At 47.1% G+C, this 67,071-nt stretch overlaps 3 protein-coding genes across 3 annotated transcripts; 2 read left to right on the forward strand and 1 right to left on the reverse strand.

Annotated features, from left to right (window-relative positions):
• Nucleotides 1-20,406: 20,406 nt before the first annotated feature.
• On the forward strand, nucleotides 20,407-28,852 carry CERCAM (cerebral endothelial cell adhesion molecule). The gene is made up of 12 exons (XM_069748102.1): nucleotides 20,407-20,765; nucleotides 20,953-21,063; nucleotides 21,618-21,735; nucleotides 22,028-22,162; nucleotides 22,545-22,749; nucleotides 22,819-22,938; nucleotides 23,431-23,507; nucleotides 23,724-23,830; nucleotides 25,442-25,574; nucleotides 26,953-27,080; nucleotides 27,158-27,361; nucleotides 27,440-28,852. The coding sequence occupies exons 1-12, from the start codon at nucleotides 20,521-20,523 to the stop codon at nucleotides 27,675-27,677; spliced, it is 1,821 nt and encodes a 606-aa protein (XP_069604203.1). The 5' UTR covers nucleotides 20,407-20,520; the 3' UTR covers nucleotides 27,678-28,852.
• Nucleotides 28,853-36,249: 7,397 nt separating this feature from the next.
• Nucleotides 36,250-46,910, forward strand: LOC138662443 (cilia- and flagella-associated protein 157-like). Its single transcript, XM_069748098.1, has 9 exons — nucleotides 36,250-36,456; nucleotides 39,708-39,979; nucleotides 41,488-41,641; nucleotides 41,923-42,190; nucleotides 43,017-43,147; nucleotides 44,328-44,478; nucleotides 44,677-44,852; nucleotides 45,822-45,993; nucleotides 46,588-46,910. Exons 1-9 carry the CDS (start codon nucleotides 36,308-36,310, stop codon nucleotides 46,684-46,686), a joined length of 1,572 nt encoding a protein of 523 aa, XP_069604199.1. The 5' UTR covers nucleotides 36,250-36,307; the 3' UTR covers nucleotides 46,687-46,910.
• A 382-nt stretch (nucleotides 46,911-47,292) lies between these two features.
• Nucleotides 47,293-57,168, reverse strand: PTRH1 (peptidyl-tRNA hydrolase 1 homolog). Its single transcript, XM_069748099.1, has 5 exons — nucleotides 57,020-57,168; nucleotides 55,068-55,287; nucleotides 53,936-54,035; nucleotides 48,004-48,049; nucleotides 47,293-47,921 (listed from the first exon to the last, which is right to left on the reverse strand). Exons 1-5 carry the CDS (start codon nucleotides 57,113-57,115, stop codon nucleotides 47,718-47,720), a joined length of 666 nt encoding a protein of 221 aa, XP_069604200.1. The 5' UTR covers nucleotides 57,116-57,168; the 3' UTR covers nucleotides 47,293-47,717.
• Nucleotides 57,169-67,071: the final 9,903 nt, after the last annotated feature.

The following is a 67,071-nucleotide window of genomic DNA, read 5'->3' on the forward strand; positions in this document are numbered from 1 at the left end:
ATCTATCAGGAACAAACAGCTTCCCCACTGGACAGCGGTCAGGCCTATCAGCCTGAAATTCCTGAAGCACCTGCTGCAAATCAGGGGAGATAGCAGAAAGAATCACCCCCTCCTTAAGAATGCCAACCGGCTCAAGGACTCCAGGAGAATCAGGCGAAAAACTCCTAGAGAGGGCATCAGCCTTAACATTCTTAGATCCCGGAAGATACGAGACCACAAAATCAAAACGGGAGAAAAACAGGGACCATCGAGCCTGTCTAGGATTCAGCCACTTGGCCGACTCGAGGTAAATCAGATTCTTATGATCGGTCAGGACCACAACGCGGTGTTTAGCCCCCTCAAGCCAATGTCGCCACTCCTCAAACGCCCACTTCATAGCCAACAACTCCCGATTGCCGACATCATAATTGCGTTCCGCAGGCGAAAACTTTCTGGAAAAAAAAGCACACGGTTTCATCGAAGAACCATCAGACTCCCTCTGAGACAAAACGGCCCCTGCCCCAATCTCAGAAGCGTCGACCTCAACCTGAAAAGGAAGAGAAACATCCGGCTGACGCAACACAGTGGCAGAAGTAAATCTGCGTTTAAGCTCCTGAAAGGCCTCAACAGCCTCAGAGGACCAATTCGTCACATCAGCGCCTTTCTTCGTCAAATCAGTAAGGGGCTTAACCACACTGGAAAAGTTGGCAATGAAACGGCGATAGAAATTAGCAAAGCCCAAAATTTTTTGAAGACCCTTCACAGATGTGGGTTGGATCCAGTCATGAATAGCTTGGACCTTAACAGGATCCATTTCTATAGACGAGGGAGAAAAAATAAAACCCAAAAAAGAGACCTTCTGAACTCCGAATAGGCACTTAGATCCCTTCACAAATAAAGCATTATCACGAAGGATCTGGAACACCATCCTGACCTGCTTCACATGAGACTCCCAATCAGCGGAAAAAATCAAAACATCATCCAAATATACGACCATGAATTTATCAAGATAATTGCGGAAAATATCATGCATGAAAGACTGGAACACAGATGGAGCATTAGAGAGCCCAAATGGCATCACAAGGTATTCAAAATGGCCTTCAGGCATATTAAATGCAGTTTTCCATTCGTCACCCTGTTTAATACGAACAAGATTATATGCCCCTCGGAGGTCAATCTTAGTAAACCAACTAGCCCCCTTAATCTGAGCAAACAAATCAGTAAGCAAAGGCAAGGGGTATTGGAATTTGATCGTGATCTTATTAAGAGGACGATAATCAATACAGGGTCTCAAGGAGCCATCCTTCTTAGCAACAAAAAAGAAACCCGCTCCCAATGGTGACGAAGAGGGCCGAATATGCCCCTTCTCCAAAGACTCCTTAACATAACTCCGCATGGCGGCATGCTCTGGCACAGACAGATTGAAAAGTCGTCCCTTAGGGAACTTGCAACCAGGAATCAAGTTAATAGCGCAATCACAGTCCCTGTGCGGAGGAAGGGAACTGGACTTGGGCTCATCAAATACATCCTGGAAATCTGACAAAAACTCAGGGACCTCAGAAGAGGGGGAAGAGGGAATTGACATCAAAGGAACGTCACTATGTACTCCTTGACAACCCCAACTAGTCACCGACATAGTTTTCCAATCCAGCACCGCATTATGTTCCTGTAACCATGGAAATCCCAGTACAACAACATCATGCAGGTTATGCAACACCAGAAAACGGCAATCTTCCTGATGTGCAGGAGCCATGTACATAGTCATCTGTGTCCAGTACTGAGGTTTATCCTTGGCCAAGGGTGTAGCATCAATACCCCTCAAAGGAATAGGGCTCTGCAAAGGCTGCAAGGAAAAACCACAGCGCCTGGCGAGTTCTAAGTCCATTAAGTTCAGGGCAGCGCCTGAATCCACAAATGCCATGACAGAAAAAGACGACAATGAGCAAATCAGGGTCACAGATAAGAGAAATTTAGGCTGTATAGTACTAATGGTAACAGACCTAGCGACTCTCTTAGTACGCTTAGGGCAATCAGAGATAACATGAGCTGAATCACCACAGTAAAAACACAGCCTATTCTGACGTCTGAATTCCTGCCGTTCTATTCTAGTCAAAATCCTATCACATTGCATAGGTTCAGGACTTTGCTCAGAGGATACTGCCATATGGTGCACAGCTTTGCGCTCGTGCAGACGCCGATCAATCTGAATGGCGAGAGACATAGATTCGCTCAAACCGGCAGGCGTAGGAAAGCCCACCATAACATCTTTAAGGGTTTCAGAAAGACCTTTTCTGAAAATAGCAGCCAGAGCCTCTTCATTCCATTTAGTGAGCACAGACCATTTTCTAAATTTCTGGCAGTATAACTCTGCCGCTTCCTGACCTTGACACAAGGCCAACAGGGTTTTTTCTGCATGATCCAGAGAATTAGGTTCGTCATACAATAATCCGAGCGCTTGAAAAAATGCATCTACATTTAATAATGCCGGATCCCCTGTTTCAAGAGAAAAAGCCCAGTCTTGAGGGTCACCACGCAGCAAGGATATGATGATTTTTATTTGCTGAATAGGATCACCAGAAGAACGGGCTTTAAAAGTAAAAAACAATTTGCAGTTATTTTTAAAGTTCAAAAACTTGGATCTGTCCCCAAAAAACAAATCAGGAGTAGGAATTCTAGGCTCTAAAGCCGGAGTCTGGACAACATAGTCCTGGATACTCTGTACTCTTGCAGCAAGTTGATCCACACGAGAAAACAAACCCTGAACATCCATGCCAAAGCATATATCCTGAACCACCCAGATATCAAGAGGAAAAAAAAGACAAACCAGAGCACAGAAAAAAAATGGTTCAGAACTTCTTTTCCTTCTTTTGAGATGCATTTAATTCATTTTTGGGCCACTTGTACTGTTATGATACGGTGGTCTAGGAGCAACATGGAATGAGCTCTGAAGGAAGTGGTAACTGTACTGACCGCAGTCCCTAAGCTCATCACAACACTAGAAGTAGCCGTGGAATGCTCCCAACTCTCCCTAGGCATCTCGTCACAGCCTAAGAGCTAACTACCCCTAAAGAAAGAAGCAGGAAAGCCATCTTGCCTCAGAGAAAATCCCCAAAGGATAGATTAGCCCCCCACAAATAATGACTGTGAGTGGAGAGGGAAAAGACAAACACAGAATGAAACCAGGATGAGCACAGGAGGCCAGTCTAGCTAAATAGATAGGACAGGATGGAATACTGTGCGGTCAGTATAAAACACTACAAAAATCCACGCAGAGTTTACAAAAAATCTCCACACCTGACTAAAGGTGTGGAGTGCAAATCTGCCTCCCAGAGCTTCCAGCAAGACAGAATTAATTCACACTGATAAGCTGGACAAACATAGAAAGCACAGAATGGATAAGTCCACAATCTATGGACAGAAAAGAGCAAGCAAAAACGTAGCTTAGCTGAACTGGTCAGGATAACAGGGAACTCCAAAGAGATGTGAATCCAACCAGGAACCATTTACAAGTGGCACTGGCTGAAGAAAGAGCCAGGCCTAAATAGCAGAGCAGAAGAGACGATAAGTGGAGGCAGCTGATGACAGCTAACTCCAAGGAGCAGCCATACCACTAGAAACCACAAGAGGGAGCCCAAGAGCAGAACTCACAAAAGTGCCACTTACAACCACCGGAGGGAGCCCAAGAGCGGAATTCACAACAGTACCCCCCCCCTTGAGGAGGGGTCACCGAACCCTCACCAGAGCCCCCAGGCCGATCAGGACGAGCCAAGTGAAAAGCACGAACCAAATCGGCGGCATGGACATCGGAGGCAACAACCCAAGAATTATCCTCCTGGCCATAACCCTTCCACTTGACAAGATACTGAAGCCTCCGCCTCGAAAAACGAGAATCCAAAATCTTCTCAACCTCATATACCAACTCTCCCTCAACCAACACCGGGGCAGGAGGGTCAACCGAGGGAACAACGGGCACCACATTTCTCCGCAACAAAGATCTATGGAAAACATTATGAATGGCAAAAGAGGCTGGAAGAGCCAAACGAAAAGACACCGGATTAATAATTTCAGAAATTTTATAAGGACCAATAAACCGAGGCTTAAACTTAGGAGAAGAAACCTTCATAGGAACATGACGAGAAGACAACCAAATCAAATCCCCCACACGAAGCCGGGGACCAACACACCGACGGCGGTTAGCAAAACGTTGAGTCCAAATCTGCTGCAGCCTGTCCACTACAGAATCAACACCAGGACAATCAGAAGGCTCAACCTGCCCAGAAGAAAAACGAGGATGAAAACCAAAATTACAAAAGAAAGGTGAAACCAAAGTAGCCGAACTAGCCCGATTATTAAGGGCAAACTCGGCCAACGGCAAGAAAGACACCCAATCATCCTGATCAGCAGACACAAAGCATCTCAAATAGGTCTCCAAGGTCTGATTAGTTCGCTCAGTTTGGCCATTAGTCTGAGGATGAAACGCCGAAGAAAAAGACAAATCAATGCCCATCCTAGCACAACAGGCCCGCCAAAATCTAGAGACGAACTGAGAACCTCTGTCAGACACAATATTCTCCGGAATGCCATGCAAACGAACCACATGCTGAAAAAATAATGGAACCGTATCTGAGGAGGAAGGCAACTTAGGCAAAGGTACCAGATGGACCATTTTAGAGAACCGGTCACAAACAACCCAGATAACAAACATCTTCTGGGAAACAGGAAGATCTGAAATAAAATCCATGGAAATATGCGTCCAGGGCCTCTAAGGGACCGGCAAAGGCAAAAGCAACCCACTAGCGCGGGAACAGCAAGGCTTGGCCCGGGCGCAAGTCCCACAGGACTGCACAAAAGCACGCACATCGCGCGACAAGGAAGGCCACCAAAAGGACCTAGCAACCAAATCTCTGGTACCAAAAATCCCAGGATGACCAGCCAACACTGAACAATGAACCTCAGAAATTACCTTACTTGTCCATCTATCAGGAACAAACAGCTTCCCCACTGGACAGCGGTCAGGCCTATCAGCCTGAAATTCCTGAAGCACCTGCTGCAAATCAGGGGAGATAGCAGAAAGAATCACCCCCTCCTTAAGAATGCCAACCGGCTCAAGGACTCCAGGAGAATCAGGCGAAAAACTCCTAGAGAGGGCATCAGCCTTAACATTCTTAGATCCCGGAAGATACGAGACCACAAAATCAAAACGGGAGAAAAACAGGGACCATCGAGCCTGTCTAGGATTCAGCCACTTGGCCGACTCGAGGTAAATCAGATTCTTATGATCGGTCAGGACCACAACGCGGTGTTTAGCCCCCTCAAGCCAATGTCGCCACTCCTCAAACGCCCACTTCATAGCCAACAACTCCCGATTGCCGACATCATAATTGCGTTCCGCAGGCGAAAACTTTCTGGAAAAAAAAGCACACGGTTTCATCGAAGAACCATCAGACTCCCTCTGAGACAAAACGGCCCCTGCCCCAATCTCAGAAGCGTCGACCTCAACCTGAAAAGGAAGAGAAACATCCGGCTGACGCAACACAGTGGCAGAAGCAAATCTGCGTTTAAGCTCCTGAAAGGCCTCAACAGCCTCAGAGGACCAATTCGTCACATCAGCGCCTTTCTTCGTCAAATCAGTAAGGGGCTTAACCACACTGGAAAAGTTGGCAATGAAACGGCGATAGAAATTAGCAAAGCCCAAAATTTTTTGAAGACCCTTCACAGATGTGGGTTGGATCCAGTCATGAATAGCTTGGACCTTAACAGGATCCATTTCTATAGACGAGGGAGAAAAAATAAAACCCAAAAAAGAGACCTTCTGAACTCCGAATAGGCACTTAGATCCCTTCACAAATAAAGCATTATCACGAAGGATCTGGAACACCATCCTGACCTGCTTCACATGAGACTCCCAATCAGCGGAAAAAATCAAAACATCATCCAAATATACGACCATGAATTTATCAAGATAATTGCGGAAAATATCATGCATGAAAGACTGGAACACAGATGGAGCATTAGAGAGCCCAAATGGCATCACAAGGTATTCAAAATGGCCTTCAGGCATATTAAATGCAGTTTTCCATTCGTCACCCTGTTTAATACGAACAAGATTATATGCCCCTCGGAGGTCAATCTTAGTAAACCAACTAGCCCCCTTAATCTGAGCAAACAAATCAGTAAGCAAAGGCAAGGGGTATTGGAATTTGATCGTGATCTTATTAAGAGGACGATAATCAATACAGGGTCTCAAGGAGCCATCCTTCTTAGCAACAAAAAAGAAACCCGCTCCCAATGGTGACGAAGAGGGCCGAATATGCCCCTTCTCCAAAGACTCCTTAACATAACTCCGCATGGCGGCATGCTCTGGCACAGACAGATTGAAAAGTCGTCCCTTAGGGAACTTGCAACCAGGAATCAAGTTAATAGCGCAATCACAGTCCCTGTGCGGAGGAAGGGAACTGGACTTGGGCTCATCAAATACATCCTGGAAATCTGACAAAAACTCAGGGACCTCAGAAGAGGGGGAAGAGGGAATTGACATCAAAGGAACGTCACTATGTACTCCTTGACAACCCCAACTAGTCACCGACATAGTTTTCCAATCCAGCACCGCATTATGTTCCTGTAACCATGGAAATCCCAGTACAACAACATCATGCAGGTTATGCAACACCAGAAAACGGCAATCTTCCTGATGTGCAGGAGCCATGTACATAGTCATCTGTGTCCAGTACTGAGGTTTATCCTTGGCCAAGGGTGTAGCATCAATACCCCTCAAAGGAATAGGGCTCTGCAAAGGCTGCAAGGAAAAACCACAGCGCCTGGCGAGTTCTAAGTCCATTAAGTTCAGGGCAGCGCCTGAATCCACAAATGCCATGACAGAAAAAGACGACAATGAGCAAATCAGGGTCACAGATAAGAGAAATTTAGGCTGTATAGTACTAATGGTAACAGACCTAGCGACTCTCTTAGTACGCTTAGGGCAATCAGAGATAACATGAGCTGAATCACCACAGTAAAAACACAGCCTATTCTGACGTCTGAATTCCTGCCGTTCTATTCTAGTCAAAATCCTATCACATTGCATAGGTTCAGGACTTTGCTCAGAGGATACTGCCATATGGTGCACAGCTTTGCGCTCGTGCAGACGCCGATCAATCTGAATGGCGAGAGACATAGATTCGCTCAAACCGGCAGGCGTAGGAAAGCCCACCATAACATCTTTAAGGGTTTCAGAAAGACCTTTTCTGAAAATAGCAGCCAGAGCCTCTTCATTCCATTTAGTGAGCACAGACCATTTTCTAAATTTCTGGCAGTATAACTCTGCCGCTTCCTGACCTTGACACAAGGCCAACAGGGTTTTTTCTGCATGATCCAGAGAATTAGGTTCGTCATACAATAATCCGAGCGCTTGAAAAAATGCATCTACATTTAATAATGCCGGATCCCCTGTTTCAAGAGAAAAAGCCCAGTCTTGAGGGTCACCACGCAGCAAGGATATGATGATTTTTATTTGCTGAATAGGATCACCAGAAGAACGGGCTTTAAAAGTAAAAAACAATTTGCAGTTATTTTTAAAGTTCAAAAACTTGGATCTGTCCCCAAAAAACAAATCAGGAGTAGGAATTCTAGGCTCTAAAGCCGGAGTCTGGACAACATAGTCCTGGATACTCTGTACTCTTGCAGCAAGTTGATCCACACGAGAAAACAAACCCTGAACATCCATGCCAAAGCATATATCCTGAACCACCCAGATATCAAGAGGAAAAAAAAGACAAACCAGAGCACAGAAAAAAAATGGTTCAGAACTTCTTTTCCTTCTTTTGAGATGCATTTAATTCATTTTTGGGCCACTTGTACTGTTATGATACGGTGGTCTAGGAGCAACATGGAATGAGCTCTGAAGGAAGTGGTAACTGTACTGACCGCAGTCCCTAAGCTCATCACAACACTAGAAGTAGCCGTGGAATGCTCCCAACTCTCCCTAGGCATCTCGTCACAGCCTAAGAGCTAACTACCCCTAAAGAAAGAAGCAGGAAAGCCATCTTGCCTCAGAGAAAATCCCCAAAGGATAGATTAGCCCCCCACAAATAATGACTGTGAGTGGAGAGGGAAAAGACAAACACAGAATGAAACCAGGATGAGCACAGGAGGCCAGTCTAGCTAAATAGATAGGACAGGATGGAATACTGTGCGGTCAGTATAAAACACTACAAAAATCCACGCAGAGTTTACAAAAAATCTCCACACCTGACTAAAGGTGTGGAGGGCAAATCTGCCTCCCAGAGCTTCCAGCAAGACAGAATTAATTCACACTGATAAGCTGGACAAACATAGAAAGCATAGAATGGATAAGTCCACAATCTATGGACAGAAAAGAGCAAGCAAAAACGTAGCTTAGCTGAACTGGTCAGGATAACAGGGAACTCCAAAGAGATGTGAATCCAACCAGGAACCATTTACAAGTGGCACTGGCTGAAGAAAGAGCCAGGCCTAAATAGCAGAGCAGAAGAGACGATAAGTGGAGGCAGCTGATGACAGCTAACTCCAAGGAGCAGCCATACCACTAGAAACCACAAGAGGGAGCCCAAGAGCAGAACTCACAAAAGTGCCACTTACAACCACCGGAGGGAGCCCAAGAGCGGAATTCACAACAGACCACATCTCATTTGAAGTCATTTTGAGGGGTGTATATGATAGAAAATACCCAAGTGTGACACCATTCTAAAAACTGCACCCCTCAAGGTGCTCAAAACCACATTCAAGAAGTTTATTAACCCTTCAGGTGTTTCACAGGAATTTTTGGAATGTTTAAATAAAAATGAACATTTAACTTTTTTTCACAATTTGTCCTGAGTACGCTGATACCCCATATGTGGGGGTAAACCACTGTTTGGGCGCATGGGAGAGCTCGGAAGGGAAGGAGCGCCGTTTGACTTTTCAATGCAAAATTGACAGGAATTGAGATGGGACGCTATGTTGCGTTTGGAGAGCCACTGATGTGCCTAAACATTGAAACCCCCCACAAGTGACACCATTTTGGAAACTAGACCCCCCAAGGAACTTATCTAGATGTGTTGTGAGAACTTTGAACCCCCAAGTGTTTCACTACAGTTTATAACGCAGAGCCGTGAATATAAAAAAATAAAAAACTTTCCCCCCAAAATTATTTTTTAGCCCCCAGTTTTGTATTTTCCCGAGGGTAAGAGGAGAAATTGGACCCCAAAAGTTGTTGTCCTATTTGTCCTGAGTATGCCGATACCCCATATGTTGGGGTAAACCCTTGTTTGGGCACACGGGAGAGCTCGGAAGGGAAGGAGCACTGTTTTACTTTTTCAACGCAGATTTGGCTGGAATTGAGATCGGACGCCATGTCGCGTTTGGAGAGCCCCTGATGTGCCTAAACAGTGGAAACCCCCCAATTATGACTGAAAGCCTAATCCAAACACACCCCTAACCCTAATCCCAACAGTAACCCTAACCACACCCCTAACCCTAATCCCAACAGTAACCCTAACCACACCCCTAACCCTAATCCCATCAGTAACCCTAACCACACCTCTAACCCTGACACACCCCTAAATTTAATCCCAACCCTATTCCCGACCGTAAATGTAATCTAAACCCTAACCGTAACTTTAGCCCCAACCCTAACCCTAACTTTAGCCCCAATCCTAACTGTAGCCTTAACCCTAGCCCCAACCCTAGCCCTAACCCTAGCCCTAACCCTAGCCCTAATGGGAAAATAGAAATAAATACATTTTTTTCATTTTTCCCTAACTAAGGGGGTGATGAAGGGGGTTTGATTTACTTTTATAGCGGGTTTTTTAGCGGATTTTTATGATTGGCAGCCGTCACACACTGAAAGACGTTTTTTATTGCAAAAAATATTTTTTGCGTTACCACATTTTGAGAGCTATAATTTTTCCATATTTGAGTCCACAGAGTCATTTGAGGTCTTGTTTTTTGCGGGACGAGTTGACGTTTTTATTGGTAATATTTTCGGGCACGTGACTTTTTTTATCGCTTTTTATTCCGATTTTTGTGAGGCAGAATGACCAAAAACCAGCTATTCATGAATTTCTTTTGGGGGAGGCGTTTATACTGTTCCGCGTTTGGTAAAATGGATGAAGCAGTTTTATTCTTCGGGTCAGTACGATTACAGCGATACCTCATTTATATAATTTTTTTATGCTTTGGCGCTTTTATACGATAAAAACTATTTTATAGAAAAAATAATTATTTTTGCATCGCTTTATTCTGAGGACTATAACTTTTTTTTAAATTTTTTTTACTGATGATGCTGTATGGTGGCTCGTTTTTTTGCGGGACAAGATGACGTTTTCAGTGGTACCATGGTTATTTATATCTGTCTTTTTGATTGCGTGTTATTCCACTTTTTGTTCGGCGGTATGATAATAAAGCGTTGTTTTTTGCCTCGTTTTTTTTTCTTACGGTGTTTACTGAAGGGGTTAAGTAGTGGGACAGTTTTATAGGTTGGGTCGTTACGGACGCGGCGATACTAAATATGTGTACTTTTATTTTTTATTTAGATAAAGAAATATATTTATGGGAATAATATATATATATTTTTTTCATTATTTAAGTTTTTTTTTTTTACACATGTGGAATTTTTTTATTTTTACTTTGTCTCGGGGGGGGGGGGGACATCACAGATCACTGATCTGACAGTTTGCACAGCACTCTGTCAGATCAGTGATCTGACTTAGAGCACTGCAGGCTTACCAAGCGCCTGCTCTGAGCAGGCACTTGGTAAGCCACCTCCCTCCCTGCAGGACCCGGATGCCGCGGCCATCTTGGATCCGAGCCTGCAGCGAGGAAGGAAGGTAAGAGACCCTCGCAGCAATGCGATCACATCGCGTTGCTGCGGGGGTCTCAGGGAAGCCCGCAGGGAGCCCCCTCCCTGCGCGATGCTTCCCTGCACCGCCGGCACACCGCGATCATGTTTGATCGCGGTGTGCCGGGGGCGGTCCGTGACCGCTCCTGGCACATAGTGCCGGATGTCAGCTGCGATAGGCATCTGACACCCGGCCGCGATCGGCCGCGCTCCCCCCGTGAGCGCGGCTGATCGCGTATGATGTACTATCCCGTCGGTGGGCATACGGGCCCACCCCACCTCGACGGGATAGTACGTCACATGTCAGAAAGGGGTTAACCCCTTCACAAACTTGCCCTTTTCCGTTTTTGCTTTCTCATTTATCGCTCCCCTCCTTTCCAGAACCATAACTTTTTTATTTTTCCGTCAATATGGCCATGTGAGGGCTTGTTTTTTGCTGGACAAGTTGCACTTTTGAACAACATCATTTAAGCATGTCGTGTACTAGAAAACGGGGAACAAATTCCAAGTGCGGTGAAATTGCAAAAAAAAGTGCAATTCCACACTTGTTTTTTTGTTTGGCTTTTTTGCTAGGTTGACTAAATGCTAAAACTGACCTGTCATTATGATTCTCCAGGTCATTACGAGTTAATAGACACCAAATATGTCTAGGTTACATTTTATCTAAGTGGTAAAAAAAATTCCAAACTTTGCTAAAAAAAATTGCGCAATTTTCCAATACCCGTAGCGTCTCTATTTTTCGTGATCTGGGGTCAGATGAGGGCTTATTTTTTGCGTGCCAAGCTGGCGTTTTTAATGATAGCATTTTGGTGCAGATACGTTCTTGTGATCGCCCGTTATTGTATTTTAATGCAATGTCGCGGCAACCAAAAATCGTAATTCTGGCATTTCGAATTTTTTTCTCGCTACGCTGTTTAGCGATCAGGTTAATCCTTTTTTTTATTGATAGATCGGGCAATTCTGAACCCGGCGATACCAAATGTTTGATTTTTTTTTTATTGTTTTATTTTGAATGGGGCGAAAGGGGGGTGATTTAAACTTTTATATTTTTTATTTTTTTCATATTTTTTTTTTACTTTTGCCATGCTTCAATAGCCTCCATGGGAGGCTACAAGCTGGCACAGCCTGATAGGCTCTGCTACATAGCAGCGAACATCAGATCGCTCCTGTGTAGCTGAATTACAGGCTTGCTATCAGCGCCGACCACAGGGTGGCGCTCACAGAAAGCCGGCATCAGCAACCATAGAGGTCTCAAGGAGACCTCTGGTTGCTAAACCGACGCATCGCTGACCCCCGATCATGTGACAGGGTCGGCGATGCGCTCATTTCCGGCCCGTTGGCAGGAAGCGCCGGTTAAATGCTGCTGTCAGCATTTGACAGCGGCACTTAACTAGTTAATATTGGCGGGTGAATCGCGATTTCACCCGCCGCTATTGGGGGCACATGTCAGCTGTTCAAAACAGCTGACATGTCCCGGCTTTGAGGTGGGCTCAGCGCTGGAGCCCACATCAAAGCAGTGGATCCGACCGCCGCTGTAATAGTACGGTTCAACAATAAAGATGTTGTTTGAAAACTGTTTCATGGCAGTCGTAGATTTAAAAGATGCGTACTAACATATACCTATCCATGCAGATTTTCAGCAGTTCCTAAAGGTGGTGGTTTTCATGGGAGGGGTAGTCCGCCATTTTTAGTTTAGGGCACTTCCCTTCGGTCTATCAGCTGCCCCTAGGGTATTCGCGAAAATAGTTGCCGAGGTCATGACTCTTTTACGGGAGTTAAATATTCTTATTGTTCCCTACTTAGATGACTTCATCATAGTGGATAATTCAGCAGATCATTGCTTATCACAAGTAGGAAGAGCGAGGGCCAGCCAAGAGCACCTAGGCTGAATAATAAATTACGAAAAATCCCGGTTGCCGCCCTTAAAAATTCTGAAGTTTCTAGGTCTACTGTTAGATTCTGAAGCCCAACAGGGTCTTCTACCGCCAGACAAGTTAATACACATTCAACAACAGACGTTAAGGGCAATTGATAGACCCTTCATGACCCTCAGACAGGCCATGTCCCTATTAGGCCGGCGTCACACACAGCGTATGAAAATACGGTCCGTATATTACGGCCGTAATATGCTGAAAAGTCCCGAAAATAGTGGTCCGTAGCTCCTCCATAGGCAGGGTGTGTCACCGTTTTTTGTGCATGGCATCCTCCGTATGTAATCCGTATGGCAGCCGTAATGCGTGTTTTTATCACAGGCTTGCAAAACCGACATACGGCTATACAAGGGATCCATGTGTTAAAAAAAACAAAAAAAAAAACATATATACTGTCTCTCTCTCTCTATATATATATATATGTGAGGGAGACACATATATGTATATATATTATTACTTCATACAGCGCGAGATAGCAGAAAGCCGGTAATTCAATTGCCGGCTTTTGCTTTCTCCTTCCTAAAACCCAACATGATATGAGACCTGGTTTACATACAGAAAACCATCTCATATCACCATTTTTTTTGCATATTCCACACTACTGTTAGTAGTGTGCCTATGCAAAATTTGGCCGTTCTAGCTAGTAAAATAAGGGGTTAAATGGCGGAAAAAATTGGCGTGGGCTCCCGCACAATTTTCTCCGCCAGAGTAGTAAAGCCAGTGACTGAGGGCAGATATTAATAGCCTGGAGAGGGTCCACGGTTATTGGCCCCCCCCCCTGGCTAAAAAAACCTGCCCCCAGCCACCCCAGAAAAGGCACATCTGGAAGATGCGCCTATTCTGGCACTTGGCCACTCTCTTCCCATTCCCGTGTAGCAGTGGGATATGGGGTAATGAAGGGTTAATGCCACCTTGCTATTGTAAGGTGACATTAAGCCAAATTAATAATGGAGAGGCGTCAATTATGACACCTATCCATTATTAATCCAATACTAGTAAAGGGTTAAAAAAAACACACACACATTATTAAAAATTAATTTATTGAAAAAATCACAAAGGCTGTTGTATTAATTTATTCTACTCTCAATCCACTCACTGAAGACCCTCGATCTGTAAATAAAAAAAAAATAATAAACCAACAATATACTTACCTTCCAAGGATCTGGCACGTCCAACGATGTAGATCCATCTGAAGGGGTTAAAATATTTTGCAGACACGAACTCCGCTAATGCAGGATGCTCATTTCTGCAAAACCCCGGCGAATGAAGCTAAATATAGGTCAATGATCTATATTTAGCTTCATTTGCGGTGAGGCGCCCTCTGCTGGCTGTTCCTAGATCGTGGGAACTTTCCTAGAAAGCTCCCAGGCTCGAGATCATAAGAGGGCGCCCTCTGCTGGTTGTCCTCATATGAACTCGAGCAAGCAATAAAATACTCCAACAACCATTGTTTTTATTTCATTAAAATAATTTTAAATAAGGCTGGGGTCACATTGCGTTTTGGTCAGAGCGCTAACGGACAGCGTTGCACGGCGAAATTAACGCCATGCAACGCGTCCGTTAGCGCTCCCATTGCCCGCAATGTACCAGCGCATTGCGACGCGCCGGTCTTTTGTAGCGCGCCTCGGACGCTGCTTGCAGCGTCCGCGGCGCGCCCGAGGTCCGTTCCCCGCTCTCGCAGATCGGGGATCTGCGAGAGCGGGGACGTTAACGCGACCCCCAAACGCGACCCTTTAAAAACATTGCGTTAGCGCAATCTGCTAGCGCTAGCGCTAAACGGATTGCACTAACGCAATGTGACCCTAGCCTAATGTGTTTGTGTTTTATTTAACCCTTTACTACAATTGGATTAATAATGGATAGGTGTCATAATTGACGCCTCTCCATTATTAATTAGGCTTAATGTCACCTTACAATAGCAAGGTGGCATTAACCCTTCATTACCCCATATCCCACCGCTACACGGGAATGGGAAGAGAGTGGCCAAGTTCCAGAATAGGCGCATCTTCCAGATGTGCCTTTTCTGGGGTGGCTGGGGGCAGATATTTGTAGCCAGGGGGGGCCAATAACCATGGACCCTCTCCAGGCTATTAATATCTGCCCTCAGTCACTGGCTTTACTACTCTGGCGGAGAAAATTGCGCGGGAGCCCACGCCAATTTTTTCCGCCAGTTAACCCTTTATTTTAAGAGCTAGAACGGCCAAATTTTGCAGATACACACAGTGTGGAATCTGCAAAAAAAATGGAGAGAAGGCATGGTTTACTGTATGTAAACCATGTCTCAAATCATGTCGGGTTTTAGGAAGGAGAAAGAAAAAGCCGGTAATTGAATTACCGGCTTTCAAGCTGTATAGCGCTGGAATAAATATTAATATATATACATATATGTGTCTCACTGACATATATATATATATATACCTATTCTATGTGTACACATTTATTCTACCTATTCTACTGTAAGCTGTCAGTGTGATTTTACTGTACACCGCACTGAATTACCGGCTTTTCTCTCTAACAGCGCTGCGTATTTCTCGCAAGTCACACTGCTTGTCCGTGTGTAATCCGTATTTTTCACGCTTCCATAGACTTTCATTGGCGTATTTCTTGCGCAGTACGGTGACAAACGCAGCATGCTGCGATTTTGTACGGCCGTAGAAAGCCGTATAATACTGATCAGTAAAATACGGCAGATAGGAGCAGGGGCATAGAGAATAATTGTGCCGTATTTTTTGCGAGTTTTACGGACGTAGTTTCTGCGCTCTTACGTCCGTAAAACTCGCAAGTGTGAAGCCGGCCTTATGGGGAAGGAGACAGTAGGTCGAGGGTTGCAGTAGCTCCAATGGTGTTGAGGTGGCCATGTGGTCATTACAGGCTGTAAGCTTCCTTGAAGAGGTGGGTTTTCAGGTTTCTTTTGAAGGATCCAAAAGTAGTGGATAACCGGATGTGTTGGGGCACTGAATTCCAGAGGATGGGTGATATTCGGGAGAAGTCTTGGAGGCGATTGAGTGAGGAGCGAATAAGCGTGGAGGAAAGGAGGAGGTCTTGGGAGGACCGGAGATTACGTGAGGGAAGATATTGAGAGATTAGTTTGGAAATATACGGAGGAGAAAGGTTATGGATGTCTTTGTAGGTCAGTGTTAGTAATTTAAACTGGATACGCTAGGAAATTGGGAGCCAGTGAAGGGATTTGCAAAGAGTTGAAGCAGGAGTGTAGCGAGAAGAGAGATTAATTAGTCGAGCAGCAGAGTTAAGGATGGACTGGAGGGGTGCGAGAGTGTTAGAAGGTAGGCCACAGAGGAGTATGTTGCAGTAGTCGAGGCGGGAGATGATTAGGACATGCACAAGCATTTTGGTAGAGTGTGGGTTGAGGAAAGGACGGATTCTGGAAATATTTTTGACCTGGAGGCGACAGGAGGTGGTGAGAGCTTGCGGTTTGAAGGACAGGGCAGAGTCAAGGGTTACTCCGAGGCAGCAGATTTTGGGGACAGGGGAAAGTGTGATTTCATTTATTCTGATAGATAGATCAGGTAGATATTGATATTGGGTGACATCGTGGTCCAGGGACAATGGGACTCCCAGGTGGGAGCCTCATCCAACCAGAGGGAGTTGTTGGCAATTGAGTTATCAGTTATAAAACTCCTCGTTTATCTACAGGGTCACCATGTCAAGATTCTTTCGGACAACCAGGTGGTGGTAGCCTATGTCAATCACCACGGTGGAACATGTTCTGAGGCTCTGATGCAAATAGCAGATCGCCGTTTCAGTCTTTGACAGCACTTCATATCAGAGGGAAGGAAAACGTAAAAGCAGACTCCCTAAGCCGCAATACTCTAAAGGTACCGTCACACTAGATGATATCGCTAGCGATCCGTGACGTTGCAGCGTCCTGGCTAGCGATATCGTCCAGTGTGACAGGCAGCAGCGATCAGGCCCCTGCTGTGTTGTCGCTGGTCGGGGAAGAAAGTGCAGAACTTTATTTGGTCGCTGGACTCCCCGCAGACATCGCTGAATCGGCGTGTGTGACACCGATTCAGCGATGTCTTCACTGGTAACCAGGGTAAACATCGGGTAACTAAGCGCAGGGCCGCGCTTAGTAACCCGATGTTTACCCTGGTTACCATCCTAAAAGTAAAAAAAAACAACCACTACGTACTTACCTACCGCTGTCTGTCCTCCAGCGCTGTGCTCTGCACTCCTCCTGTACTGGCTGTGAGTGTCGGTCAGCGGGAAAGCAGAGCGGTGACGTCACCGCTCTGCTTTCCGGCCGCTGTGCTCACAGTCAGTGTTTACCCTGGTTACCAGCGAAGACAGTTAGCGATATCGTCTAGTGTGACGGTACCTTTACTCTTAAAGTGAAGGTCTCAGCCCTTGGTGCTCTGTTCTCTTGTAATATTGCCAATAACTATTGGATTTCTAGGATTCTTAAAGCAGCTGGTAGAGCTAGACCCATACACAAAAACAAAAGGGTGCCATGGGATCTCAACCTAGTCCTTTCAGCTGACAGAGGCCCCATTTGAACCCCTGGAGTCAGCTTCAATTAAGATGCTATCCCTTAAAACGGCTTTCTTGGTAGCAATAACATCTGCTCGTAGAGTAGGGGATATCCAGGCACTTTCTAGACTTTCCCCTAATACAGAGTTCTTACAGGACAGGGGAGTCCTAAAACCGGACACAGCCTACTTGCCCAAAGTAGCATCCCACTTCCACCGGTCACAGGAGATAGGATGGTAAGGACTTTCTCCCTAACCCTTCTAACCCTAACAAAGAGAAACTCCATACATTAGAAGATGCCTACTAGAATATATCTCGGCTACTAATGCTTGGGAAAAGGATAATGCATTATTTTCATCCTTCCAAGGTCCTAGGAAAGGGCTTAGAGCAGTGTTCCCAAACTCTGTCCTCAAGAGCCACCAACAGTATTGCACAGGTGATGGAATTATTGCCTGTGCAGGTGATGGAATTATCACCTGGGCAATACTAAGGAAATACTGAACACATGACCTGTTGGTGGCTCTTGAGGACCGAGTTGGGGAACACTGGCTTAAGCTAATTTCACACTTCCGTCATTTGGGCTACGTCTCAATGCATCGTTTTGGAGAAAAAACACATCCTGCAAAGTTGCCAGCAGGATGCGTTTTTTCTCCATAGACTTGCATTAGCGACGCATGGCCACACGTCATGCGACGGATGCGTCGTGTTTTGGCGGACCGTCGGCACAAAATAAGTTCAATGTAACATTTTTTTGTGCGACGTGTCCGACATTTTCGACTGCGCATGCGCGGCCGAAACTCCGCCCCCTTCTCCCCGTAACTCACAATGGGCAGCGGATGCGTTATAAAACTGCATCCGCTGCCCACGTTGTGCTAAATTTAGCACAACGTCCGTCGGGCCGACGGAAGTGTGAAAGTAGCCTGCGAGTATCAAAATGCACGCTAGCCAAATGGATTAGGGAGGCTATCTCTCTGGCTTATACAACAGGTGGGGGTCCGGCTCTGCAGAATCTGAGGGCGCATTCTACCTGGGCCATGGCATCGTCTTGGGCGGAAAGATCGGGAGTGTCATTCGACCAGATATGTAAAGCGGCCACATGGTCATCCCCTTCCACCTCTTTTTAGACACTATCGGTTGGACTTGGGGTTCTCCTCAGATCTCATCTTCTGGTTAAGGGTGCTGCAGGCCATAGTCCCTCCCTAAGGTAGTTTACATCTCTGTAATTCTCTCGTGTTGCTGTCATGGGAGTCTGAATAAAGCATTAAGTTACTTACCGGTAACAGCATTTTTCGGAGGCCCATGACAGCACCCTTAGTTCCCTCCCTTTCACGTGAGGGCTGCACTTCTTCTTATACAGTTTCACGTGTGATAATTAACTTACAGTTAAAATGGGATTTTTGTATATAATTGTATATATTGTTTATATATGTGTTCCATTAACCGCGGTAGTCCTCTCAGGCACTGAAATATAACTGATACATGGGAGAGGTGCCGCCCTTTTTGTATCTGTAGGTTTCCTGTTCCTGAAGGGCGGATCCCCTCTCTCGTGGTGCTGAAATGGGCCTCCGAAAAATGCTGTTACTGGTAAATAACTTAATGCTTTTGGTCTCATCTGACCCCATGTCCTTCACCCATTCCTCCTCTGGATCATCAAAATGGTCATTGGCGAACTTCAAATGGGCCTGGTCATGTGCTGGCGACAGCAGAGGGACCTTGTGTGCCCTGCAGGATTATAATCCATGACTGCATAGTGTGTTACTAATGGTAATATTTGAGACTGTGGTCCCAGCTCTCTTCAGGTCATTGACAGGTCCTCACATGTAGTCCTGGGCTGATTCCTGACCTTTCTCAGAACCGTCCTCATCCCATGATGTGAGATTTTGCACGGAGCCCCAGACGGAGGAAGACTGACCGTCATCTTGTGTTTCTTCCATTTTCAAATAATTGTGCCAACAGTTGTCTTCTCACCAAGCTGCTTGCCTATTGTCCTGTAGCCCATCCCCGCTGTGTGTAGGTCTACAGTTTTGGCCCTGGTGTCCTTAGCTGTTTGGTCTTGGCCATGGTGGAGAGGTTGGAGTGTGATTGATTGTGTGGACAGGTATCTTTTATACAGGTAATAAGTGCAGAGTAGGAGGTTTCTTAAAGAAAAAACTAACAGGTCTATGAGAGCCTTAATTCTTGCTGGTTGGTAATACTTAGGCTACGTTCACATTAGCGTTACGCTAATGTGCGTCGCTGTTGCGTCGGCGACGCAGCGGCGACGCGCCCCTATGTTTAACATAGGGGACGCGTGCGTTTTTTTGGTCGCGTTTTTCGACACGTGCGTCGTTTTCGACGCTAGCGTCGGACGCAAGAAAATGCAACAAGTTGCATTTTTCGTGCGTCCGATTTTCGTCAAAAAACGACGCACGCGTCGCAAAACGCAGCATTTTTGCGCGCGTTTTTTGTGCGTCGTGCGTTGCGTCGCCGACGCACCGGCGCGCAACGCAAATGTGAACGTAGCCTTACCGCAAGAGTAACTGACATGTCGCAGATATAAAAAATGCACCGCAGGTGAAAAAAAACCCGCAGAGGGCATGAGATTTCTATAAATCCCATCCACTTTGCTGGAACGGTAAGGTGCTGCGAATTTTTTTTTTGCAGAACAAGAATACATAGACAAAATCCTCGCTGTCGGAATTTGGCCTAAGAGGTTGGGGATTGGGGGACGGTGTTTTTGTGACGCCTGTAACGACATGATTGTGGGCCGCTGATGGCATTGTCATGGCAGACGGGGGACGCTGAAGGCCGCGGTGTCGGCCATGCTTGTACACCTATACAGCCTGGGATAATTATATGATAGATTGCAGGTTAAAAGAAACATATAAAATGCTAATAAATATTTGAAAAATAAATATATAGATAAAAATACAAACATAAAAATAGAATATAAAACATAAATAAAAAATGTAATAAAAAAATATATAAAAAGAACAGAAAGTCGCATTGACCCCAAAAAGGTGGTGATAAAACTACAGCTTGTAACCACAGGGAAAAAAAGCTCCAGGAGGAAAAATTGAAAATGAGGTGATGAAATACTGCAATGTTTATTAGCCTTGGGGACCAACTTTCCCCTATTTCTGTGCTGTCTTGGCCATGCAGAGTTGTAGGAAAGCTGGGGATGGCGGCCATGGTGGTGGTGGGAATCAGATAGGGACAGGACTTGAGGGAGGAAATGTCTGCAGGCTCTGCTCACACAGGGCTGAGGTAGGGGCTGCGGTCTCCATGGACGCCCCCTGCACAGACCTCCCTCCTCTGCTCCCCGCCTCTGACACGTCCTCCATGGCCCCCGCCGCCGCCGCGGTCGTGCTCCTTCTCCTGCCGGGGCTGCTGCTCCCGTCCTCCGGTGAGGAGCCCTCACCTCCCGCCCTGGTCATTGCGCTCCTGGCCCGTAACGCCGCACATGCGCTGCCCTACAGCCTGGGGGCGCTAGAGAGGCTGCACTACCCTAAGGAGAGGACCTTCATCTGGTGAGAGGCCATTGCTGCAGTCACTACAACTCCCAGCATGCACAGTGCAAGCGAGTGGGGTCTCATTGCTGGCAGAAAGTTGCCCTAAGTCTGACTTTTCTCAGTGTGAGCCCGTTCTCTGTCTTTATGCAGCCATCTTTAGGTGCCCTTTATCTGTAATTTACTGTTATTTTTGTCTTTTGCGCAGGATTGTGACCGACCACAATGAGGACGAGACCCTGGAGGTGCTGCGGCGGTGGCTGGAGTCGGTGCGGCCCTCGTATCGCTCCGTGGTGTGGAGAGCGCAGAAATCGCCCAGGTGACGTCCGCACGCCCGGGCCTGTTACGTAGATACGCCACATACCTCGCCATAAAGCTGAGTGGTCCGAGCGCCGGGCTGGCAACTTCCATTCTTCTTCTCCTGGACTAGTTTTTTTCCAAAGTTGAGGAAGGAAAAAAAAACGCAACATGCAGCATTTTTTTTTTCTGTGGCAAAGACCCGCATGAATTGGGCGCCATTGCTGATGGATCCGACGCTGCAGCTCCATTTAGTCTATGGCGCCGATGAAGGCAGCGCTGCGGAGCCATACACCTAGGGCACACGCTCTGCCAGCGGCTCCTAGAAACCCCTCCTGGCCATGGTCTTACAGCTAGGGGGGCTGATCTAAGGTCTTACACTTATGTAGGCCATAGGACCCCGTTAATTGGTTTAATCGATCTAACGTCACCGACCCAATGTGATGGCTCCTATGTGACCACTTGCGAAATGTTTCCTTTGGTTCTGAGCACTGCTTGGCGGCATTATTTCGGCAGTGCATGGAGCCGGTACTATAGGGCACATGTTTATTCTTGCCTCTATTCTTTGCTTTATAGATGGTATCCTGAAGAAACCGGTCCCAAGCAGTGGCCCGAGGAGCGCTACGAGCACGTGATGAGGCTCAGACAGGAGGCCTTGGATTACGCCCGAGAGATCCAGGCCGACTATATTCTGGTAAGGCCTCATTCACACCTCGCTGGTCCCATACCTTTTCTAGACATGATTTCTTACCAGATAGAACATGCTCCTGCTATAGTCTGTGGGGCTGTTCACATGTTCGTTGCGGACTGAAGAAAAATGGCGACTTGTCCTATTTTGATCCGAGTCTTCAATGGGGGGGGGGAAGGGTTAGTACACCGCAGATACCTGCCCACTAGCCTCTGTGCTATATGAGAAGGGCACCAAGCCCAGTGCTGGAGACAGAGGATTGTACGCAGCAGAGCAGTCTAACCTCGGCATCTTCCAGTTCACAGATGCAGACAACGTCCTGACCAATGTTCAGACGGTGCAGCTGCTCATGGCCTTGAATAAGACCCTGGTAGCGCCCATGTTGGATGCCCAGACTGGATTCTCCAACTTTTGGTGCGGCATAACTCCGCAGGTACGTGACCAATAATGCAATCATTTTCGCTGGACCCTAGGAGGGCACCAGCTGTGGTGGTCTGCAACAGGACTGCCCCTTAAAAAGGGTTGTCTAAAGTTTGGAGGTTATTGGGGCTCTTGAGTCCTAGCAGATTGATCATGCGCATTACCTCTCCATTCATCCTTAATCTGACCCCCGGAGCTAACGGCGCAGCACTCGGCTGTTTTTTTTGGCACTCCCGTTAGAATGAATGGAGCAGTAGTGCGCATGATCTGCCTGCTCTGATTCAGAGCCCCTATTCTCAGGATTGGTGTGGGTCCTAGTGGTCATCCCTCTCCCCCCAGTAATCGAGACGTTACCCCCTAATGTTGTTAGTAATTATTTGCATTCCTGTTGGCAGGGCTTTTATCGCCGGACCCCAGATTATTTCCCCACAAAGAACCGCCAGCGTGTCGGGTGCTTTCCTGTCCCCATGGTGCACTCCACCTTCCTGCTGGACCTGCGCAAGGAAGAAAGCAGTAAGCTGGCGTTTTACCCCCCTCACCCGAATTACACCTGGACCTTTGATGATGTCATCGTTTTTGCATACTCGTGTTTGGCGTCCGGTACGTATAGGAAGACATCGGTCTTTTCCATGGCTTTTTCCCGGTGGTTGGTAACCATTTTTGTTTCAGGAGTACAAGGTTACATTTGCAATGAGCATCGCTTCGGATACATCAATGTACCACCACTGCCACACCAGGACCTGGAGGACGACCAGCTGAATTTTGTACACCTCATACTGGAAGCAATGGGTGAGCAACGACCCTTCTAGAGAGGATCGTAATGGTGTATGTTGGCCTTTAGGTCGTGGCCATAGATACATACACATGAGCCACAATAATCAAGGGTGTCAAACTGCATTCCTCGAGGGCTGCAAACAGGTCATGTTTTCAGGATTTCCTTGCATTGCACACGTGATAATTTAATCACCTGCAGAGAATGATTCCAGCACCTTGTGCAATGCTAAGGAAATCTTGAAAACACGCATGGTTTGAGGCCCTCGAGGAATGCAGTTTGACAACCCTGACAATAATTGTGCTATAGTAGGGAACTGCGTTCACAGCTGAAATCTCCCAGCATCCTCTGCTTGTTCAGTGTTCAGAATATGGGGATTTGCGGCAGCAGGAATCTTTCTGAATGTGATCGCCTTCTGTAATGGAGCCGAGGAGGAGAATCCTCTAAGAGCGGTCTGTTACTCGCATCGGTCACCGCAGCACATTCACCTTCGGCTTTTTGTCTTGCAGTGGAAGGCTTCCCATTCACTGCATCCACGTACGTGCCCCTGCCGGAAAAGCAACCAGACAAGATGGGATTTGATGAGGTTTGTGCACATGGTATGTTTTTGGGTGCCCATGTCCGGGAGGAGAGATCTTTCTGAAATGCTCAGTGTATTGGACACCATTTCCATTAGTGTGATGTGATAGAAGGATGACGATGACGACCCCCGAGCTAACAGAAACGATCTGGGGTCCTACGACCTCTGCACGACATCCCTGTCAAGCCCCTCTCCTGTAATGCAACTGTTTATCTGCTTTAGGTATTTCTCATAAATCTTCTCCGTCGCCCTGAACGTCGCGAGAGAATGCAAAGATCCCTGTATGAACAAGAAATATCCTGCCGGGTGGTGGATGCCGTGGATGGAAGGTAACCTCATATCGGATCCTACCTAAAGACAGCGGATTCCTGTCCAAAAATCACGGATTAATATTAAGCCCACATGTCCTTTCATAAAGACCTCCGCAGCTGAGCTATTAAGAGGCTCTGAAGTAGCTGAGGTGTGTATTGAGGTTCTGCAGCAGCTGAGGTATGTATTTTGAGGTTCTGCAGCAGCTGATGTATTATGAAGCTCTGCAGCAGCTGAGATATGATATTTTGTAGCAGCTGAGGTGTGTATTATGAGGTTCTGCTGCAGCTGAGGTATTATGAAGCTCTGCAGCAGCTGAGGTATGAGGTTCTGCAGCAGCTGAGATGAGGTTCTGCAGCAGCAGAGGTGTGTATGATCTGCAGCAGCTAAGGTGTGTATAATGAGGTTCTGGAGCAGCTGAGATATGAGGTTCTGCAGCAGCTGTGTGTAATGAGGCTCTGCAGTAGCTGAGGTGTGTATTATGAGATTCTGGAACAGCTGAGATATGAGGTTCTGCAGCAGCTGTGTGTAATGAGGCTCTGCAGTAGCTAAGGTGTGTATTATGAGATTCTGGAGCAGCTGAGATATTATGAGGTTCTGCAGCAGCTGAGGTGTGTATTATGAGGTCCTGCAGTAGCTGAGTTGTGTATTATGATCTGCAGCAACTGAGGTGTGTATTATGAGATTCTGGAGCAGTTCAGGTGTGCATTATGTTTTGTGTAATACAGACTGCAGCTGCTGCAGAACTTCTTCAACAAAACATGCCAATCTATGGTTGGCAAAGTAGAAGGAACTTCCGCCACAAGCGATGTTCCTCAGGCCGCTGTTGCAGCTTACAGAGGCGGTGCTGGTCTCTTAGGCTACGTTCACATTTGCGCCGCTCCCGGCTGCGTCGGGCGCAGCCGCGGCAACGCACGCGCCATGCACCCCTATATTTAACATGGGGGCGCATGGACATGCGTTGCGTATGCGTTTTGCGATGCATGCGTCGCTGCAGCGCATGCATCAGGGCGCAGGGAACGCTGCATGATGCAGTTTTTCCTGTGCCCAAAACCATGCAAAAAGCGACGCATGCGTCGCAAAACGCAGCGTTTGTGCATGCGTTCATATTTGCGTTGTGCGTTGCGTTGCGTCGCCGACGCAGCGCCACACAACGCAAATGTGAACGTAGCCTAATGGACAGAACATAATATCTGCACACAATTCTTACATACCTGTATAGATATGCATCATGAGTATTATAAATCAGAATTTTGTTTTATTTCCATTCATGGCGTTTTCCTTTGGTCCCCAAAGAGTCTCGGCAGCTGCTGCACAACCTGTCCATACAGGGAAATGCTGAGCTTAACGTCAATCCATCAGGTTCTGCAGCAGCTGGGCTGTGCACTGTACAGTAGAGGAGTATCTCAGGGGGGAAGCAAGCGTTGGGCCTGATGGGGGGAGCAGGGATGGATGCTGTGAGACCTGTCAGCGGCGTAGACTGCAACCTGCACTGCTCATCAGATCAGACAGCCGCTGTGCGAGGTCCTGTAGACCCGGCGCAGTCTAACGTCAGAGCGCAGCAGTCCTGCAGATGCCACTCTTTATATGTATGCCTGTAGATCGCCGGATGCTTTATCTGTCTCCTATAGGGCCCTGAACAGCAGCGACATCAAGCGTTTGGGCGTGAACCTGCTGCCGGGATTCTATGATCCATTCTCAGGTCGGACCCTCACGAAAGGAGAGGTGGGCTGTTTCCTCAGCCATTTTAAAATCTGGAAAGAGGTAACATCTAATGCTCTTTGATATCGCAGTGTCCATAGGGATGGGGGGCTTATGGATAAAGGGTTAATGTTAACATTTGAAGTTATCACCGATCCATAGGACAGATGATAACTTGCAGATCGATGGGGGTCTTGGCCCTGAGAAGGAAGCTCAGGAATGCCCTCACCAGAGTCGCTAGCTGTACATGCGTGACCCCGCTCTATTCATTATCTATGGGACCGCTCAAGGTGAGAATTTGCAATTTTTGGCAGTCCTGAAATGCACAGAGATGAAAGAGCCCCCTCTTTTTTTTTTTTTAATTTGGTCAGGGGCCCCCATTGATCTGCAAGTTCTCATGTATCCCGTGGATCGGTGCTAACATGAAATGTTGGAAATAACACTAATGAGTGATGGGGGAGGCCTCTGATGATGCACCACCACCTCTGGTTGCTTTGTAGCCCCCGACCCATTTGCCATTTTGGGTGTATATTTAAAGGGGTTACCTTACCTCTCCTTTTCAAGAAGGGATTGTATGCTGAAGCTGGGCGTCTGGCTTGTGAAACCAGCCGCTGTTGGGGGCAATAGTGTTAGATGGCGGCCATGCAAATCAGTGTTGGTACAAGGGATACTTGGACGAGCAGGTCCGTGAGAGTGGGGTACCACTAGTATCGGGTGGCTCTCTACTCTCATGGAGAGGATATCCTGAACACAACCCCCTCCATGAAGTCTGTACAGAAAAGGGCTGTCATTTTCAAAGGGGTTTCCCCCCAAGATAGTAAGTTACCCCCTATCCTATAACTGTTTACTTGGGGTCTGACTCTTGGGACCCCTAGTGGTTCCAAGAACAGGGCTCTAGTGGACGTAGAGGATGCTAATTTCTGGTCATTCATGGTCTATGGCGCTGTCGTAAGGAGTTGAGCATATGATCAATCTTCACTCCATTCAGAAGGGCAGAGTCTCGTTCTCAAAATCGCTGGGGGTCCGCACGGCTGATCAGTAACGTATAGGATGGGGGATAACTTACTCTTTTGGGAAAACCTCTTTGAAGGGCTAGTTTCACAGACGACAGTCCTATTCTTTAGAGCCCTCGTGGAGGGGTCGTGCTCAGCATAAGGGGCTGGAGTAGAGAGTCGCTGATACTCCGTGGTAACACCTCTTTAAATATGGACCCCGAGTGAGTTGTCACCGCGTACTGATGGTTCTGATACAATTCAGATTTCCAGGTTCGTTTGGGAGTCGGGCTGCTAATTTTTCTTGACAAGTGACAATCACATTTCTGAGCCAGGTTGTCATCACCCATCCCCCACTCCTGTTAGCAGAACCACAGGGGGCAATAGCGAGTAGAAGACTATGCACATTTGTTTCACCTCCTGCAGTAATATCTTGCCCCACGTTTCAGATTGCAGATCGGCGTCTGGAGGCGACTCTGGTGTTCGAGGACGACGTCCGCTTTGCATCCTATTTCAAGAGAAAGATGATTCGCCTCCTGGGTGACGTCCGCAGCGCGGAGCTGGAATGGGACCTGATGTAAGGCGCCAGAGGTGTATTGTAGGTGATCTGTGATGGCGTCTGTGGGTGAGAACTGACGACTCTCCCCATTACAGATATATAGGAAGGAAACAAGTGACCACAGATCCCGAGAAGCCGGTGGAGAACGTGAGGAACCTAGTGGAGGCAGATTACTCCTATTGGACCCTGTGCTATATGATCTCCCTGCAGGGGGCGCAGAAGCTGCTGAACGCGGACCCTCTCTCTAAGATGCTCCCAGTAGATGAGTTCCTGCCCATCATGTCAGACACGCACCCAAAGTAGGTGCCGCCATGTTGGGTCCCTCAGTATCTTGAGTCCATCCACCCCCTGACATCCTTTTTCTCTTAATTTTGCAGCAAGGAATATAAAAGTCATTTTCCCATCCGAGACCTGAAGGTTTTCTCCGTGCACCCACTTCTCGTTTACCCCACTCATTACACCGGGGATCCCAGCTGGGAAAGCGACACCGAGACGTCCACACTCTGGGATGACGACAACGTGCGGACCGACTGGAGCGGATCCCAGAAGACCCTCAAGGATTCTCGGGGGAACGTGCCTCATGGGCTGCGCTCTGCACCACGGGATGAGCTGTGATCCTGATGCTTTACCGCGACGCTGGGCACAACCCATCACCCATGGAGCCTGAATGAACGGCAGAGGCACACTTCACACTAGTGCCCCCCTGCGGGCAGAGGGTCAGCACCATGCAGTCCTGCAGATGGGAACGGAATCCAATATTGACTCTCAGCTGCCAGAAGTGAATGTCGTATCCGTACAAGAAACTGCTAATTAAAGTGCCAATGTCATTAACGAGACCCCCGTATAGGATGATGGAGTAGTACCCACTACCCACTGTGCTGCTGAAATGGACGGCCACGGCAAGGAAAGAGCTTCTCCTCCATAAGGCATCAGGGTTGTCCAGGAATAACATGGTGAGGACCTGCCCTTAGGCACCGATCCGCAGTGTACGGTGCACAGCACTATGCACTGTATAGTGGCCCTTCTTGGGTACTGCAGCTCAGCTCCCATTGACGTTAATGAGATTACTCAGTTTTGGAAACCCCCAAGTTCAGCTTCTTTTAAGAAAAAAGAAAAAAAAAATCACAATTTTTCTTTTCTCACCCTCCCTGGGTCCAGCACCGAGTCTCCACTGCAGCTCCCAGTGTCTGACATTATCCACAGCATGGAGAGCTCAGTGGCTCGTGATAGTTGGAGTGCTGGACCCAGGAGGGTGAGTAAAGCACCTTTTTTTTTTTACATAAAAAAAAGAAGAAGCTGCCATCAGGGAACAGAGGGTTTCTGAAACCAGCAAACCAAGGTACTTAAGGATAGGTTATCAATATCCAAGTCTTGGACAACCCTATTGACATCTTTAGGGTAGGTTCACACAGCAGGGGAAGCTGCAGATTTCACCTGTAGATTTGCGCAGGTGAAATCCGCAGAGGATTACGGTATCGGGCATGAAGACGAGATTTTACAGATCCATATGATGCAGAGTTTTTCCACGTGAATACTGACCTGCTTAGCTGATTTTAGCTCCTTCCCTACGTAGTGGTACTGGTAAAGAGGGGGGAAAAAAATTAACACCAAAATTTTCATTTTTTTGGGTTGTTGCCGCATCTCTCCCCTATAAACGTTGTACAGTGATCCAAATGGTACCAAGAAAATTAGCTCCGCTGACGGAAAAGTAAAAGAAAAAAAATGACGGCACAAAAACTTTTTTTTTTTTGCAAAGTTTTGTACCAGCCCCCATTCTGCTATCTTGATGGAAAAATAAAAAAAAATAATAATAATTAAAAAAAAAATTGATTGGGAAGAGGTTAAAATCCAATGCCAATTTTGCCCCCCCTTTTTTTCAATGTATGGGGGGGAACTTGCAGTAGAAAAATCTGCACTGTGTGAACCTGCCCTTAAAGGGTCACGATTACATGACAATGGTACTTTAAAGGGACTTCTATTTCATATATTCTCAGGATGGGACATAGATGTATAGTAGATATGGGGCCTGGGAATATCCTTTTACTCGTGTTTTTTTTGTTTTTTTAACATTTCCCGTCTGCTCTGGGCCCAGGCCTCATAGGGGAGATGGAGTCAGAAGCACAGACTGAACTGTTTACAAGAGTCGCTGTAGCATTACTGTATATAGTAGACCGATTGTATGTGGGGCGCGGGCCGGGGGACATCTCACTTACAGAAGTTTTTATCTACTTTCAACTCAGGGGGATCTGATGTGAACATTTTCTATAAATATATTTGGGCAATATTAAAAGAGCTGTTTTTTTAATTATGTCTTACACCAGTATAGACTACAAAAGCTGCCATAGGGTTTCCTCTGTTATTCTTCCTGGAAGAGTATGAATAATTTGACAACTGGGTGTTACCGCCTTCTTGTCTCTACACTGATTGACAAGCTCCAAAGTACATTTAAAAATAATAATACATTTCCAGGAGGAATAACAGAGGAACGATACAATGCTCTGTTCTAAGAGAAGATGATTCTATTATTCACAGAGCGCATGAGGAGCGAGGTCCCGTCCACTTTAGGACATAAGTCACCCCCAGCTTTTCCACAAACAGACGGAAATGCTAATTTGTAAAGCGCTGCGGAATATGTTGGCGCTATATAAATAAAAATTATTATTATAATTAAATGGTCTTCTAATCACTGATGTCTTTATTGGGGGTGCTTTATAACACGGAAGGGGGTTCCGAACCTAACACATAGGATCGCTGATATGCTGGGAGTGATTGTTCTTGATCTAGGATCGCTACAGTAATGTCCATATTAATATAAAGGATCAACCAATTATTACTTATATTAGTGATCTGCAACCTGGGGCCGTCCATTGCAGAACTACTACTCCCAGCATACCCTGTGACAGCTGGAGAGCCACAGGTGCCTCATTTTTTCTGTAACTCTAGAACACGACACAGTAAATGCTGAACTGTAAAGTGATGATGTTACGGTCAGATTTAGGAATTTGCTGGTTCCCTGTAACGTCTCAGGTGTGTGATATAAATAAAGTTTACGATGCAGAATCCCGCTTTCTGTCTTGGTTGGAACATGTCGGATTATTGGGGAGGTGCAAAGCTCTGACTGGAGGGCAGAGTCCAAAATCAAACATTAAAGAGGTTTCTAGGACGACTGATCACCTCCCCTTAGGTAAGGTCATCAATTTCAGATCAATGAGGGTCCAACTCCTAGTACCCCCCAACAATCAGCCGATAAATACAAAAACATTTGCAATTTACTGCTTATTTAAATTTTCAGCCGTTCTTCAGATATTAACACTTGTTTAGAGATCGTTGCCTTGGAGACCGACCACCGCTGCTGGATAGCAGAACACACACAGTGCTTACAGGCTCTTTTTTATAGTGCTTGTAAGCATTGTTTTGCTGTTGGCCAGGATTGCTGGAGTGTGTCGTTACCTCCTTATCCCGTCACAACTTCAGAGCGGTGCTTACAAGCTACAAAGCAGCGGTGGTTGGAGGGAACCGTACGCTCCAGAGTTCCTGGCCACCTTCAAAACAAAACTCAATAGAAACGAGCTTGTAAACACTGCATGTTTTGCTGTCTAGCAGCAGTGGTCGTCTCCTAGGAAAACTAATCAATGTTAGTCCCGGAAAGCCGAAAATCACACAGTGCGGGGAGGGTCTCATACATGGTGGGCATCAGTGGTATCATACAACCAACACCTGCTTCCAACAGCAGCGACCAGAGCTAGCTCCAATTGCTGCTGTTATCGACTAACAGTGGCATTTAACTGGTGCAATGGTTTCAGCGCCCATAGTGCAATACAGGACTACAGGTTTTCCTTCAATGAACATCTCCCTAAAAATGTACTAAAAAAGCTATCAAACCATCAAATGCACCCCATAATGTTACAATAAAAACTATAGGTCACTTTCCAACAAAAAAACCCTTGCACAGCTCCATCGATGGGAAAATTAAAAAAAAGTTGAGTCTCAGAAAATGGCGACAAAAACAAACAAACAAAAAATTATGTTATGATATATATATATATATATATATATCATATTACAAAAGTCAGAATTTTTGTAATCATTTCAATACAAAAAAGAAAAGAAAAAAACTCAGGTTTGGTATTGCCGTGAACTTATCGACCTGGAGAGTCATAGTCCCAGATGTTTTTTAATGTACAATAGACAGTGTAAACACTAAAAAAAAAACAATGGCAGCACTTCTTATCCCACTTTTTCACCCCGCTTGGAATTTTTTCCCATTTTTTCCTCACATTGTATGGTAAAATGAATGGCATAATTCAGAACTACAACTCGTCCCGCAATAAATAAGCCCTCATACGGCAATGTCACGGATATGGTAAAAAAAAAAAAAAAAGTTCTGGCTTTTGGAAGAAGGGGAAAAAAAAAAACAACTGGTGGGGTCTCCGAGTGGTTGTGGTTATAGCTGCAGTACCAGTCACAGCCTATAGACAAGGGTGGTGCTGATTCTGGGGAAAGAAAAACTATCTGCTTCTATTTTGATTTTCATAAAAGGCAAAATGTTCTGAAGACAAAAAAAAAAATGCTGAAGCAGCGTGTTTCTGGCTGCAAACGGAGCCGCTGTGCCGACCGTTCATTATGGTTTACATTAATTATGTGCTAATTAAAGCAGATCATAAATCTGGCCCGATTCCATTCCTCCAGAGCCGCACTTGGCTACAGACACGGCATGTGCAGAAGGGAAAAGGCTTACTAATTGGGGACACCATGCGGGGCGGCCATGCTGCTCTGTATAACAAGAGGCCTGTCATTCACCGAGAACCCGGAGCTGGAGGCAGTTCTGCTCAGTACTGCTGTAATCAGACCGTATACAAATGCATGCATTAAAAAAACCTCATAGTTGCTTTATTCCAGAAACTGCGCCACCTCTGACCACAGGTCATGTCCGGCATTGCCAATCGGCACCATTGAAGTAAATAGAGATCACCTGCAATACCAGATACGACCTGTGAACAGCAGTGGCACTGTTTTTAAAAGAAAAAAATAATCATCTGTTTTTCAAGTTGCGTAATATCACTGTCCTGCTGCAATTTCACTAAAACGGACGCAGGTTTCCGTGGTTAATGGCTGAATAAATCCTGTTGGTGCAAGATATTAAAAAGAATTACATTTTTCAGTTTGTTCCTCTGCTTTTTGTCGATGTTGTTGATGTAACCGCTGAGCAGATATAACGGGTGACAGATGGGTGATGTCACCACTGAGCAGATATAACGGGTGACAGGCGGGGGGACGTCACCACTGAGCAGATATAACGGGTGACAGGCGGGGGGACGTCACCACTGAGCAGATATAACGGGTGACAGGCGGGGGGACGTCACCACTGAGCAGATATAACGGGTGAAGGATGGGTCACGTCAACACTGAGCAGATATAACGGGTGACAGGCGGGGGACGTCACCACTGAGCAGATATAACAGGTGACAGGCAGGGGACGTCACCACTGAGCAGATATAACAGGTGACAGGCGGGGGACGTCACCACTGAGCAGATATAACAGGTGACAGGCGGGGGACGTCACCACTGAGCAGATATAACAGGTGACAGGCGGGGGACGTCAACACTGAGCAGATATAACGGGTGACAGGCGGGGGGACATCACCACTGAGCAGATATGACGGGTGACAGGCGGGGGGACATCACCACTGAGCAGATATAACGGGTGACAGGCGGGGGACGTCAACACTGAGCAGATATAACGGGTGACAGGCGGGGGGACGTCACCACTGAGCAGATATAACAGGTGACAGGCGGGGGACGTCAACACTGAGCAGATATAACGGGTGACAGGCGGGGGGACATCACCACTGAGCAGATATGACGGGTGACAGGCGGGGGGACATCACCACTGAGCAGATATAACGGGTGACAGGCGAGGGGACGTCACCACTGAGCAGATATAACGGGTGACAGGCGGGGGACGTCAACACTGAGCAGATATAACGGGTGACAGGCGGGGGGACGTCACCACTGAGCAGATATGACGGGTGACAGGCGGGGGACGTCACCACTGAGCAGATATGACGGGTGACAGGCGAGGGGACGTCACCACTGAGCAGATATAACAGGTGACAGGCGGGGGACGTCACCACTGAGCAGATATAACGGGTGACAGGCGGGGGGACGTCACCACTGAGCAGATATAACAGGTGACAGGCGGGGGACGTCAACACTGAGCAGATATAACGGGTGACAGGCGGGGGGACGTCACCACTGAGCAGATATGACGGGTGACAGGCGGGGGACGTCACCACTGAGCAGATATAACGGATGACAGATGGGTGACGTCACTACTGAGCAGATATAACAGGTGAAGGATGGGTGACATCACTACTGAGCAGATATAACAGGTGAAGGATGGGTGACGTCACCACTGAGCAGATATAACGGGTGACAGATGGGTGACGTCACCACTGAGTAGATATAACGGGTGAAGGATGGGTCACGTCAACACTGAGCAGATATAACGGGTGAAGGATGGGTGACGTCAACACTGAGCAGATATAACGGGTGACAGGCGGGGGGACGTCACCACTGAGCAGATATAACGGGTGACAGGCGGGGGGACGTCACCACTGAGCAGATATAACGGGTGAAGGATGGGTCACGTCAACACTGAGCAGATATAATGGGTGACAGGCGGGGGGACGTCACCACTGAGCAGATATAACGGGTGAAGGATGGGTCACGTCAACACTGAGCAGATATAATGGGTGACAGGCGAGGGGACGTCACCACTGAGCAGATATAACGGGTGACAGGCGGGGGGACGTCACCACTGAGCAGTTATAACGGGTGACAGGCGGGGGGACGTCACCACTGAGCAGATATAATGGGTGACGTCACTACTGAGCAGATATAACGGGTGAAGGATGGGTGACGTCACCACTGGGCAGATATAACGGGCGACAGATGGGGCGATGTAACCACTGAGCAGATACAGGTCCTTCTCAAAAAATTAGCATATAGTGTTAAATTTCATTATTTACCATAATGTAATGATTACAATTAAACTTTCATATATTATAGATTCATTATCCACCAACTGAAATTTGTCAGGTCTTTTATTGTTTTAATACTGATGATTTTGGCATACAACTCCTGATAACCCAAAAAACCTGTCTCAATAAATTAGCATATCAAGAAAAGGTTCTCTAAACGACCTATTACCCTAATCTTCTGAATCAACTAATTAACTCTAAACACATGCAAAAGATACCTGAGGCTTTTATAAACTCCCTGCCTGGTTCATTACTCAAAACCCCCATCATGGGTAAGACTAGCGACCTGACAGATGTCAAGAAGGCCATCATTGACACCCTCAAGCAAGAGGGTAAGACCCAGAAAGAAATTTCTCAACAAATAGGCTGTTCCCAGAGTGCTGTATCAAGGCACCTCAATGGGAAGTCTGTTGGAAGGAAACAATGTGGCAGAAAACGCTGTACAACGAGAAGAGGAGACCGGACCCTGAGGAAGATTGTGGAGAAGGACCGATTCCAGACCTTGGGGAACCTGAGGAAGCAGTGGACTGAGTCTGGTGTGGAAACATCCAGAGCCACCGTGCACAGGCGTGTGCAGGAAATGGGCTACAGGTGCCGCATTCCCCAGGTAAAGCCACTTTTGAGCTACAGAGAAGCAGCACTGGACTGTTGCTAAGTGGTCCCAAGTACTTTTTTCTGATGAAAGCAAATTTTGCATGTCATTCGGAAAGCAAGGTGCCAGAGTCTGGAGGAAGACTGGGGAGAAGGAAATGCCAAAATGCCTGAAGTCCAGTGTCAAGTACCCACAGTCAGTGATGGTGTGGGGTGCCATGTCAGCTGCTGGTGTTGGTCCACTGTGTTTCATCAAGGGCAGGGTCAATGCAGCTAGCTATCAGGAGATTTTGGAGCATTTCATGCTTCCATCGGCTGAAATGCTTTATGGAGATGAAGATTTCATTTTTCAGCACGACCTGGCACCTGCTCACAGTGCCAAAACCACTGGTAAATGGTTTACTGACCATGGTATTACTGTGCTCAATTGGCCTGCCAACTCTCCTGACCTGAACCCCATAGAGAATCTGTGGGATATTGTGAAGAGAAAGTTGAGAGACGCAAGACCCAACACTCTGGATGAGCTTAAGGCCGCTATTGAAGCATCCTGGGCCTCCATAACATCTCAGCAGTGTCACAGGCTGATTGCCTCCATGCCACGCCGCATTGAAGCAGTCATTTCTGCCAAAGGATTCCCGACCAAGTATTGAGTGCATAACTGAACATTATTATTTGTTGGTTTTTTTGTTTGTTATTAAAAAACACTTTTATTTGATTGGATGGGTGAAATATGCTAATTTATTGAGACAGGTTTTTTGGGTTATCAGGAGTTGTATGCCAAAATCATCAGTATTAAAACAATAAAAGACCTGACAAATTTCAGTTGGTGGATAATGAATCTATAATATATGAAAGTTTAATTGTAATCATTACATTATGGTAAATAATGAAATTTAACACTATATGCTAATTTTTTGAGAAGGACCTGTATAACGGGTGACAGGCGGGGTGACGTCACCACTGAGCAGATATAACGGGTGACAGATGGGTGACGTCACCACTGAGCAGATATAACGGGTGACAGGCGGGGTGACGTCACCACTGAGCAGATATAACGGATGACAGGCGGGGGGACGTCACCACTGAGCAGATATGACAGGTGACAGATGGGGTGATGTAACCACTCAGCAGATATAACGGGTGACAGATGGGTGACGTCACTATTGAGCAGATATAACAGGTGAAGGATGGGTGACGTCACCACTGAGCAGATATAACGGGTGACAGGCGGGGGGACGTCACCACTGAGCAGATATAACAGGTGAAGGATGGGTGATGTCACCACTGAGCAGATATAACGGGTGACAGATGGGGTGACGTCACCAGTGAGCAGATATAACGGGTGACAGATGGGGTGACGTCACCAGTGAGCAGATATAACGGGTGACAGATGGGGTGACGTCACTAGTGAGCAGATATAACGGATGACAGAGGAGGCAACGCGCCTCCGCCGCCAGCCTGGCGATGTCATGCCTGAAACCCCGCCCAGCTGCTTAGACACGCCCACTCACGTGAGTCAGAGTAGGCGTAGTTTTGCAGTGCTCACCCGGAGGGCGGGGCTCGGTTGCTTGGTAACGGGACGCTACACTCGGTGACATCGGTAGAAGCAAAATGCCGCCCAAGAAGAAAAAGGGAAAGGAAAGCGCCGCCGGTAAGACGAAGAAGACTCTGCCGGAGACGAGCAAACCGGAGCCGGTGTCTGAGGGGAGCAAGGAGTACTACCAGCTGCAGATCCAGGACCTGGAGGGCCGAGTGGACCGGTAACTGTGACTTCTTGTAGTACTACAAGTCCCAGCACTGCAGACTGTTGGTGCAACTAGTCAAGAGGTTCTGCAGCAGCAGTGACCCGATACAGTCTGTCCGTACCTAGGACACTTCACAAATAAAGTTATTGCATTCCTGCCAGCACTTCTCCTCCTCCCAAATAACTTTATTAACCCCTTCCTTCTCTGGGGTTCCCTCCCGATCTTCCCGTCCCCATAGCAGTCTAGGAAGTGATTATTGCAGGACGCCATTTACGTCACCGCATGATGTACGGGGACAAGAGAGAAAAATCCCAAGTGCGGTAAAAGGGGAACGATCCTCCACCATTCCCCTATCCCTCCGCCATTCCCCTATCCCTCCGCCATTCCCCTATCCCTCCGCCATTCCCCTATCCCTCCGCCATTCCACTATCCCTCCACCATTCCACTATCCCTCCACCATTCCCCTATCCCTCCACCATTCCCCTATCCCTCCACCATTCCACTATCCCTCCACCATTCCCCTATCCCTCCACCATTCCCCTATCCCTCCACCATTCCCCTATCCCTCCACCATTCCACTATCCCTCCACCATTCCCCTATCCCTCCACCATTCCCCTATCCCTCCACCATTCCCCTATCCCTCCACCATTCCACTATCCCTCCACCATTCCCCTATCCCTCCACCATTCCCCTATCCCTCCACCATTCCCCTATCCCTCCACCATTCCACTATCCCTCCACCATTCCCCTATCCCTCCACCATTCCACTATCCCTCCACCATTCCCCTATCCCTCCACCATTCCCCTATCCCTCCACCATTCCACTATCCCTCCACCATTCCACTATCCCTCCACCATTCCACTATCCCTCCACCATTCCCCTATCCCTCCACCATTCCACTATCCCTCCACCATTCCACTATCCCTCCACCATTCCACTATCCCTCCACCATTCCCCTATCCCTCCACCATTCCACTATCCCTCCACCATTCCTCCACCATTCCCCTATCCCTCCACCATTCCACTATCCCTCCACCATTCCCCTATCCCTCCACCATTCCACTATCCCTCCACCATTCCTCCATCCCTCCACCATTCCTCCACCATTCCCCTATCCCTCCACCATTCCACTATCCCTCCACCATTCCCCTATCCCTCCACCATTCCCCTATCCCTCCACCATTCCACTATCCCTCCACCATTCCCCTATCCCTCCACCATTCCCCTATCCCTCCACCATTCCCCTATCCCTCCACCATTCCACTATCCCTCCACCATTCCCCTATCCCTCCACCATTCCCCTATCCCTCCACCATTCCACTATCCCTCCACCATTCCCCTATCCCTCCACCATTCCACTATCCCTCCACCATTCCACTATCCCTCCACCATTCCCCTATCCCTCCACCATTCCCCTATCCCTCCACCATTCCCCTATCCCTCCACCATTCCCCTATCCCTCCACCATTCCCCTATCCCTCCACCATTCCACTATCCCTCCACCATTCCCCTATCCCTCCACCATTCCCCTATCCCTCCACCATTCCCCTATCCCTCCACCATTCCACTATCCCTCCACCATTCCCCTATCCCTCCACCATTCCCCTATCCCTCCACCATTCCCCTATCCCTCCACCATTCCACTATCCCTCCACCATTCCCCTATCCCTCCACCATTCCACTATCCCTCCACCATTCCCCTATCCCTCCACCATTCCCCTATCCCTCCACCATTCCCCTATCCCTCCACCATTCCCCTATCCCTCCACCATTCCCCTATCCCTCCACCATTCCCCTATCCCTCCACCATTCCACTATCCCTCCACCATTCCCCTATCCCTCCACCATTCCCCTATCCCTCCACCATTCCCCTATCCCTCCACCATTCCACTATCCCTCCACCATTCCACTATCCCTCCACCATTCCACTATCCCTCCACCATTCCCCTATCCCTCCACCATTCCCCTATCCCTCCACCATTCCACTATCCCTCCACCATTCCCCTATCCCTCCACCATTCCACTATCCCTCCACCATTCCCCTATCCCTCCACCATTCCCCTATCCCTCCACCATTCCACTATCCCTCCACCATTCCACTATCCCTCCACCATTCCCCTATCCCTCCACCATTCCACTATCCCTCCACCATTCCCCTATCCCTCCACCATTCCCCTATCCCTCCACCATTCCACTATCCCTCCACCATTCCACTATCCCTCCACCATTCCACTATCCCTCCACCATTCCCCTATCCCTCCACCATTCCACTATCCCTCCACCATTCCTCCACCATTCCACTATCCCTCCACCATTCCACTATCCCTCCACCATTCCACTATCCCTCCACCATTCCACTATCCCTCCACCATTCCACTATCCCTCCACCATTCCACTATCCCTCCACCATTCCCCTATCCCTCCACCATTCCACTATCCCTCCACCATTCCCCTATCCCTCCACCATTCCCCTATTGTTTTTTTTTTGTTTGGTTCTTTTCTCCATTTATTGTATTGTAATAATGACCCGGTAACATGATTCTCCGGGACGGGGGCGATTACAGCCTTACCAAACTTGTAGAGGGGTTTTTCTATATTTAAGTGGTTAAAAAAAAATTCTAAACTTTGCAAAAGGAAGAAAAAAAAGTTTTTTTTTGTTCTTTTCTAAGACCGGTAACTTTTTGTCAGTGGATGGACTCGTGATAGGGCTTGTTTTTGCGTACTGATCTGTCATTATTAATACCATTTTGTAGAACATATGACGGACTAATCACTTTTTATTGGATCGTTAGGTGACAGGAGTGGTGATCCCCCCCACCAGCATTGCACTACTTAAATTCAGACATTATCAGAAACAATTAAGTAGTTAAAAATCAGCTTTTGGAGTACGCTCTGGTCGCTGCGCAGAGGCGGGTGCTGGCTGTAGAAGACAGCTGGCTTCTGCCGTGTATGTATGTAAAGAGTTAAAGGGGCACTCAAGCCAAAAATATTTATCACCTATCCACTAGATTGGTGATGTTGGATCGGTGGGGGCCCCCATCCTCTGAAGCCACATGACTGTGATTGGAAACTATGGGGCTGATAATAGCAGCCGAGGACTTACCTCTATAGTCTCCGGGCCAGTGGGGTCCCAGTGGTCAGATCCCCTCCAGTCTCTCATATTTCAGGAGCCCAGTGGCTCGCTGACATTATTTCTTGGCCACACGTCTATATCGCTGTGGTGAGCACACGTTGCTTACTTTCTACACATGCTTCCCCCTTTAGATATCAAAAGAAATGGGATGAAATTTGCGCCAAGGAGACCTTCTACCAGGCGCAGTTTGAGCAGCTGACGAGCGATAAGAAGGAGATTGTGTCATTTCTGAAACGCATGCTGAACCAGCGCGTGGATGAAGTCGCCGACCTCAACGACCAGTTGTCCAGTCTGCAGCAGGCCAAGGAAGCCGAGAAGGCCGCCTACGAGACGCAGCTGGGGCAGATGAGGCGTGAGTTCCAGGAGACGAAGGACAAGCTCATGTCAGAGAACATGCTACTAGGTAACAAAAAAACATTGGTACCGGACGCTTCTGCTTTGTAGTCCAGGGAGACAAGGAGTCAAGATGGCTGCATCCTATTCCTATTTCTGGCAGATTGACATTTTAAATAGGGAACACCAATGCGGTGAAGATGGTACATGCTGAGCATGCGCTAGAGGCTGGGTGCAGATGGCGCATGGACTGGTAGATTGGCGCACACCGCGCATGCGCTAGAGGCTGGGTGCAGACCGTGCATGCACTAGACGATGGGGGCAGACCGCGCATGCGCTACAAGATGAGCACAGACCGCGCGTGTGCTAGACGATGGGGGCAGACCGTGCATGCGCTACAAGATGAGCACAGACCGCGCGTGTGCTAGACGACGGGGGCAGACCGTGCATGCGCTAGAAGATGGGCACAGGCCATGCATGCACTAGATGGGGAGGGTGTATCGTACATTTGCTAGAAGCTGGGTGCACAATACAAATGTGCTAGCAGCTTTATTGTGTAACCACGGGATTTCGCCAGGGTTTGCATCCATGGTCCGGTCTTCAAGAACATCAGATAAAGCAGTCAGGGAGAACTTAGATTACTTTTTTTTTTACATGTACATTGTATTTGGGCTACACAGGACATCTTTGGACAAAAACATGAGCAGATGTGGTGGTGTTTTTTTTTTTTTTTTTTTTGGGGGGGGAGGTCAAAAACGTACACCGGCTCCAATTGACAGACTACCCCAAGCTGCTCTTTTATCAAGGCCCAGCCTCACCAGCATGATTCATGTTTTATAAGGGTTTTTTTTTTTTTTAGAAGTCAGGTCTGCAGAAGGATATTTCATGACTCTGATAAATGTCTTTAAGAGGGACCACAGAGAATGAGGGTTTATGGGGCTAGTTATACTGTAACCCACAGATTGGCACAGGGTGGGGGTGATTTTAGGACTCAATTACATCTGTATTTCAGCTTTGATTTTAAAGGGATTGTCTCATGAAGACGACCACAGCCAATGTGCTAAGGTGGGATCCTCTGGACCTTCCTTGAGGCGCCATGAAGGACTTAAAGGGGACCTGTCAAGTAAAATAATGCCATTTACCTGCAGATATGGGGTGAATCTGCAAGTTACTACTGTTCTGACACCGTGCGGCTCCAGCACCGGGAGGAAATGAACCTTATTTTCCCTGGCAGTGTTCAGCTTTCAGTCATAGGGGCTGCGGTGGCACGGCTTCATTCATGACTGTGTGTATTGAGAGCGGCAGCTGTAACTGCGCCCCCAACACTGACTGACAGCCGGCTCTATTGCTGATCCTGCTGTCAGTCAGTGCGGGGGTCATAGTTACAGCTGCTGCCCTCCATACACACAGCGGTGACTGAAGCCGTGCCTGCGCCACCCCTATGACTGAAAGCTGAACGCTGCTGAGGGGAATAAAGCTCATTTCCTCCCAGTCACGGGGGTCTGCTGACTAATAGCGTTATTTTCCATGATTTTCTGGGCATGTCCTCAATGACCAATTGTTTTGCTTTGTTGCCAGCGGGCAAGTTGGCCTCCTTGGAAGAGTTCAGGGTGCAGAAAGAAAACCTGATGGCCAAGTTTGCCGCATTGGAGGAGAAGTTAAGAAACCAGGAGGAAGAACACAAGGAAACGATGTATAAGTTGGAGAAGAAGGCAGTGCTGGACAAGGACAGGTCAGTGCTCTGCCATCAGGGACAGCACCGGAGCACAAGTACTTGCAGGACCGTGATCCAGTGGCCACGTCAGTAGACTATGGCTGCCATACCAGAGCCCTGCAACCCCCCCCCCCGTACCTGCCGGCCATTTTCAGCTCTTATTCTGATTAATAGGCCCAACTCAATGTCAGAACCTACCGGCCATGTAATGTGTTATTACCTGAATATGGACAATCCCTTTAAGACTCTGGACATTAGTCGCACTGGTAGTCAGTACTTTAACGCCTTCTCTTCCTCAGGTTGAAGAAGGAAATGGTGCAGAAGGTTAACACCGTGGCAGCCGAATTCCGCCGAGTATCCAACGATCAGATGGCCGAGACTACAAAGCGCGTAATCCGTGAGAACGTGGCCGTCAGCTCCCAGCTGGCCAAAATGTCCGAGAAGAGTTTAGTGCTGATCCAAGAGAACGACCTGCTGAAAGAACACGAGGCCGAGCTGAGGAAACAGGTGGAGATGCTGGAGGAGAACGAGAAAGAGCTGGCGAAGAACAACGTCAGCAACCAAAAGGTGAAGTGGCCACGCGGGATGGAACGGGTCAGCGATCAGGTCACGGACTGTCATGGTGGACTCTAGTAATGAGGGGAACCTGGGGCTCATGTCTTGGCATATGAGCATGTGCGCTTACTTGCTATTAAAGCGGGTTTCAAGTCTTTAAGGGGTTATCGCCTTTCAGAAAATAAAAGGTCACTGGGGTAGTTTATTATTTCCGTGGGTCCAGCGCTGAGTCTCAGCCGCTGCCCCCTATATCTGGTATTGGCTGCGGTGCTGCCATCATATACAGTGCCGCAGCCAATCAGTGAACTCAGTGGGTCTACCCATAGATGGACCGGCCCCCCAGAGCTCACCGATTGGCTGCAGTGCGGTTGACGGTGCATCACCGCTGCAGCCAATAACAGACACCAGTAGCAGCGGTAAAGACTCAGCACCAGACCTGGGTGAGGGCGAGTACAATACAGGTTTGTTTTATAACAAACTGCATTCAGGGACCAATATTTGTTTTGAAAGGGATAAACCCCCTTTAAATATTCAGCGAAATGTGCACTTTGATTGACCACTGGGACACATCTTAAAAATGGAGGGGCTGCGGGCTGACGTAGCATATCGGTCCCTGAGCAGCAGCACCAGGCCACCTGACGAGGAGTGTGACTAATAATGTCCTTGTGATGGAGCCACTTAAAGGGGCTGTCAATCAGCGTTCACTGCTGCAGCAGGAGGTGAACAGCGCTGATGAAAATGTCTGCACCGACCTGCTGGGACACACTACCTGCCGATGCGGAAGGGAGCGATGGTGGGCAACCCCTTTAAGAGCTTTTCTGTTCTATCCATGTGGCAGGTGATCCGTATGTTGACCGAGCAGTGTCAGCAGCAGCAGGAAATGCTGGACGAGGCTCTGCACAAGGTGCAGGAGCTGAACCATCTGCACACGGAGCATCAGTCTCTGCTGGAGGAGGCGCAGGCACTTAGGTGAGCAGCGCGATCGTGTAAAGAGAGGAGAGCTTTATATTTCTTGATCAAAAAGTTTTTGACCATTTTGTGCATGCAGCTCACATGCCAACCTATGTGTCTCCATGGTTACAGACTACAAATAAACCCTATGTGAAGACACAAAAGCGCACAGAGAGGTAAAAAAAATACTCTGTTGTAAAAAAGTCACAGTAAATAAGCAAGTGCTAGTCAAAAAATGAAAAAATACAGGGTATTTAGTTAATACGTTTTTTTGCAAAAAAAAGTATGTTAAGCTGCTCCACCAATCGCCAAGGTATACCCATAATAGAGCAGTCCTGTCTAATGTATATATTTTTTGACTAGCACTTGCTTATTTACTGTGACTTTTTTACAACAGAGTATTTTTTTTACCTCTCTGTGCGCTTTTGTGTCTTCAAGTTCTTTGGTGGTGTGAACAGGTTTCTACAGACTTGTTTGCTATGCAGGTGGCCCATGTGTTTTTGGTTTTATAATTGCTCTCTTGTTTCTACAAGACTGGGGAGTCCACCACTCTTCTGTGGGTCATTTGCATTGTAGCTGTTCCATCTCGCATGTTCAACACGGATATTTTCTCTCTGAGCCCTGTTCATACAGGTACTATACAGATGATCAGGTTTTTAAATACATCAGATAGGAATTATATACATTAGACAGGACTGTTCTATTATGGGTATACCTTGGCGATTGGTGGAGCAGCTTAACATACTTTTTTTGTAAAAAAAACGTATTAACTAAATACCCTGTATTTTTTCATTTTTTGACTAGCACTTGCTTATTTACTGTGACTTTTTTACAACAGAGTATTTTTTTACCTCTCTGTGCGCTTTTGTGTCTTCAAGTTCTTTGGTGGTGTGAACAGGTTTCTACAGACTTGTTTGCTATGCAGGTGGCCCATGTGTTTTTGGTTAAATAAACCCTATGTGTAGACTGATCGTGAGGTCAAGCGCTGCTACTGGTCACACACAACGCAGTGAATCAACGTGGAGCCATGTCATCCCTACTTGTAGCCACAAGCCATGGGCCACTAGCAGGCATTTGCCAGAATGCCCGATGCGCAGTCCGGCCTTGGCCACTAGTCACACTGACCTCAGGGAGGCATAGTAGACCAAGTAGTTACTCTACATGACCAATGGTGACAGCGTCTGCTTCTCCCCCATAGGCAGAGGATGACGTCCCTGGAGGAAGAGGTGCAAAGACTTATGGAAGGGAGGAACATCGCAAGCAGGCAGGCAGACGACGAGGTGAAGAAGAGGCAAGCGGTGGAGGAAGTCCTAAGTCAGGCAGCGTCTTCTCTGAAGGACATGCTCGTGGTATGACACCACCACACATTATGCCTGAAATATCAGTATCTGGACATGTGCACACAGTGCAATAGTGGCGACCCATCAGATGTTATGGAGGGCGCACACCCAGGCTCAGCCAGCGCTCGCTCCGACCATATAATACACAGCATGAAGTACCGCAGAGGCCCATCGCTAGCCATTCACAGCGTTCACGTGTCCTTACAGGAGAAGTCCACAGACGAGGAAGGTGAAAGACACGATGAATCCCTGGAAAGACGGAGCAACGTGCTGCACAGTCTCCTGCTGCTGCTGAACAGTGCGGCCGCTCTGGGGCTGGGGCCAGGGCTACAGGACTTCCAGAGAATAGACCCGGACTATTACACAGCACCCAGGGGCAACAGGTACCGTATAACTAGTGTTAAGATTGCAATGCCTCATGTCCCCTGTGGAGGTGCTGCAGATAAATCCAACAATTGATTTCTGGTTACAGGTAATCACTGGTTTCCTACCAGAGAAACACCCTGTGATCAGATAATCATTAGTGGATGGAGGTTATTCCCAGAATAGACATTATCTCCTTTCACAGATTTCTGATGGGACCCCCAGTGATCTTGTAGAGGGGGGTCCAGATCCATCAGAACAGGCCCATCTTAAATGCAGTGAAGGTGCTCATGCTCCATTCATGGTCTATGGGACTACTAGAGAAAGCTGAGAGCAGCGGCCCCCTATTTCTGGCAGTTCCTTAGACAATGAATGGAGCAGAGGTGAAGCATGTGCTCTTTGTGCCTCTGTAGAGCCCCATTCTCAGGATCTTTGGGGGTCTTAGCGATCAGCAAGTTATCCCTTATCGATTAGCAATAAAAAGTTGTTTCCCAAATAGAAAATTAACAAAAAAAAGGATTGTCAAAAGCAGGCAAACTATTTCCCTTCATGACAGGCAGGATATGCCATCAACAGGGGTCTGACTTCGGGGGGAGCTCTAATCAATCTCACAAAGGGAAGCAATAAGGTGCAGGTTAAAGCAAAGTGGTCCGTCAGGACTTTGTCCCACATAGCGCTGGTCATTAACTGGAACAGAGCTCCGTTTTCTTAAAGGGATTCTTACAATACCAGCCACCAAGCCGGGCCCAGAGTGGCTCCTGAGGAAGGGGCACATGTCACGCTACGAGTGCATTCACTGAACTTATTTCTTTCTTACCTTCTGTTCGGCAAATATTATCACCAGAACCTAGAGCCTCGTATATGCCTATGAGGCTGGAGACCCTGGGGGGTGTGGGTGATTGCGGCCATGACATGGACGGTAAATATGAAGGCTGTGTGAATACGGCCCGTGTTAAGAATCCTGACATTTTGTGTGATTTCCCCTATAGGCCGACAGTTTCCCCCATCTTAAAGGGCCCTGGGGTAATCCCACATTACTGCGTTGGAGATCTGGGACTGGTGCCAAGACAAGATGTCTCCAATGCCATACTCGGCAAGATCGGGATGCTGTCCAGAACCACAAAGCTTGGGCCAATTCACGCCAACCCTGCCCTAGCAAAGGTAAAGCTCCGCCAGTGAGTCAAGAAAGTATGTGCCCCCGTACTTCAAGGATACATAAAGGGGTTGCCCACCTCTGGATGCATGGAATTGACCCATAGAATGTAAGTCCGCAAGGACAGGGTCCTCTCCCCTCTGTACCAGTCTGTCACTGTAAACGATATCTGTAACCCTGTATGTAACCCCTTTCTCATGTACAGAACCATGGAATTAATGGTGCTATATAAATAATAATAATAATTGGGGCTAAAAATCATTTTTTGTAGTTGGGCTTCATTAACAGTATTGCACAATTTCTGTACTGTAGCCTCTGTGTTGCACTGTATTGTTACTGCAGAATGAGTTAACTGAGAATCCATCAGTGAGCTCATAGTAAATGACAGGTGAGTTTGTATCTCTTATCTGTCTTTTTTGAGCTCCTCTCAGCTGATTTTTGACCACATCAAAGTTGACTGTGAAGCGAAAGCCTGCACAAGCCAAACGGTGCAACGCTCTCAATAAAACTCAACTACAAAGGTTACTTTTGCAACTACGGAAAAAAAAGCTAATCGTCCCCAAAGATGGACAAGCCTTTTAATATACTCTGTTTACTTGCAGGACCTTACAGGAAGCCAAGACGGCAAACTGCCGAAACAGAACCCATTACCAGGAATCTCCTCCACCCCGGCCGGCAATGCTCTTCTAATAGCGAAGTGACAGTAAACTGCGTCTGGACACATAAGATGGACCGATTATAATAAAGGCGGACGGTCGAGGCCGATCATGTAGTTCAGTCACTGCCCGCAGGAGCCGATAGGGGTCGTGTGATCAGCGTGCGAAAGTCACCACTCTCTTCCCACCTTAGGAGGCGCATGTAATATTGAGCTCTATTCTCAATGTATCTGGTGTGAAAAAGGCGAATATAATGCGACTATAAACTCTTCACGTTTATTCTTCCCATTCATAAAACCGAGCAGATCTGTAATATTGTGTTATGCCTGGTACAGGGCGGACGAGTGTGTCCTGCTCTCTCAGGCCCTGCACCCAGCATAAGTGTTCCTTTATCCCACTCCCAGTTCACTAAAATCTTTAGGGTAGGATATCACTATTGGATTTTAGGGGGGTCCCTGACAATCAGCTGTTTGACGGGCAAGGACCATGGCCCTCATTCAATGCCACTGGCTTTTTTTAGAGTCTTGTTTACTACAGCTTTATTCCATGTAAGTGAATGGTCCTGGACTGCAACACCAATAATAAACGTATAAGGGAGTGTGACGGGTGACTAGAAGGGGTGTAAGACCGCACCATTATGATGATGATGAATTAATAGGTCAACAATTTATTTTTATAGAACAGGAAATCCCCTGTATTACATGAGGCATGGGAGTCATTATGAGGTTCAAAAAATTAAAGGGGCTGTCCACGACTTTGATACTGAAAACCTATCCTATATCAGATCAGTGAGGGTCCCACGCCCATTACCAAGAACGGCAACGCGGCTCTTATCGAGTTGAATAGGAGCTGATGTGCAGTACCTATTCTGGCCACTATACGGTGTGTGGCGCTGTACTGTTCCAGCTCCTTACACGGTGTATACCCCACTGCCAGAGCTGATAACAGCTGATCGTGGGGGTCCAGGTATTCCTGTGATTACACCAGATGAGAGGTGGCGCCCTCCGCAGGTGGTTCCGAGCCACGGTCGCCTTCTCTTCAGTTGAACGTTTATAAACTGAACATTCTAGCCACCTTCATATTCTGTTTTGCACTGGCCTAGTTATTGGCGTCGTGGTCTGAGTCCTTTTTTGGATATGTCCAAGTAACAAGTCCAGACCTTTCTCCAAAACCAAGGTCAGTGTCTCCTGCTCATGCTTTGTAAAGCGTCCCAGCACATAGGGGGTCACCGAAGACTTGTCAGCCGGGCGTCCGATGCCAATCAAGAGTCTGACCATCGTCTGCCAAGGGAGAAAAACACAAAGTCTTCATTACAGAATCCTGGTAAATGAAAGGTGGGCAAATGTCGGCCGCAGAACTTACGTCTGACTTCAGGTGGTCAATGCAGGAACGGACACCATTGTGGCCCCTAGAAAATACAGGAGGCAGCCGGGGTCAGAATACACATCAGAGGACTGCGTGTATAGCCTACATACTGCCAGCAATCGCCCACCATAACAGGGGTCAGACACTTTAAATAAGCATTAACCCCTTCATGACCCAGCCTATTTTGACCTTAAAGACCTTGCCGTTTTTTGCAATTCTGACCAGTGTCCCTTTATGAGGTAATAACTCAGGAACGCTTCAACGGATCCTAGCGGTTCTGAGATTGTTTTTTTGTGACATATTGGGCTTCATGTTAGTGGTAAATTTAGGGCAATAAATTCTGCGTTTATTTGTGATAAAAACGGAAATTTGGCGAAAATTTTGAAAATTTCGCAATTTTCACATTTTTAATTTTTATTCTGTTAAACCAGAGAGTTATGTGACACAAAATAGTTAATAAATAACATTTCCCACATGTTTACTTTACATCAGCACAATTTTAGAAACAAAATTTTTTTTTGTTAGGAAGTTATAAGGGTTAAAATTTGACCAGCGATTTGTCATTTTTACAACGAAATTTACAAAACCATTTTTTTTAGGGACCACCTCACATTTGAAGTCAGTTTGAGGGGTCTATATGGCTGAAAATACCCAAAAGTGACACCATTCTAAAAACTGCACCCCTCAAGGTACTCAAAACCACATTCAAGAAGTTTATTAACCCTTCAGGTGCTTCACAGCAGCAGAAGCAACATGGAAGGAAAAAATGAACATTTAACTTTTTAGTCACAAAAATTATCTTTTAGCAACAATTTTTTTATTTTCCCAATGGTAAAAGGAGAAACTGAACCACGAAAGTTGTTGTGCAATTTGTCCTGAGTACGCTGATACCTCATATGTGGGGGTAAACCACTGTTTGGGCGCACGGCAGGGCTTGGAAGGGAAGGAGCGCCATTTGACTTTTTGAATCAAAAATTGGCTCCACTCTTTAGCGGACACCATGTCACGTTTGGAGAGCCCCCGTGTGCCTAAAAATTGGAGCTCCCCCACAAGTGACCCCATTTTGGAAACTAGACGCCCCAAGGAACTTATCTAGATGCATAGTGAGCACTTTGAACCCCCAGGTGCTTCACAAATTGATCCGTAAAAATGAAAAAGTACTTTTTTTTCACAAAAAAATTCTTTTAGCCTCAATTTTTTCATTTTCACATGGGCAACAGGATAAAATGGATCCTAAAATGTGTTGGGCAATTTCTCCTGAGTACGCCGATACCTCATATGTGGGGGTAAACCACTGTTTGGGCACATGGTAAGGCTCGGAAGGGAAGGAGCGCCATTTGACTTTTTGAATGGAAAATTATTTCCATCGTTAGCGGACACCATGTCGCGTTTGGAGAGCTCCTGTGTGCCTAAACATTGGCGCTCCCCCACAAGTGACCCCATTTTGGAAACTAGACCCCCCAAGGAACTTATTTAGATGCCTAGTGAGCACTTTAAACCCTCAGGTGCTTCACAAATTGATCTGTAAAAATGAAAAAGTACTTTTTTTTCACAAAAAAATTCTTTTCGCCTCAATTTTTTCATTTTCACATGGGCAGTAGGATAAAATGGATCATAAAATTTGTTGGGCAATTTCTCCCGAGTACGCCGATACCTCATATGTGGGGGTAAACCACTGTTTGGGCACACGGCAGGGCTCGGAAGGGAAGGCGCGCCATTTGACTTTTTGAATGGAAAATTAGCTCCAATTGTTAGCGGACACCATGTCGCGTTTGGAGAGCCCCTGTGTGCCTATGCATTGGAGCTCCCCCACAAGTGACCCCATTTTGGAAACTAGACCCCCCAAGGAACTTATCTAGATGCATATTGAGCACTTTAAACCCCCAGGTGCTTCACAGAAGTTTATAACGCAGAGCCATGAAAATAAAAAATAATTTTTCTTTCCTCAAAAATGATTTTTTAGCCTGGAATTTCCTATTTTGCCGAGGATAATAGGAGAAATTGGACCCCAAATATTGTTGTCCAGTTTGTCCTGAGTACGCTGATACCCCATATGTGGGGGTAAACCACTGTTTGGACGCACGGAAGGGCTCGGAAGGGATGGCACGCCATTTGGCTTTTTAAATGGAAAATTAGCTCCAATCATTAGCGGACACCATGTCACGTTTGGAGAGCCCCTGTGTGCCTAAACATTGGAGATCCCCCAGAAATGACCCCATTTTGGAAACTAGACCCCCAAAGGAACTAATGTAGATGTGTGGTGAGGACTTTGAACCCCCAAGTGCTTCACAGAAGTTTATAACGCAGAGCCATGAAAATAAAAAAAAAAATTATTTTCTCAAAAATGATCTTTTAGCCTGCAATTTTTTATTTTACAAAGGGTAACAGGAGAAATTTGACCCCAAAAGTTGTTGTCCAGTTTCTCCTGAGTACGCTGATACCCCATATGTGGGGGTAAACCACTGTTTGGGCACATGCCGGGGCTCGGAAGTGAAGTAGTGACATTTTGAAATGCAGACTTTGATGGAATGCTCTGTGGGCGTCACGTTGCGTTTGCAGAGCCCCTGATGTGGCTTAACAGTAGAAACCCCCCACAAGTGACCCCATTTTGGAAACTAGACCCCGAAAGGAACTTATCTAGATGTGTGGTGAGCACTTTGAACCCCCAAGTGCTTCATAGAAGTTTATAATGCAGAGCCGTGAAAATAATAAATACGTTTTCTTTCCTCAAAAATAATTATTTAGCCCAGAATTTTTTATTTTCCCAAGGGTAACAGGAGAAATTGGATCCCAAAAGTTGTTGTCCAGTTTCTCCTGAGTACGCTGATACCCCATATGTGGGGGTAAACCACTGTTTGGGCACATGCCGAGGCTCGGAAGTGAAGTAGTGACGTTTTGAAATGCAGACTTTGATGGAATGCTCTGTGGGCGTCACGTTGCGTTTGCAGAGCCCCTGATGTGGCTTAACAGTAGAAACCCCCCACAAGTGACCCAATTTTGGAAACTAGACCCCGAAAGGAACTTATCTAGATGTGTGGTGAGCACTTTGAACCCCCAAGTGCTTCATAGAAGTTTATAATGCAGAGCCGTGAAAATAATAAATACGTTTTCTTTCCTCAAAAATAATTATTTAGCCCAGAATTTTTTAATTTTCCCAAGGGTAACAGGAGAAATTTGACCCCAATATTTGTTGTCCAGTTTCTCCTGAGTACGGTGATACCCCATATGTGGGGGTAAACTACTGTTTGGGCACACGTCTGGGCTCAGAAGGGAAGTAGTGACTTTTGAAATGCAGACTTTGATGGAATGGTCTGCGGGCGTCACATTGCGTTTGCAGAGCCCCTGGTGTGCCTAAACAGTAGAAACCCCCCACAAGTGACCCCATTTTAGAAACTAGACCCCCCAAGGAACTTATCTAGATATGTGGTGAGCACTTTGAACCCTCAAGTGCTTCACAGACGTTTACAACGCAGAGCCGTGAAAATAAAAAATCATTTTTCTTTCCTCAAAAATGATGTTTTAGCAAGCATTTCTTTATTTTCACAAGGGTAACAGGAGAAATTGGACCCCAGTAATTGTTGCGCAGTTTGTCCTGAGTATGCTGGTACCCCATATGTGGGGGTAAACCACTGTTTGGGTGCACGTCGGGGCTCGGAAGTGAGGGAGCACCATTTGACTTTTTGAATACAAGATTGGCTGGAATTAATGGTGGCGCCATGTTGCGTTTGGAAGACCCCCTGATGTGCCTAAACAGTGGAAACCCCTCAATTCTAACTATAACACTAACCCCAACACACCCCTAACCCTAATCCCAACTGTAGCCATAACACTAATCACAACCCTAACCCCAACACACCCGTAACCCCAACACACCCCTAACCCTAACCACAACCCTAATTCCAACCCAACCCAACCCTAAGGCTATGTGCCAACGTTGCGGATTCGTATGAGATTTTTCAGCACCATTTTTGAAAAATCCGCGGGTAAAAGGCACTGCGTTTTACCTGCGGATTTACCGCGGATTTCCAGTGTTTTTTGTTCGGATTTCACCTGTGGATTCCTATTGAGGAACAGGTGTAAAACGCTGCGGAATCCGCACAAAGAATTGACATGCTGCGGAAAATACAACGCAGCGTTCCCGCGCGGTATTTTCCGCACCATGGGCACAGCGGATTTGGCTTTCCATATGTTTACATGGTACTGTAAACCTGATGGAACTCTGCTGCGGATCCGCAGCGGCCAATCCGCAGCCAAATCCGCACCTTGTGCACATAGCCTAATTCTAAAGGTATGTGCACACGCTGCGGAAAACGCTGCGGATCCGCAGCAGTTTCTCATGAGTTTACAGTTCAATGTAAACCTACGGGAAACAAAAATCGCTGTACACATGCTGCAGAAAAACTGCACGGAAACGCAGCGGTTTACATTCCGCAGCATGTCATTTCTTTCTGCGGATTCTGCAGCGGTTTTACAACTGCTCAAATAGAAAATCGCTGTTGTAAAACCGCATTGAAATGCGCAGAAAAAACGCGGTAAATCCGCCATAAATCCGCAGCAGTTTAGCACTGCGGATTTATCAAATCCGCAGCGGAAAAATCCGCAGAGGAACAGAATACGTGTGCACATACCGAAACCCTAACCCTAACCCTACCCCTACCCCTAACCCTAGTTCTTACCCCAACCTTAGTGGAAAAAAAATAAAAAATATTTTTTTTGTTGTCCCTACCTATGGGGATGACAAAGGGGGGGGGGGGGGGTCATTTACTTTTTTTTTTTTTATTTTGATCACTGAGATATAATCTATCTCAGTGATCAAAATTCACTCTGGAACGAATCTGCCGGCCGGCAGATTCGGCGGGCGCACTGCACATGCGCCCGCCATTTTGGAAGATGGCGGCGCCCAGGAAAGAAGACGGACGGTCCCCGGGAGGCCAGGTAAGTATAAGGGGGGGAGATCAGGGCACGGGGGGGGGGGGCGTCGGAGCACGGGGGGGGGGGGGGGGGTGGACCGGAACACGGGGGGGTGGATTGGAGCACGGAGTGGGGGATCGCTGTGCGGGCGGGTGGATCGGAGCACGGGGGGGGGGGGGGGGGGGGGAAATCGCTGTGCGGGGGGGGGATCGGAGTGCGGGGGGGTTTGATTGTAGCACGGGGGGTGTGATTGGAGCACGGGGGGAGCGGGCAGGAGGACGGGGGAGCGGAGCACAGGACCGAGGGGAGCAGACCGCAGATCGGGGGGCTGGGGGGGCGATCGGAGGAGTGGAGTGGGTGCACATTAGTGTGTCCAGCCATGGCCGATGATATTGCAGCATCGGCCATGGCTGGATTGTAATATTTCACCATTTTTTTAGGTGAAATATTACAAATCGCTCTGATTGGCAGTTTCACTTTCAACAGCCAATCAGAGCGATCGTAGCGACGAGGGGGTGAAGCCACCCCCCCTGGGCTAAACTACCACTCCCCCTGTCCCTGCAGATCGGGTGAAATGGGACTTAACCCTTTCACCCGATCTGCAGGGACGCGATCTTTCCATGACGCATATGCTGCGTCATGGGTCGGAATGGCACCGACTTTCATGACGCAGCGTATGCGTCAAAGGTCGGGAAGGGGTTAAACAGTTATTGTATGCGGTTAAAGCTACAAGATTTATAGATTTCAATGATTTGATTCAGTAGTTATAGAGGAAGCCTGAGAGCCATGCTCCTCCCACACGGTGAGCTGTCAATCACTGTCTGGGTGGGTGGAGCAAGCGGGACTCACAGGCTCTCTCTATAAATCCTAAAACTAAAAGTCTTAATCAAATCACAGAAAAATATATCATCTCAAGCTCAGCTTGTCGTCTATGCAATGCTGCCGTGACTAGGGGGCAGGACAAGTCCCCAAAAGTTGGCCAAGTGGTCTGCATTTCACTAATTAACGGACCAGATACCTTGCGCTCCCCCCGAGCTTCAGAGTCACCTTCCCCAGAGACTTGTCCAGTTCATCATGCAATAGATAGATATTCTCAGGGGTCAGGCGGAACTTTCCAGCTGAGGAAAAAAAGATCCATATAAGATTATCCATCAGTAATCCCAAATAATAATAGTAATAATGATAATAAACTTTACAACTAAAAAATGTCAATATGTATTGAGACCTTAGACCAGAAATCGTGGAAATTAAAGATGGTAAAAGGGAAGCTGCAGAACATCAACACTTACACTAAGCCAGAACAGAGCCAGTCTATAACCATGCAGGCCGATAACAGGAACCCCGTAACAAGCACTGCAAGACCCTCTGGGAGAACCAACAGTGATGGATTACAGACAAAGAAAAACCCACAGGATGCAGTGTTCCCCCATTACAAACCTAACATGCAACAAGACCCCAATATCAAAGGAACCTGGTACAAGTGTCCCCATAACAGTAACTGCCACCAAAGGAAGCAGGATTAGGGGACTCGTGTACATCCTAGATCTATGCCCAAAAGGTGTCTCCTGGCTCTGTTATGGGGGGCACCAGATGCCAGCTCGATCTACTATGGGGGGACACCAGATGCCAGCTCGATCTACTATGGGGGGCACCAGATGCCACCTCGATCTACTATGGGGGGCACCAGATGCCACCTCGATCTACTATAGGGGGCACCAGATGACGCTCAATCTACTATGGGGGGGTGCCAGATGCCAGCTCTATCTACTATGGGGGGCACCGGATGCCAGCTCGATCTACTATGGGGGCACCAGATGCCAGCTCGATCTACTATGGGGGGGGCACCAGATGCCACCGATCTACTATGGGGGGGCACCGGATGCCAGCTCGATCTACTATGGGGGGAACCAGATGACGCTCGATCTACTATGGGGGCACCAGATGCCACTTCGATCTACTATTGGGAGCACCAGATGACGCTCGACCTACTATGGGGGCACCAGATGACACTCAACCTACTATGGGGGCACCAGATGACACTCAACCTACTATGGGGGGGGCGCCAGATGACGCTCGATCTGCCATGGGGGTGCTGTTGACTCTCATGTAAGTGACAAGTACCCCTTACATGCAGCGATTATTGACCTCACCGGCATTGGCCACACTGGTCCCATTAACATTCATAAACTGCCGAGGTTTCATCAGGACTAGATGGACGCCATCAAACTGGGCAGTGACGACATCAGCTCCTGTCCGTCTGTCTGTCTTCCACTGATCGGCGACATTGAGCCTCCGCGCCAGCTGGTTAATGGCGGTCATGCCCACACTGTGCCTGGTGCCACACATGCCATGATTGCCCAGTCCGACCACCTACACATAGGAGACAGAATTATTATTATTATAGCGCCATTTATTCCATGACGCTTTACATGTGAGGAGGGGTATACATAATAAAAACAGGTACAATAATCTTGAACAATACAAGTCACAACTGGTACAGGAGGAGAGAGGACCCTGCCCACGAAGGCTCACAATCTACAAGGGATGGGTGAGAATACAGTAGGTGAGGGTAGAGCTGGTCATGCAGCGGTTTGGTCAATCGGTGATTACTGCAGGTTGTAGGCTTGTCGGAAGAGGTGGGTCTTCAGGTTCTTTTTGAAGGTTTTGATGGTAGGCGAGAGTCTGATGTGTTGTGGTAGAGGGTTCCAGAGTAGGGGTGATACGCGAGAGAAATCTTGTCTTGTATGCGATTGTGGGAAGAAGAGATAAGAGGGGAGTAGAGAAAGAGATCTTGTGAGGATCGGAGGTTGCGTGTAGGTGAGTACCGGGAGACGAGGTCACAGATGTATGGAGGAGACAGGTTGTGGATGGCTTTGTACGTCATGGTTAGGGTTTTGTAGTGGAGTCTCTGGGCAATGGGGAGCCAGTGAAGGGATTGACAGAGGGGAGAGGCCGGGGAATAGCGGGGGGACAGGTGGATTAGTCGGGCAGCTGAGTTTAGAATAGATTGGAGGGGTGCGAGAGTGTTCGAGGGGAGGCCACAGAGCAGGAGGTTGCAGTAGTCAAGGCGAGAGATGATGAGGGCATGGACTAGGGTTTTTGCAGATTCTTGGTTTAGGAATGTACGGATCCGTGAAATATTTTTGAGTTGAAGGCGGCAGGAAGTGGAAAGGGCTTGGATATGTGGTTTGAAGGAGAGATCAGCGTCAAGGATTACCCCGAGGCAGCGAGCTTGTGGGACTGGGGAGAGTGGGCAGCCATTTACTGTAATGGATAGGTTCGTTGGGGGGGTCGCGTGAGATGGGGGAGAGATGATGAATTCTGTTTTGTCCATGTTAGGTTTCAGAAATCTAGCGTAGAAGAAGGATGAAATAGTGGACAGACATTGTGGGATTCTGGTTAGTAGGATGGTGATATCTGGTCCAGAGATGTAGATCTGTGTGTCGTCAGCATAGAGATGATACTGAAAGCCATGAGATTCTATGAGCTGTCCCAGGCCAAAGGTGTAAATGGAGAAGAGCAGGGGCCCAAGAACTGAACCTTGTGGGACTCCGACAGATAGGGGACGAGGTGAGGAGGTGGTGTGTGAGTGGGGGACACTGAATGTCCGGTCTGTTAGGTATGACGAGATCCAGGATAGGGCCAAGTCTGTGATGCCAAGAGATGAGAGGGTCTGTAATAATAGGGAATGGTCCACTGTGTCAAAGGCAGGGGACAGGTCGAGGAGGAGGAGGACAGAGTAGTGTCACTTGCTCTTGGCGGTTAGTAGGTCATTGGTGACTTTAGTCAGGGCAGTTTCAGTGGAGTGGTGCGGACAGAAGCCAGATTGTAAGCGGTTGAAAAGGGAGCAAGAAGAGAGATGGGAGGACAGTTCAAGATGGACATGTTGTTCCAGTAGTTTTGAGGCATAAGGGAGAAGTGATATAGGGCGATAGCTAGATACAGAGGATGGGTGAAGAGATAATAAAACGTGTTACACGTGATACAGAGACACTTAGGGGCCATGTGCTCCCCGGTCACACATCACACTGGAACAGCTTCCCCTACAGACCAGTATGGCCACAGTACGTCAATACACCACTGTGAATAAGAATGTGCTCACCATAAAGAGCCGCCCCCTGGTGGGACCTGCACTGGCTCCATGACTCATGCACCGACCCAAGCAGAGACAGCACACTGCTCTCACCGACTGCAACATGGTCCTCTACCAACATGGTGGAAAACAGCTGACAACTTCCGGGTCATGTGACTGGCAGTCACTGATGAGGCTCCGTCATGTGATCCCTGTGTGCAGTACTATAGAGAGAAGTGTATTGTGCAGCCAGAGAGAACATCGTAGTGTTGTGTATCAGAAGGGAGAGCGAACCCTGCTGGTGGAAAATGGAATTACACCTACAATGCCTAATGTGACACAGATCAGACAAATACCAAGATCTAAGCTAGAGACAGACATTAGATAGGTATGGGATGGGGATTGCAATACAGTGGGAGGAACTGCAGCAACTCAGCCACGAAATGGAGACCCCACAATGTTACAGAGCCCCCCCCCACGAGTGCTGGGGAGCAGAGCGCAGAAAAGTCACCAACTTTCTGCTGACTCCATAACTGCAGAGTCCGGACCTCCTCTGGTATAAAAATCAGCACAAACACTGCTCCCCTAACAGGGCCTTCATGGCCGAGCAGCTACATGCAGCCTTACATCACCAATCACAATGCTGGGTGTCAGATGGAGTGGTGTAAAGCCGCCACCAGGGCTGCCACTAGAAATTTCAGGGCCCCATACTGACAAAATGTCCGGGGCCCCCTTGAGACTCCGCCCAGGCTCTATCCCAGCCCCGCCTCCAGGCTCCACCCCTCAAACTGTCCACAGTCCCACACACTCTTTCTTGGAAAAACTCCACTTCTCATCTATCACACATTAACAGTTCCCACCAGCAGATCACACATATAGCCGGCAGCTTTTGTTTTGGCCAAAAGATTTTTTAAGCCACCAAAATGACAACGTAGACACTTTTGGCCAGGCCCTACTCTACTGTAACCTATTAAATATTTGTTAAAATATGCAATACAATTTAGGTATATTTTTATTTATTTTTAAATTTTTAAAATGACCTATAATACCACATACAAGGAACAAATACCACAGCACCAGGACCAGACACCATATCACCACAGTGACCTATAATACTATCTACAAGGCACAAATACCGCCACACCATGACCAGATGAAATATTACCACCACAGTGATCGAATAATATCAAATCCAAGGAACAAATACCACAACATCATGACCAGACCACATATTACCACCACATAGTGACTGAATACTACAATACTGATCAATAATAAAAAAAACCCCACAATACTATCACCATCAGTGCCATTATACACAGGAGATCTGTACTTAGTAAGCAGTGTCTGTGTATAGGTAATCCAGTGATCACTGGTGACATTATACACAGGACCTCCGTATATAGCAGGGGTGTCAAACTGCATTCCTCGAGGGCCGCAAACCATGCGTGTTTTCAAGATTTCCTTAGCATTGCACAAGGTGCTGCAATCATTATGTGTGTAGGTGATTAAATTATCACCTGTGCAGTACAAGGAAATCCTGAAAACATGACCTGGTTGCAGCCCTCGAGGAATGCAGTTTGACACCCCTGGTATATAGTATACAGTGTATAGTGTCAGTGTATAGGTAACACACTGACTCACCAGTGACGTCTCTAGGTGAAGTCCTTCATCTTTCATCCAGCACAGACCGCCATCACTTCATCCAGCCAGGACTCGTCTCTGCAGGAAATAACACCGTTATCTCGAGTTCCACTTGCAGAACACATTACTTAATTTTCCTAACTTCTACATTACACCACATGAAGAAGGCGACATAGTATCACTCTACACAGTAATAGGACCGCCCCCCCATTTAGAACAGTATACTCAAAAAATAAAATAAATACATCACTGCAGTAATAATATCCCTTAATTAGCCACTATGGTAATAATATTCGCCATCCTAGCCCCCGTGTGTCTCATTCCTGGCGTCAGCCATATGTTCTCCCATCCTGCCCTAATGAGTATCCATCCTGCCCCATATGATCTCCCCATCCTGCCCCATCTGTCTCCATCGTATCCATCCTGCCCCATGATCCTGCCCCATCTGTCTCCAATCATGCCCGTATCACCATTCTGCCCCGTCTCCAATCATGCCCTGTGTCTCAATTCTGCCCCATCTGTCTCCAGTCATGCCCCAGTGTCTCCAGTCATGCCGCCATGTCTATCATCCTGCCCCCTGTGTCTCCAATCATGCCTCGTTTCTCCATTCTGCCCCTGTGTCCAGCAATCTGCCCCTGTGTCCAGCAATCTGCCCCTGTCCAGCGTTCTGCCCCTGTGCGCAGCATTCTGCCCCTGTGCCCAGCTTTCTGCCCGTGCCCAGCTTTCTGCCCCCTCTGTGTCCAGCTTTCTGCGCCCCCTTTGTCCAGCTTTCTGCCCCCCCCCCCTGTGCCCAGCTTTCTGCCCGTGTCCAGCTTTCTGCCCCTGTGTGCAGCTTTCTGCCCGTGTGCAGCTTTCTGCCCGTGTCTAGCGTTCTGCCCTTGTGCCCAACTTTCTGCTCCTGTTCCCAGCTTTCTGCCCCCCCGTGTCCAGCTTTCTGCCCCCCCCCCCGTGTCCAGCTTTCTGCCCCCCCCCTGTGTCCAGCTTTCTGCCCCCCCTGTGTCCAGCTTTCTGCCCCCCCCCTGTGTCCAGCTTTCTGCCCCCCCCTGTGCCCAGCTTTCTGCCCCCCCCCCCCCGTGCCCAGCTTTCTGCCCCCCCTGTGTCCAGCTTTCTGCCCACCCTGTGTCCAGCTTTCTGCCCCCCCTGTGTCCAGCTTTACTGCCCTGAGCCCCCCCGGATCGCCGCTCTCAATAAAAAAATAACAAAAAAAACAAAAAACAAGTTCTGCTTACCTGCCGCGCTCCTGCTTTCTCCACGCAGCTGAAGCGTGCACTCGCCGGCGACTGACAATGACGTCAGACGCCGGCGACCTGCACGCTGCGGCTGATGTCAGCTGCCAGCCTCAGATTGGCTGGCGGCTGTTAACTATTGACGTGCGGGCGCGGGTCCACACGTCAATAGCGTTAAACAGCTGCAGCGCAGGCCGCCTCTAAGGGCCCGGTTCAGCCTGCGGCTGCCGGTAGGGGCCCGGTGAGCAGATAAGACGGGGCCCGATGCAGGCCCCCTCTGCTCACCGGGCCCCATACGCCAGTCACAGCTGTAATGCCCTGATGGCGGCCCTGGCCGCCACCACGGGACTCTGGAGGAGATTTGCTCTGTGGAGTGACTGATCACACTTCTCTACAGTCCTGCTCATCGTTATTGGCACCCATGAAGTTTAAGTACACGAGGGGAATATCTCCTGAAAAAAAATGAATCAAGTGAAACAGTTTTTTGTACACAGCACTCGTGTTAAATACAAAAGAGCAAATGATAAACAATAATGTAAAGCAAAAAATAATGGGAGGAAAAATAGAAAAACCTGAATCTTGCTGTAACGCTGGTATTAGCCCCCTCTGTTACACGAAATTAGTAGGGAAACACATTTTGACTCACTTGTGGTAAATCAAGGACAGGAGCTGTCTGAGGACATCAGAAATGCTATTATTATCAAACACAAGACTTCCAAAAAGTATAAGGCCATCTCCAAAGACCTTAGTATCCCAGTTTCATCAGTGCGCAATGTTATTAAGAAGTTTGCCAGGCATGGAACCATTAAGAACCTCCCTGGACGTGGAGGAAAGAGGAAAATTGACAAGAGATGCATTGGAAGGTTGCTGCGAATGGTGGAAAAAACACCACGTCAAACATCCAAAGACCTGAAGGCCAACCTGGAACAGTCTAGAGTCATGAATTCAACAAGTACCATAGGCCGCACACTAAACCAAACAGAGCATTTTGGTCAAGAAACCATTGCTGAAGAAAAGAAAGAAAAGTCCTTCTGGGCAAATGTTCTGTGGACAGATGAAACAACAATAAATCTTTCTGGCAATGCAAAGCAATAGTTTGTTTACAGATGGTGCAATGAAGCTTATAAGGGAAAGAACACCCTACCAACAGTTAAGTATGGTGGAGGATCCATAATGCTGTGGGGTTGCTTTGCGGCGTCTGCTACTGGAGGCCTTGATCATATCACAGGAATCATGAAATCAGAGAATTATCAAGAGATCTTAGAGCGAAATGTCCTACCCAGTGTAAGAAAACTTTGAGTCGAAGATCATGGATCCTCCAGCAAGACACTGACCTAAAGCACACATCCAAAAGTACACAAGAATGGTTGAAAAAGAAAAAAAATGGACAGTTTTAAAATAGCCAGCAATGAGTACTGACCTCAATCCCATTGAAAATCTTTGAGGTGAGCTGAAATCTGCCATTGGGAAAAAAAAAACTGCAAATATTCAAGAGCCTGAACAAACTGCCAAGGAAGAGTGGGAGAAAATACCAGCTGAGAAGTGCAAGAAGCTTAAGATGGCTACAAGAAACATTTGGAGGCTGTCATCAATGCCAAAGGGGGTGCAACCAAGTATTAATTAGGGGCGCCTTTATTGCTGCACATGCCGTCTATTCTGTTTCTTCTTTGAAATTGCAGCAAGTGGAAAAATGTTTTATTGTTGGATTACTTTGGACAACTAATTAAAAAATCCTGAGGATATAGCTATGGTACATTTCCATTTATTTCTGAAGATATTGCACAGTCTATGAAAAAAAATTAAGGGGTGCCAATAATGGTGAGCAGCACTGTATCCGGCATCTGATGGAGGAGTCTGGGTTTGGTGAATGCCAGGAGAACATTACCCACTGACTGCACTGTGCCCCCTGTACAGATGGTGGAGGAGGATAACGCTATAGGATTGTTATCAGTGCTCGGCCTCGGCCTCTTAGTCCCAGTGAAGGGAAATCTTAATTCTTCAGCAGAAGACATTGTGGACCATTGTAGCTTCCAGCTTTGTGGGAACAGTTTGGGGAAGACCCTTTTCCGTCCCTCATGACCATTCCCAGTGCACAAGGACCATACAGACATGGAGGGGAGTTTGGTGGAAGAACATAAGCGGCCGCACAGAGCCCGGACCTCAGCCCCATCCAAGAGCAGAGATTTTGAAAGAAATCCTCCCCAGAAGAGCGGGAGCCGTTATATCTGCAGTGGGGGACTCAATATTATGTCTATGGATGTAGGAGGGGAGGGGAGAAAAGCTCCTCTAGGTGGGATGTGGGGGGCACATACTTTTTCCTATATAGTGTATACTGGACTATCAGTAACATTTCATCCTCCTTGTGGGTTGCTCGGAAGCAGGTGACATCACAGGTACAGTATGACATCACAGCCCCTTGATGATGCCAGCATTCTACTCCGCACATTTCTGCTTCCTGCTCACAATGATAGGTTATGGAGGGGAAATGAACCAGTCCTGATGAAAATGAGCCTCGTCTGTGCCGAGATTGCCGTCGTCCTCGTGATTTTTACAGTCTGGATGCCAATAACTGCAAATAATATAACAACAGGTTAAAAAATTGACACACGGGGGGGGGCATGTCACATTATAAATTTGACGCATCATTTGCTGTTCATGATCCACAGATTTGAATCATTTCTGACAAACATATATTAACCTGTTACACTATGGCTGGCCATGTCCTTCACAATTACCAAATTATTAAGTGGGGTAAATAGTCAGACATTTTTGTGCACAAAGTCTGTATTGAAAATAGCTATTTTGTGACGTTTTAAACGCATAAATGCCAATCATAGTATTCCCGCTGCGCCATAGTGAAGGTCCGATCTGGGTGCCATGGCAACAACCCATTGCCAAGCCATTTAGATGCCATGGCGGCTGTTCATCACGCCATCTAAGGGGTTTAGTTTCTATGATCATGGCTACCACCCATTACTGACGGGTGTGACAAACAGCCGGCGCCCGCCGTGTATGGAGTGGTGTCAGATCGTGAGCCTTCTCCATAAACCCCTCCTGACTTCTGCTGGTGGATATGGGGCTTCCTCAGCTCATGGACCCCATAGCAGCTTAGTGTCCTGCCACCATTGGTGCGCCACAGAAGCCAGCTAACCCGTATTTTATTTAAACTGTCCAGGAAATTTGGAGACATTGGCAATTTAGTGATGTCCAGAACATAAACATCATACATAAATGTTTTTTTTTTTTGGGTGGGAGTGGGACTAAAGCGTACCCAAATTGCCCACGTCAAGGCTGGTAACCATGTAAATGGGGCCTAAAGCCCTTCTTAAATTCCCATTGTGAACCCATAAAACTAAAGAGGTTAGCATTTGTAGGAGAACATGGACAATTACCAAAATGTCAGCCCCCAATGTTAAAGTGAATGGTCTCTACGTATGGGGGAGACTTACAAAATTTGCTTAAAGGAAAGACCATAGTGGTTACCCATAGCAACCAATCACAACCCAGCTTTCATTTTTGAAGAGTAGTAGAGTACATAAAAGCTGAGCTGTGATTGGTTGCTATGGGCAACAAATACACTCGCTCCTCTTGGTAATTTTTAGACAATTTTTATAACCTTCTCAGTAGACGATCTTAACCCCTTCCTGACATCCACCATATATGTCGTGTATGGAACAGGCTCAGGGGCGGAGGTCGCATTATAAATGACGGGTGCCAGCTGCGTTATGCAGCCAGCCACCTGCCTCGCTGCTCTTTTACCACTTACGTGTCGCTTTCGATATATGACAACTGCATTTAGTAGCGTTTACCCATTGAGCCTTTGGTTTAGGTGACCGTCACCCCCAACCTGGTTCCCCGACGCCATTTTTATATTCCTATGAAGTCATGCCTTTGACTGGGCTTCACAGGAAATTGATAATTTCACAATATTCTGCCATATTGACGTATTACAGTATATAATATAAGTGATCAAACCATTGGAGGCTCAAATTAAAAAAAAAAGGAAAAGGTCATTTAAAAAAAATTGTAAAAAAAAAACAAAAACGTCTGAATCACCCTCTCTTCCCAATTCAAAAATAACGTAAAAAAATAAATAAATTTGGTTTTGCCACATCCATAAAATATAAAGGTAATAAAATACAAAAGAAAAACAAATATGCCACAATTTTTTTTTTTGCAGAAAAAGTGATCAGAGCCTTTTTTGTATTCCAAAATGTTATTAATTAAAATGACAGCTGGCCACGCAAGTTACAAGCCCTCACAAATATATATATTTTTTTAGTTCTGATTTTTTAACCGCTACAATGTAAAACAAAACTACACAATTTTGGTATCGCTGTAATCACACAGACCTGTAGAAACACATTACCAGGTCATCTTCACCCCACAATAAACGCTGTAAATACAAAATAAAATAAAATAAAAAAATAACAGTGGCAGAATAGTTTTTTTATCATTTCACTTCACTTTGAATTTTTTTCCTGTTTATCACTACATCATATAGTAAAGTGAATGACGTCCTTCATAACTACAAGTCGTCTTGCAAAATAGCAAGTCTATGTAGATGGCAAAATATAGAAAAAATAAAGTCTCGACAGAAGGAAAAGAAAAAAATGAAAACACGAAAAATAAAAATGGGCTTCCGCTCCTTACAAATTTATCACCAATATTGTAATCTATTTTTATTTCCAGATACAAAGGGGGAAAATCAATCCGCCATACAAGTAAATGGTGAGTGCATCCTGGTCGTGAAATATACCGTTCAGCAAAGTGATCGGGTTCAAGTCATGTGTTACTACTGACCTTTTCTCAAAGGGATTTATATGGCTGCTTTCTTCAAAACATTGGCAAACGTATTTATGGGCTAATTATGGTATTGCACTTAAAGGGAACCTGTCACCTGAATTTGGCGGGACTGGTTTTGGGTCATATGGGCGGAGTTTTCGGGTGTTTGATTCACCCTTTCCTTACCCGCTGGCTGCATGCTGGCTGCAATATTGGATTGAAGTTCATTCTCTGTCCTCCATAGTACACGCCTGTGCAAGGCAATCTTGCCTTGTGCAGACGTGTACTATGGAGGACAGAGAATGAACTTCAATCCAATATTGCAGCCAGCATGCAGCCAGCGGGTAAGGAAAGGGTGAATCAAACACCCGAAAACTCCGCCCATATGACCCAAAACCAGTCCCGCCAAATTCAGGTGACAGAGTCCCTTTAAAAGCTGAAGAGCTGCAATACCACAAACAACCTCTAGAGATGGATGGCGCCGTTTCTAGTATAAAAATGAAAGAAAAAAACAGCTATGTTTTTGTAATCCTGCACAATCCCTTTAATTAACTAATACTTATATATTTTCAAAGGGTCTACAGCAACTTCCCATTATCACAAACTGGTCAAGCGATGCTGGAATAAAGGTATCATTTTTTTGGTCTGCAATTTCCATCTTTTTAGAGTGCCATAAGTCCATTGATTTGTTGTCATTGCATTCAATATGGCCGACTATAGTTGAAACTTCCTCGCCCAGCTTACAACAGAAAGGGAAGTTCTAGACCGGGGCAGCACATGGCAAGTTGAGGCAAGTGCTGGGGCCACTGCGCCTGGGGAGCTATGTCTGCCAAAGTCTCAGTTTGCAGCATCCGACATACCGTATTTTTCGGACTACAAGACGCACTTTTTCCCCCCAAAAAAAGGGGGGGAAATGGAGGGTGCGTCTAATAGTCGCAATGCAGGCTTACCGTGGCGGCAGAGGTCCGGTGGCAGAGGTGCAGCGGCAGAGGTGCGGCGGCAGAGGTGTGGGGGCAGAGGAGGCGCAGTAAGCGGGGTCCCTTTCTCCGGTGAGGTGATGCAGCAGCCCGGTATGCAGCAGAGCCGGGTGAATCCTGTTGTTATCGGTGGGCGCGGCCATTTTCCTGAGGCCGCGCGTGCGCAGATGAAGCACTCTGCTTCCCGGGGCTTCAGGAAAATGGCCGTGGGAGGCCGCGCGTGCGCAGATGGAGATCGCGGCGGCCATTTTCCATTTTTCTGGGATTGCAGCAGGACCTGATCACCGCAGTTTGAACTTAAGATGTTGGAAATGATGGGAAGGTGATTGTGGAGTGCAGATGGCACTGAAGACACCTATGTCTGCCATGTTTGTACACCCATGTCTTCCTAGCTTGTGTCTGGGCTTTATAGTAGATTGGTGATTTTACAATACAATATTAGAACAATAAAGTACAAGTGATCACAGGTTCAATTCCCCAAGGAGGACCAATAAAAATGTAAAAAGAAAAATACTGAAAAGTTCATATATAGCCGTTTTTTTCCATAAAACAGATAAAATCTAAAGAAAAAAAAATAGTTTAGTATATTTGGCATCTCTGACTGAGTGCATAAGTTTATATGGGCTTTTAATTTTAATATTAGTTTTTAAGGTCTTTACAAGGGGGCGTGGTTCACAGGGTAATAATGCAGAGCAGCCTAAAGACACGCCCCTGAGGACCATGTAAAACACTTTTCCTCTAAAGACCATAAAAGGTCATATGGTAGATTTACAGAAAAAGAATCAACGATATACTCAGGGGAACATAAAAAAAAAAAAAAAAAAGTGGCCACTTTTGACCTTGTGACAGGTCCTCTTTGTAAAAAAACAAAAAAAAAAGAAAGAGGTAAGACACTGATATAACAATTATGATGCTGGTGACCAGGAGTCGAGTTTGTCCACCACGCCCAATGCACATTTCACCAAGCTTGGGGTTAGTCTGACACATTGAGTATTTGGTAAGTTTTTTTACCCCAGTATTTGTAAGCCAAAACCAGGAGAGGAACAGTCAGAGGAAAAGTCTAATAGAAACATTTGCACCACTTCTGTATTATCACCCACTCCTGGTTTTGGCTTACAAATACTGAGGTAAAAAACTCACCAAATACTGATGTGTGTATGTGGCCAAAGAGTGTTTCCCAGGTCATGGATTCTGCTTCTTCTCTTACCCCAATTACACGGTCTTTCCCTTGCAGTGATCCCCGGACGTCCCACCTTGGCCCGAGTGGTTGTGGCAGGAACGTTCTTCATATTGGCAGCTGTGATTGCTGGACTGTGTCTTTTCTTTTATATCTAGTAAGTTCTTCTCAGTGTAGTGTCTGATGACATTAGCCATCACGCTTTATGAAGGGTCATCTCACCACTTTTACAATCCAGTTTCAGACACAAGGACGAATATGCCGACCTCGAAG

This window comes from Ranitomeya imitator, chromosome 2 (assembly GCF_032444005.1).
Source record: "Ranitomeya imitator isolate aRanImi1 chromosome 2, aRanImi1.pri, whole genome shotgun sequence".
NCBI classification, from domain to species: domain Eukaryota; kingdom Metazoa; phylum Chordata; class Amphibia; order Anura; family Dendrobatidae; genus Ranitomeya; species Ranitomeya imitator.

Excerpts from the sequence above, each read along its gene's own strand:
- PTRH1 (XM_069748099.1), bottom strand. The coding sequence starts at position 57,115 with ATGTTGCAGTCGGTGAGAGCAGTGTGCTGTCTCTGCTTGGGTCGGTGC. Across the intron at positions 55,288-57,019 it reads CCAGGGGGCGGCTCTTTATG|GTGGTCGGACTGGGCAATCA; the intron begins GTGAGCACATTC and ends TCCTATGTGTAG. Across the intron at positions 54,036-55,067 it reads GACCAGTGTGGCCAATGCCG|CTGGAAAGTTCCGCCTGACC; the intron begins GTGAGGTCAATA and ends TTTTTTCCTCAG.
- LOC138662443 (XM_069748098.1), top strand. The coding sequence starts at position 36,308 with ATGCCGCCCAAGAAGAAAAAGGGAAAGGAAAGCGCCGCCGGTAAGACG. Across the intron at positions 39,980-41,487 it reads GTCAGAGAACATGCTACTAG|CGGGCAAGTTGGCCTCCTTG; the intron begins GTAACAAAAAAA and ends CTTTGTTGCCAG. Across the intron at positions 44,853-45,821 it reads ACAGCACCCAGGGGCAACAG|GCCGACAGTTTCCCCCATCT; the intron begins GTACCGTATAAC and ends TTTCCCCTATAG.
- CERCAM (XM_069748102.1), top strand. The coding sequence starts at position 20,521 with ATGGACGCCCCCTGCACAGACCTCCCTCCTCTGCTCCCCGCCTCTGAC. Across the intron at positions 21,736-22,027 it reads TCCAGGCCGACTATATTCTG|TTCACAGATGCAGACAACGT; the intron begins GTAAGGCCTCAT and ends GGCATCTTCCAG. Across the intron at positions 27,081-27,157 it reads GAGCTGGAATGGGACCTGAT|ATATATAGGAAGGAAACAAG; the intron begins GTAAGGCGCCAG and ends TCCCCATTACAG.